Source organism: Rosa chinensis, chromosome 1 (assembly GCF_002994745.2).
Source record: "Rosa chinensis cultivar Old Blush chromosome 1, RchiOBHm-V2, whole genome shotgun sequence".
NCBI classification, from domain to species: Eukaryota; Viridiplantae; Streptophyta; class Magnoliopsida; order Rosales; family Rosaceae; genus Rosa; species Rosa chinensis.
In genome coordinates this window covers 7,352,055-7,413,002 of record NC_037088.1, presented here as the reverse complement: position 1 = coordinate 7,413,002, position 60,948 = coordinate 7,352,055, and the positions used below count along the sequence as shown (strand labels likewise).

General features: G+C 37.7%; 4 protein-coding genes across 5 annotated transcripts; 3 read left to right on the top strand and 1 right to left on the bottom strand.

Moving 5' to 3' along the window:
* The first annotated feature begins 302 nt into the window (after positions 1-302).
* On the top strand, positions 303-10,676 carry LOC112179008 (RNA helicase aquarius). Its single transcript, XM_024317306.2, has 14 exons — positions 303-919; positions 1,092-1,181; positions 2,341-2,403; positions 3,236-3,322; positions 3,439-3,582; positions 3,718-3,878; positions 4,480-4,714; positions 4,846-4,956; positions 5,952-7,010; positions 7,117-7,380; positions 7,795-7,980; positions 8,080-9,234; positions 9,328-9,666; positions 10,051-10,676. The coding sequence occupies exons 1-14, from the start codon at positions 494-496 to the stop codon at positions 10,372-10,374; spliced, it is 4,644 nt and encodes a 1,547-aa protein (XP_024173074.1). The 5' UTR covers positions 303-493; the 3' UTR covers positions 10,375-10,676.
* A 755-nt stretch (positions 10,677-11,431) lies between these two features.
* Positions 11,432-13,523, top strand: LOC112179057 (xanthoxin dehydrogenase). Of its 2 annotated transcripts, XM_040512654.1 has the most exons (3): positions 11,432-11,554; positions 12,398-13,229; positions 13,310-13,523. In XM_040512654.1, exons 1-2 carry the CDS (start codon positions 11,478-11,480, stop codon positions 13,194-13,196), a joined length of 876 nt encoding a protein of 291 aa, XP_040368588.1. In that variant the 5' UTR covers positions 11,432-11,477; the 3' UTR covers positions 13,197-13,229; positions 13,310-13,523. The 2 variants fall into 2 exon arrangements, with proteins under 2 accessions (XP_040368588.1, XP_024173139.1); XM_024317371.2 differs by having other exon boundaries at positions 12,398-13,523.
* Positions 13,524-20,371: 6,848 nt separating this feature from the next.
* On the top strand, positions 20,372-23,831 carry LOC112187598 (calmodulin binding protein PICBP). The gene is made up of 2 exons (XM_024326467.2): positions 20,372-23,388; positions 23,494-23,831. Exon 1 carries the CDS (start codon positions 20,693-20,695, stop codon positions 23,372-23,374), a length of 2,682 nt encoding a protein of 893 aa, XP_024182235.1. The 5' UTR covers positions 20,372-20,692; the 3' UTR covers positions 23,375-23,388; positions 23,494-23,831.
* Positions 23,832-23,981: 150 nt separating this feature from the next.
* On the bottom strand, positions 23,982-26,012 carry LOC112187606. Its single transcript, XM_040514995.1, has 5 exons — positions 25,545-26,012; positions 25,204-25,288; positions 24,898-25,019; positions 24,674-24,795; positions 23,982-24,502 (listed from the first exon to the last, which is right to left on the bottom strand). Exons 2-5 carry the CDS (start codon positions 25,286-25,288, stop codon positions 24,196-24,198), a joined length of 636 nt encoding a protein of 211 aa, XP_040370929.1. The 5' UTR covers positions 25,545-26,012; the 3' UTR covers positions 23,982-24,195.
* Positions 26,013-60,948: the final 34,936 nt, after the last annotated feature.

Below are 60,948 nucleotides of genomic sequence, written 5' to 3'. Positions count from 1 at the left end.
TTGACCTTTAATTCAATCGGCTCTGCTTAATATTGCTTTTTTAATTTTTTGTTGTTGTTTTTTTCTAAGAGGTTTTGGCTTCATGTCTCCCCTATATTTTTTATGTAATAAATTTCTTCAATTGCAAATTAAAAAAAAAAAATTAATCTAGCCTATTTGATATATGATAGCATAGATGAAATGAATTTGTGAATGTTAGAGGTGTAATTAAAAAATTAAAAGTAAGAGGTCACATCAAACTATCAAAGTTCGGGGGCAACATAAATATCCAAGGGGTATATATAATAATTACCTTAGAAAACGAGGAACGAAGCAGTAGTGTAGTACCCAAAACCCGAATTGAATTGAGGAACCGCCTCTGATGATTACATAATCACTCTCAGAAGTTGCAGAGCTTTCTCTCTCAGAAACCCTAACCCCCGTCGCTCCCCAAAATCGTAGCTTCCCTCCAAAACCCGCATTGCAAAACCCTAATTCGTCGTTCTCGTCGGCAATGACGAAGGTGTACGGAACAGGCGCGTACGATTTCAAGCGCCACCATGTTGCCGAGTACCCGGTGGAGCTGAACCAACAGCTCGGAGACAAGCCGGTGGAGGCTAAACCCGGCGCGGCGCTGCCGAGCTCGATAACGCTGTCGGAGATTCAGAGGGACCAGCTCACTATGATTGCAGCTGCGAATTGGTCCAAAGCCGGCGGCGACGCCGGGCAGGTGAAAAAGGCGTTCGACTCGGAGCTGGTGAAGAAGATTTACGAGACGGAGTTGTGTGTGAAGGAGGGGCAGAGGAAGACGGTGCCATTGCAGAGAGTGATGATTTTGGAGGTCAGCCAGTACTTGGAGAACTATCTCTTTCCCAATTTCGTTCCTGAAACGGCGACGTTCGAGCACGTTATGTCCATGATTCTCATGGTCAATGAGAAGGTATTGCCTTTTGGAATTGCACTATTTACTTTGGGTCACATTAGGGTGAAAACTAATCCATGTAGTTTTTAGGCATTCATTGTTTTTCTCAATGCTTCCAAATTTCAATTTTGGGATTTAAATGAAAATGTCTACTGTGATTGAATTTGTGTACTTCATTTCCTACTTGCAGTTTCGAGAGAATGTGGCAGCTTGGGTATGCTTTCATGACCGGAAAGATGCGTTTAAAGGATTCCTTGGAAGGGTTCTTCGACTTAAATCGGTTTGTGCCCATTTTCTCTGCTTTAACATATTCCTTAATGCATCATATAAGTGCTGAGGATTGTTTATTTTATGTTTTATGTCAAGGGTTTTAACATTTGGAACTATGAACAATAACACAATAGTCATTTACTGTGGAATATGGTACCGGTATTCACATACAGTTGGAACATTTTATTCCTCCTTCCTTGTTATGTCAAGCTTGTGTAGTGAAACTGTATGATTGCTCCTGTGGTTTACATATGCCTGTCTTTTATGCCTGTACTCATATGGGTATTTTTCTCATGGAAATTGGTGTGGCAGAGGTGCTGATAAGGCCCAAACAATTATGAAGAGTTTACATCCTTGGTTGTGTTATAACTTCTGAGCCTGTGAACCTGTCTAGTCGGGAACAACTCAAAACCGAGATAGATATATATTCTAGACAATACCAATTTTGAAGGATAAACATGTCGGATTTTTCTTAAAATTGTTCTTCCTAGCTTTGAAAAATTAACTAATAATACTGCTTAGTTACTAAAGTCTTTGTATTTTTTTCCCCAATATCTGTCTTTCTTTTGTTTCTTGCTGCCGCAAACTTCCTGTCCACAGCTTATGTTTCTGGTCCTCTCTTATCAATAGAAGTCTGTTTCTTACGAAAAGAAATTTGGTGCTTCAAAGTTCAAACACTATTTTCAAGATTTATAATGGGCCTGTATAATCATCCCTGGCTAGTTAGTTATATTTTGATGCCCTGGTATATTTAGGAAATTCTATGTATGTTTACATGCATGTGGGATTTTTAAAATAAGTTTTTATTACGAATATGGATGGCATGCTTATTGACATGTTAAATGAAGCCTACTTCCTAGTTTCATTCCTTGCTATAATTTACAATCTCATGTACACAGAGACATTGTAAACAGTAGTAATTCTAAGAAAATTAAATGACTATGAAAATAGTGCCAAGTTTGCATGATTTATGATGAGGCATCCTGTCAAATGGTCCAATGATCTTCAAATAGTCAGAAACTGATAGATGTGATATTTGGCATTCAAATATGAGAATGAGGCTGTAGTTCTTATATACTTGTGCTTCTCTTATGCTGGAGATAAATTTGATATTTGATAGTTTTTTATGTGTTTATGTTGATTTTGTTATGTTTGCATTATGTCTGCAGGAAAGAGAATCAAGTATAGCAGAGAAGACAAATTATCTAGTATTCATGATAAATGCATTTCAGGTATGGTAGAATCCTAATGCTTGCTTTTAAGACTATTGTTTGATTAATCCATATAAGTACTTGTTCGATGCATGCTTCCTAATTAAAGTTACTAATTTTATTGTTCATAATATATTGCTGTAACACTGTCCATCTGTACTTTTAATATTTTGGCCAGAACTATCTATGTTGACTTTGTTACTTAAACCCGTCTTTTCTTATTGAGAGGTTCTTATTTCTATCTTTTTTTTTTCCTTCTAAAAAGAATCAAAACTTTTGTAATTCCAAAAATTTTGACCCTTATTCTAAACTTTTAGAGCGAGTGAATACTTCATTTGCAGATAGCTAACTTTATTTTCCTAGAAAATGGGAGTTTACGTAATCTCCTTGAACTTATGTGGAGTTTTAGTAAAATTGTGATATTTCAAAATTATTTTTCTTAATGACATATACTTACAGTGAATAATTTATGGAATTTCTAGTTATTGATACTTGAGTGCGCGTCTCCTCAGTGCTGTTTGTGGAGGGTTTGACACGCAAGGGTGCTTTCCTTGTCTGCTTTTTTCTCTCTTTAAAGTTTTTATCAAGTTTTTTAACTTTGTTTTATCAAAATAAAACAAAACTTGACCCGGGCATATCACATTTTAAATATGGTTTTGTCTACGATAAAAGATGATTCTAACACATTATTCAATTATATTGATACGGATTCAATGTTATCATGTCAATCATGTACACTCTGATGGATGAATTAGAAGCAAATTCTGAAAGTACTTTATTCTTTTAACAAGTTCGAGTATTGTTGCAAAGTTGAATGTAATATATTCTTAATCTTTTTTTTAATTTTTGACAGAGTTTGGAAGATGAGATAGTCAGTGAGACTGTCCTTAGGTTGGCAAGTTTCCAATCCTGGCACAGTTTGTCGTATGGTCGTTTTCAGGTACTACAACATATATGGTTATATTCAAATACTTTCTGATTGTCATGTGACCTGAACTTTTTGGTGCATGATTTGCATCTCTTTATTTATTTTATATTTTATTTTATTTGCTGCAGATGGAGCTAGGTTTAAATTCAGATTTGATCAAGAAATGGAGAAGGATGATAAAGAGGGAAGCTGCAAAACATGGAGAGTCTTTTAACCCCTCAACTACACTTGAAGTCCAGTTTTTGAGAAACCTCATCGAAGAATTCCTGGAGGTAGTGAATTGTACTTCTTTATTCTTAGAAATGCTTTTAAGTTCTCCCCACCAAGAGATGCTTGCAGTCTGTTATCATTAGCGAGTTGATATTAATGAACTTATGGAATTTTATTTTTACTTTTACCTCTCCTAGATACTTGATTCCAAAGTCTTACCGCCAAATCATGGTGTCAATGGAGAGGATCAACTTCTTGCTGCCAATGGAATGGAACACATTGATGATGCTTGTGTTTTGTACTGTGAGAGGTTTATAGAATTTCTTATTGACCTCTTGAGTCAACTACCAACAAGGAGGTACATATTTTGTTTCCTTTCTGATTTGTTATTTAATTTTTTGTTTGAACACATTAAGTACCTGTTTTTTCTCTCCCATTTTGCCTCCATAATTTGGTTGAATTGATACTGAAATTAATATTGTAGTCAGAGCATGTTATTGAAAGTCTCGTTCCCTGTTCTAAAGCCTATGCTCAGCTTTTTATTTATTTTTTATTTTCTAATTTTCAATTTAAATGATTTTAAAGTTCATTCTAGCATCTTGTGGATATAGAAGTTTGATTTTAGCATCTTCCGGCAATAAAAAGTTCATACTAGCATCTTGTGGATATTAGCTTCTGTATTGAAGGATGGTTGTGTATGTTATATTTTTCTGAATGTGTATCTGCCCATTAATCCAAGTTCCTTTTAAATTTCATTATCAATGCGGATGTTTATTAGTTTCTGGAAATATGATATCGTTTAAGAACAGTCACAAATTGGTTTTGTTTTTAAGTTTATATGTTGAGATTTATACCCATTGGAAGTCTTCTGATTTTTCTTTGTTATAAAAGCTGGACCTTTCAGAATTTGTATCATTTATTTTTCCTTTGTTTCTACATGAACATTGCTGTTGTTGCAGGTACTTGAGGCCACTTGTTGCTGATGTTGCTGTTGTTCCGAAATGCCACTTGAGTGCTTTGTATAGACATGAAAAGGGGAAGCTCTTTACCCAACTTGTTGACTTGCTGCAGTTTTATGAAGGATTTGAGATTAATGATAATGTCGGGAAACAATTGACGGATGATGAAGTGCTCCAATCTCATTATGATCGAGTACAATCTTTCCAGCTGCTTGCTTTTAAAAAGATTCCTAAGGTGTGTATATAAGCAATCATAAGAGATTCAATTTAAAAGAGTTTCTAAATTCGTAGAGGACAGAGTTCCGTGTTTTCTTTTATAGTATATTGTGCTTATGTCCTGAAGTTTCTTTCCCTTTGTTCTTGCAGTTGCAAGAGCTTGCATTGGCCAACATTGGTTCAATTGACAACCGAAATGATCTCACTAAGAGATTGTCTGTTCTTTCTCATGAAGAATTGAAGGATTTGGTTTGTTCAAAGGTATGTGGAAAATATTGATTCACCTTTTTTAAATGCTGTTATTTGAAACCTCTGTTTTTCTTTTTTCCCTTCTTTTTGTTTTTCATTGTAGAACTGTGTTCACTATCCAGCATTGGTACGTATTTTGTGTTCTTAACTTCTAATGAAAGTCAAGAAAGAAAACTTCAACTAATGAATCGAAGAAAACATTGAATAAAAAACAGAGCATTGTATGAAAGTATAGAACAAAACCGAAAACAGAGAGCCGGGTGAGATAAAAGGTGAAGCGGAAGTGATATGGTGGACGCGACTTTAGGAGGGCAGAGAAAAAGATAAAAACACGGAGAAAGTTTGAGACACTGGGTTTGGTGAGATAGCTGAGTGCATAATGAAATTAGCTTTTCAGTCCTTTGATAAAAAAAGTTTTTTGTATTTTTATTTTATTCAAAAAAGACAGATGAATAGGAAGGGTGGCATGAACTTTTGATTTATAATTTTAATTTAAAATCTGATATGATATAAATGTTAGGGTGTTCAGGCTTTTGAATTTTGATCCTCAGCGAACAAATACTTATAGGAACTTAGGCATACATTTTATAGGCGGTTTGGAGACTGGTAAGTGGTGGAAAGAAGTTGAATTTAGTGATTTAAAATGATTCAGTGAAAAAGAGAGAGAGATGACTTGTGTAGGTAACTCAACTTTACAAAATAAAGGCCTTGTCTTGCAAGCATTATGTTACGAATTGAGACATAATTGTATTTGTGCTTGATTTTCAGCTTTAAGTTTATGGAAGTTAGAAGTGAAGTAAATCACTTGACTGGAGTTTGTTACTCTAGTCAAACTGTGTTTATATTTCTTGCAATTATTTCATTCCTTTCCCAGTTATCTAATTATAAACTGCATCTTTCGGGCTGTCAACTTTCCCATTTCATCTTTCTCTGCTTGGTTTTACTGCGTGTGTTTGCAGTTCAGTTTATACTTGAAAACTCATTATGATATTCTTTTCATCATGCAGTTGAAACTGATTTCTAAGAATGATCCTTGGTCATCCAGGGTTGATTTCCTTACTGAAGTGATGGTTTCCTTTTTCAAGAGGCAACAGTCTCAAAAAGAAAAAATAAATGCTCTTCCACTGTATCCAAATGAGCTTATCATGTGGGATGAAAGCCTTGTGCCAAGCATTAATTACTCTGGAGAAGGTTGTCTGGCTCTTCCAAAACTTAATTTACAATTTTTGACGCTGCATGATTATCTCCTGAGAAATTTTGATCTCTTCCGCCTTGAATCAACATATGAGATCCGTGAGGATATTCAGGAGGCTGTGCCACATCTGAATGCCTGCATTAATAATGAGGGAGAAACTGCTTTCCGTGGTTGGTCAAGGATGGCTGTGCCGATTAAAGAATTCAAGATCAGTGAGGTAAAACAGCCAAATATTGGAGAAGTTAAACCAGCTGCTGTGACAGCAGAAATCACTTTTAGTATATCCAGTTATAGAGCACAGGTACGATCTGAATGGAATGCTCTTAAAGAGCATGATGTTCTATTTTTACTTTCCATACGCCCTTCCTTTGAGCCTCTAAGTGCAGAAGAGGGTGCCAAGGCTAGTGTGTCTCAGAGGCTTGGTCTTCAATATGTACGGGGTTGTGAAATCATTGAGGTTCGTGATGAGGAGGGAACTCTAATGAATGATTTCACTGGAAGAATTAAACGGGATGAGTGGAAGCCTCCAAAAGGAGAGTTGAGAACTTTGACTGTTGCTTTGGATACCGCTCAGTACTACATGGATGTTAGCAACACTGCTGCAAAGGGTGCAGAAGATGTTTATGGGACATTCAATATTTTGATGAGGAGAAAGCCCAAGGAAAATAATTTCAAAGCAATTTTAGAATCCATTAGAGATCTTATGAATGAATATTGTATTGTTCCTGACTGGTTGCACAAAACATTTCTGGGGTATGGTAATCCTTCTGCCGCACAGTGGACTAATATGCCAGATCTCTTAGAAACCGTAGATTTCAAAGATACTTTCCTTGATGCAGACCATCTGAAGGAATGTTTTCCAGATGATCAGGTTTGTTGATATATTTCCTTTATTTTGAAGGTGTTGTATGCATAACAGGTTTTTGAATCCTGGAGTGTTTTGACCAATAATTCCTGTCTTCCTGTTCATTGTTTAGGTTTTCTTTGTTAGTCCAGATGGTATAGAAAATATGGATCCAAGGCCTCCTTTTCGAATAAAGCTCCCCAAGAAGATCAAAAGCAGCACTAATGCTCTTCCGGGCAATAAGAAAGCAAAGATTAATTCTATGAGTGATGCCCCCATTGAGGACTCTGATAGTGAGAAAGAAAAATTTGTTGTTGAGGCATACACCCCTCCTGACCCAGGTCCTTATCCGCAAGACCAGCCAAGGCAGAACTCAGTTAGATTTACACCCACTCAGGTATAATCCCTTCTTTTACTCTTTTGTGATGTGCCATTTTCATGCTCAAGTATCCGATTTCACTCTTATACGACACCTTACACCACAAATAGAAGTTTATGTCTACGTTTGAGGAGAAACTGAAATTTTATAATGAAAATGCAAATCATACAGTAGAGGACAAGAAGTCTTCAATGAATCCCAAGAGAACACAGCACTAGGAAAAGAAGACAGTATGATTGTAATATAATAAAGGATAATTTGTTGTTTGGATAAGATGTTGAGCTTTTAAAATTTGGTGGTGTATATGAAAAAAATTACTGCTTAGTTTTTTATTTCTTATTTACATGATGAAGCTATGATAGATTATCAACAAGCTGTGGATTATAAACCGATGTCTTAGTTATATTATTTCTGATGTTCCTTTTTGTGTAGGTTGGAGCAATCCTATCAGGTATTCAGCCAGGACTAACAATGGTTGTGGGTCCACCTGGTACGGGAAAGACTGATACAGCCGTGCAAATTTTGAATGTTCTGTATCATAATTGTCCATCTCAGAGAACATTGATAATTACTCACTCAAACCAGGCTCTAAATGACCTTTTTGAAAAGATAATGCAGGTTGATTAATATTCTTAATGTTCTGAAGTTAAGTTTCTCTGCTTAAGCTCGGATTTAAGTTGGAATTAATTTGTTTTGTTTTCCTTTTTATTATACCAGAGGGATGTACCTGCACGCTATCTTCTTCGACTTGGGCAAGGAGAACAAGAGCTAGCAACTGATCTTGACTTCAGTCGGCAAGGCCGTGTCAATGCCATGCTTGTGAGGCGGTTGGAGTTGCTTAGTGAAGTGGAGAGGCTGGCAAGATCTCTCCAATTGCCCGAGGATGTTGGTTATACATGTGAAACTGCTGGATACTTTTGGTTGCTTCATGTATACTCGCGCTGGGAGCAATTCCTGGCTGCTTGTAACCAAAATAAAAATAAACAATCATTTGTTAAAGATCGATTTCCCTTCAAGGAATTCTTCTCCAACGCACCAAAGCCAGTTTTTACTGGTGAGTCATTTGAGAAAGATATGCGGGCAGCTAAGGGTTGCTTTCGTCATCTAAAGACTGTGTTTCAAGAGCTTGAAGAGTGTAGGGCTTTTGAGTTACTGAAGTCTACAGCTGATCGAGCAAACTACTTGATGACGAAGCAGGCAAAGATAGTTGCCATGACATGCACTCACGCAGCTCTGAAGAGGAAGGATTTTCTCCAGTTAGGTTTCAAGTATGATAACTTGCTGATGGAAGAAAGTGCTCAAATTTTGGAGATCGAAACTTTCATTCCAATGTTGCTCCAGAGGCAGGAAGATGGTTATGCACGGCTTAAACGTTGTATCCTGATTGGTGATCATCACCAGTTGCCTCCTGTTGTCAAGAATATGGCCTTTCAAAAGTATAGCCACATGGACCAGAGTCTCTTTACAAGGTTCGTCCGTTTGGGCATTCCTTATATTGAACTTAATGCCCAGGGTAGGGCCAGGCCAAGTATAGCCAAACTTTACAACTGGAGGTATAGAGAACTAGGAGACCTTCCTTATGTAAAGGAAGATGCTGTTTACAATAGAGCAAATTCTGGATTCTCCTTTGAATATCAATTGGTAGATGTACCAGATTACCATGATAGAGGTGAGTCTGCCCCATCACCTTGGTTCTACCAAAATGAGGGAGAAGCTGAATATATCGTCAGTGTGTATATCTACATGCGTCTACTTGGGTACCCTGCAAACAAGATATCAATATTGACCACTTACAATGGCCAGAAGCTTTTAATCCGTGATGTTATCAACAGACGATGTGCTCCGTATGACTTCATAGGCCCTCCCAGTAAGGTATGTTACAAGATCAGTTTATAGTTTCACAGATGTTAATGACCTCTGTGATCTTGTTGGTAAGATAATGTTTTTGTTCTGTTCTGTTTACAGGTTACAACAGTTGACAAATTTCAGGGTCAGCAAAATGATTTTATATTGCTCTCTCTTGTGCGTACTCGCTTTGTGGGTCACCTTCGTGATGTTAGGAGGTTGATTGTTGCCATGTCTCGTGCCCGATTGGGTCTGTATGTGTTTTGCCGCCGTTCTTTGTTTGAGCAATGCTACGAACTTCAGCCTACCTTCCAACTTTTACTTCTGAGACCTGATCGCCTTGCTCTGAATTTTAATGAGACTACACCACACACAGAACGCCATGTTGAAGAAACGGGGCCTGTCCATCTTGTAAGCAGTGTTGATGAGATGATCAGTATCTACCAGCAGCTTTATGCGGTAAGCTTACCTGTATTGACATCTAGTTCTCTGTGCATTTGTTTATGATTTAATCTGGAAAAGATGGGGAGAGCATGAAAACATAAAAATAGTTTGAGTGGATTGCCGTTTGGAGCAGCATAAACAAATTAAAGATTTGAATAGGCATGTTTCTGTTTTTGTGTTTGTGTTTATATATTGAACAATTATCTTCCCTATTCAAGTTAAGTGTATGCCATTTGGAGCGTGTTTGGGTCTGCTCAACTTCTTTGTTTTGTATTGCTTCTTATGCATCCATTCTTGTATGTCTTGTTGCTGGAAGGATAATGGAAATTGTATTTACGGACAAGTGGATGAAATTTCATTATATGTGATTTCTCACAGTTAATATCTTCTCTTTGCCAGGTGAAGTTTCATCAGTATGTTGCTCCTTCAAGTCAATTAGTTCCATCCATGGATGCATTGGGAGAGCAAACAAGTCAGCAAACTGGTATGTCTGGGCACATTCCTATGGATGCAGATATCCCTGTATCTGCTGATGGGGCGCCAGACGATACACTGCAGGGAAGCAATTCAGAACTGAGCGAAGAATTGGATGTCGCAAATGGCCAAAAAGTGGATTCGTCGATTGAGAATCATACAAATGGGGTGACGGAAATGGAAACTAGTCTGGATGATGCACATGTGGCTCCTGAAAGCAATTCGGATCAAGTGAAAATGGAAGAGTAGTCTGCGCAATAGCAGGGAAATTGTTTTGGTTAGTTGCTAAATCTGCTATAGATTTCGAGTTCAGTTCCTAGAGTGTATGGACAACAATCACCCTGATTAATCTGCCTTGGTAGCTAGCTAGAGATATGAAGGTCAACACACCACACTTCAGTTTTGTCATTGTTTGTGGGATGGAAAAGACTAACTTGAGAGACCATGTATTCTGTACAGGGAACCTTATGAAAAATCCATGTACTAGAACAATTGATACTTGTTTATGGTTGATCTCTATCTGAGTCGAGCTCCTCTCATTTAAGAAGTCATTAGATGTGTTTGTTAAACCTCAGCGGTTTCTCTGTTCATAACCATCAGTTTAGAGCTTGTTATAAGTAGTAGTGGACTATTGATCTAGCCTAATCCTAACTAATCAATTAACATTACGCGTCATAAATTCTAAAACAGTAAAATTGGATCAGACTCACAAAGGCGGAGAGATCACAATATTAAATCTTACAACCTTTACTTATACAATACATTTGGAACCAAATTTGTGAAGTTCTCAAATCTTTTCTATTTTTAGTTTTTGAGAAGAAATCGAAAACATTTTTATGATTCATGCCAATAACATTACAAAGAAACGCGCCACGCATGTAGCCCTGTTAAAATAAGTTCCTTACACAGAATATTGTGCTGAAATAAAAAATACTCAGAAAAATGAAACTCTTTTCTCTTCTATTTTCACTCCTCAAACAGATATGGAGCACGAAGACTTGTTAGAATACACTTGAGAAATGTTATCAATATATGTATAAAGTATAAACGCCAAATATGCTGCGTGACATTACAAAAGTCTGTGATGTTTCATCATTGACAAAAATCTCTCAATGCATTTGTTCATACATTTCTGAACGGAGGGAAACACGCAGAGCTATATTACCGTCGAGACTTGGTTATCAAACAAAAGAAGCAGCCCTAACCAATAACCATAACAGAGGACCAAAAACACCGAAAACCAAAGCTTGAATTTCAGTTGAGACGGCGCACGTGAGGAGCGCACGTCAATTGATATCCACGTGAGAAGCACGTGCCCACCCCTAAGATTCGCAACTGAAGCACTCATAATAATGGTGGCAGTGTCAGAGAAAGACACAAAGCGCGGGCTGTCCACCACCATGAATAATGAAGAAGTTCCAAGCCGGAGGTAACAACCTCTCATCTTTCTCTCTTATCTTAGATTTGTCTTTCCTTTTCATACCGTCCAACTAAGAAATGGGTTTCAATCTCTCATCTGGGTTCTTAATAATCACTTCTCTCTCATCTGGCTTCTAAATCACTTGCTTGGTATTCTATATACCAACTTGCCATCTTTTCAGACTTCATTCAAGGGATCTTCTTTCCTGGGTTTTGCATGTTTTGTTCAACTAATCTGGGTCTTCTCTTCTTTTGTTTCCAACTTGAATCACCTTTACTAGTAGTAATCTCAACCTTCCTTTATGCTTAAATGAATTGAAGCTGGGCTTTTGCAAAATAAATACTAAATGATCTGACATCTATTTGGAACCGGGGTAACTACGTTGTTGCTCAAAGCTCCTGTCGCCCAGCTTGTGGTCAACTGTAATCTAGACTATTTGACTGCATCTGAATCTGGAATCTTTTTCAGAGCTACTGAATTTTTTTAATCACAGAGAGTGTTAAAATTTACCTTCAGGCGGCTTAGGATCATTGTTTCAGCTATTTGCTTCCTACCCGATTCAATTTGGACTTCGTATTACTATGTTTTGATTGTTGTTGACTCTCTTGATGATGTCTTGTTGTTGACTCATTCAAGTAATCTGTTCTCTCAAGAAAAGCCAAAGGTGCTGGACTGCTGGAAATATAAATTCTCATGTCTTGAATAATTGCATTTGTATTTGCTATGCAATATTTGATCCATTATATTAAACAGCATCTTTTTTCACAGTAGCTGGATCGCTATAACTCGTTCTATTGAATTGAATGCTGTAGAACCTAGCAATTACATGTTCAATGTTTTTCTTCTCCTCAGGTTACTAGGGAAAGTTGCATTGGTGACCGGTGGAGCCACTGGGATTGGAGAGAGCATTGTCCGCCTATTCCACAAACATGGTGCAAAAGTTTGCTTAGTTGATGTCCAGGACAACTTGGGATTGCAAGTCTGCGAGTCACTTGGCAGCGACGCAAATGTTTGTTATTTCCATTGTGATGTCACAAAAGAAGCTGATGTTAGCGGTGCAGTTGATTTCACATTCGGTAAGTATGGCACACTTGATATCATGGTCAACAATGCTGGGGTGTCAGGTTCACCCTGTCCTGATATCCGCAATGCAGACTTATCTGAATTTGAGAAGGTGTTCGATATTAATGTGAAGGGAGTTTTCCACGGAATGAAACACGCAGCTAGGACGATGATCCCCCTGAAAAAGGGTAGTATCATTTCTCTTTGCAGTGTTGCAAGCACTACAGGAGGCCTAGGACCGCATGCATACACAGGGTCCAAGCACGCTGTGTTGGGGCTGACCAAGAATGTTGCTGCCGAGCTTGGAATTCATGGCATACGTGTTAACTGTGTCTCTCCTTATGCAGTGGCGACTAATTTGGCTTTGGCTCACTTGGCTGAGGAAGAGAGAACCGAAGATGCCTGGACAGGGTTCCGGGATTTCGTAGGGAGACATGCCAATTTGCAGGGAGTGGAATTGACAGTTGATGATGTTGCAAATGCTGTGCTTTTCTTAGCAAGTGATGAGTCCAGGTATATAAGTGGGGATAATCTCATGATTGATGGTGGACTCACGTGCGTGAATCACTCGCTTAGAGTCTTCAGATGAGGAGTAATCTGAGGTTGGAGCTTGTTGTATTGCTGCTCTTGGTCAGCTGGGATTTTCAAGTGGTGTTGGTCTTCAGATGAGGAGTAATCCGAGGCTGGAGCTTGTTGTATTGTTGTTTTTGGTCAGCTTTTCAAGTGGTATTGGCTAATCGTATGTTTGGTAAGGTTGGACATGAATCGTGAATGCTGGAGTATATGTCATACGAACATCAACTGATCAATTTTTGTTCATCTGTTTATGATTGTAAAATAAATTGAATCATGACGAAATTGAAACTGAATTGGATATCATTTATGGAGCTAATAAAATGGTGTGATTATAGCTGAATTGTGTAATAATTGCTAGAAATTGACTAGGAAATATGAAGGATGCCACTATTGCCACTTGATTTGAGCGTTTTTCATTCACCTATCGCGTAACAATCAACACGGTCATCAAAGATGGGAAGTATTTACGTCCCGGTTTATCGTACCTCGGGGATTACGAGCTAGCTAAGAATCCTTTGGTTCTAAGTCACCGAAAATCACTTGCACAAACAAATAAAAATAGAAAAAAATGGTAAACAAGGCACCGAGCCTCATTCAAGCATGACTTTGCATCACACACAGTCACATAGACGGCCTTGCACCAAGCAAGGCCTAGATAGGGCCGTGAAACACACAAAAGTGCTTGTAATGCTCACGCCCACATGGATTTACAAATGAATGGTAGTGGGAAAGTCACAATGTTTTTGGATTTTCATAAATGATAAATAAACTAACTAACTACGACATAAAAATAAGATAGATAGAAGGATGGGATGCATCGCATCAAGGGTCACCATGGAATTCAAGGTTCTCCACACAAATCTAAAATCATATGGAATGAAGATGATTAATTCAAATCATGCTTCAAATGTTTTGTCGGATTTCCATTTAGCATTAAGAAGTCGAAAAGAAAGCTAAATTAATTGTCATAAAATAGTAGACAAACCCTAAGCAAAAACAAGAAGAAGAAAAAATACTTAGTTTTTGGCTACCCTATACTAGTCTCAAACCTTATGCCTTGTTAGGGCCATAAGTGCTCAAAACTAAATACTTTAGGTTTCGACAATCGATTGTAACACACTCTAGCAACCATCACCACAAATAATAAGGTTGAAAATAGTACTTGTGATAACAATTACCCTACCCAACAATTCCGAATACTATTCCAACAATCAAGGGTAATAATACTCAAAATTGGGTGACTTGAGAACCACAATCTAAGAAATCCAAATGGAAATAGAGATATGCAATGAGCAAATTAATTCCACCATACTCATGCCATAATCTAAATTGAAATATAAATTCGCCAATTTAATATTCCAATTCCAACACACCAAACATAGATTAATTAAGGAGGGGAAAACCTAAACCATACATCTAGAGTGAAGAAATTAAAGCAAGAGTACACAAATCATATGAATAAACATCAATTTTATTAATTCCTCAACAAAACCATATAAAACTAAACTTGAGTTTCAAAACCCTAAAACCATGAGAGGTCACACACAAGTATATATCAATACACATCAAACAACACCATAAGCAAGAAATAAGAGAGAGAAAGAAGAGAGAAAGAGAGGAGAAATCCATGAAATTTAAGGCAAAGCTTGTCACTAGCTATTGCCATAACTTCATGGCTTCTCTTGCTACCCTTATGAAGCCATGGTGTAGAGATGGTGGCCTAGATACCGGAAATGTGTGTGCCTCCTCCTTGTGCAAGCTTACATGTGAAGAATGGGGGATGAAGAAAAGAAAAAGAGGTGAGAAGGGAGAGAAGTCCCAAAATTCAGCCAAAAAGCCTAGGGTGAAGAAAAATGGGTCTTAAGCTTCTGAAATGTGTGCGCAAAGGTGCTTAAATACCCAATCAAGGGTCAAGATTGGACTTGTACCCTAGATCCAAGGGCTCAAAAATAAGTAGAAAATGGGTAAAATGAAAAGACTAAAACAAAACCTAATAAAAATGTAGAGAATTAGAAGATTAGAAAACATTTTGGAAAATATAAAGAAAACCGGAGGGTAAAAGTGTAAGTGAGTGTGTGCCTAGTGTGAACACAAATAAATATCTTCATCCACATGTGTGATGTGTGCGAGGTGTGTGATCCACTAATTATTATTGTTATTACCTCAATTTTGAATTTGAAATTTGAATACAAAGATGTAAGACAAATGGGCTTGGGTCTTCACTTGTGTGCTTCTTTGGTCTTGGGCCATGGACTTCTTACTATCAGGCCAAGTTGACTCGGTTGACCCGATGGTCAATCAGTTGACTTTTTGTCCTTTAGTCAGAAGTTGACTTTTCACTCGAGATTGCTCTTTGTTTCATCTTTTCCGTCTCTTGACTATAATTTCCTACAAATGAAGAAAACAAATACTACAAAATAATGTTCGAGTATTCACTAATTTCAAGGTAATTAAAGTTGAAACACACGTAAATTACGTGCGAATCATCACTATATCAAATTTTTTATTCACTGTTATGTGTTTTTCATTTATTAGAAAGACGAATATAAATATAAAATTATTATTGTCATTTCACCTTATGTGACCGTTGATGGCTCATAACCACGTTATTTAATGAAATTCTCTCATTTGTTGGATTTTGTGCTACATTAGCAGTCACATAACATGAGATGCAAGTGATACATTCATGTAGTATTACTCAGTAGTTATTACTTGCTGCACACCAATACAAAGCTTTCATTTTCTATCTTAGAATTTGTTAGCGTGTGATTCCGCTGAGGACACTGACATGAAGAATACTTCAGTGACCCCGCATGCTGAGCTACACTTCCATTGAGATCTACAAATAGAGAGAGAGAGGCTGTTAACAAGAAGTCCGGACAGAGTTATTCGGACTTCACTCCTCTAACGCTCAAGTTAGAGGGGAGCAAAGTGGAAGCAGTCTTTGGGATAAGTGGAAGTAGGAAATGATCAGTACCTAGAGAGTGGCAGTGAGACCTCCTTATATAAGCGCTGAGGATGACTGGGGTCTAGGCCAGCTGTCAAACTGACTCAACCTGGAGTCATCGCACTCGTCCACGTGTACAGACACACGTTCTTCTCTCATGGAGTAATTATCCTTCATATGTGGGACCCGTCTATAACCACCGCACGAGCTAAAGTTCGTACGCTCAGTAAGTGGGCCCGACAACAGCATTCATCATTAAACTCGAACACTTTTCTTAGTATTCATTATTAAAGTTAATTGTTTGCAAAATTCTTCAAATTTGTTCGATAATTCTGTACTATTGAACATCACGACAGTATTCAATAGAAATCTGTCGAATGTTTTCGGTGAGTTTTGCTGAACACTTGATGGTTCATTGTACGATCGTTCGGTAGAATTTCACCAAATATGGGAAGCTAGGAAATTCCTATCATGTTGGACCGATCCGGCCCACAAGTGTATTCCGTTTCAATTAAAACTCCGAACTCCATTTGGCCACTAACATATAACTTATATGGAGTCCATCAGAATTGGGTGGGAGGTGATCCTGCCGATGTAATCTTGGACGAGAGGCCATGAAATCATGTCAAGGTGACGATAAGATCATGCCGAGGTGATCATGAGCGGAGGCCATAAAACCATAACATCATGTCGAGGTGACCATGAGATCATGCCAAGATAGCTGAGAAAACAAGCCGAGGTGACAATAAGATCATGGCCAGCGAGATCATGTCAAGCGAGATAAGATGCCCAACGAGATAAGATCATGTAGAGGTGACCAAGAGATAATACCAAGGAGACCGAGAAATCAAGCTGAGTTTACCATAAGATTGTGGTCAACGGGATAAGATCATGCCAAGGTGGTCAAGAAATCAAACTGAAGTGACCTTATCATGCCCAGTGAGATCATGCCGAGGTGATCATGTTGAGCGAGATAAGATCATGCCGTAGTGACCATGAGATCATGCCTAAGTGACCGAGAGATCAAGCATTGGTGACCATAAGATGATGACCAGAGAGATCATACCGAACAAGATAAGATGCCGAACGAGATAAGATCATGTTGAGGTGACCATGTGATCATGCAGAGGTGACCGAGAGATCAAGCCGAGGTGACCATAAGATGATGGCTAGCGAGATCCTACCGAGTGAGGTAAGATGCCCAACCAGATAAGATCATGTCCAGGTGACCGAGATATCAAGATGAGAAGGTAGCTCGGGTACCGGTCAAGGTAATATATGTCATGGACGGGACTTATTAGGGCCGTCTAAAAGGCTGTTGGTTATATTCCGCGGTATGTCATATAAGTAGTATGTAAAAATAGGGTGGTGTTTGGTAGAATGTAGTGTATTAATCAAAATTAAAATTCAACCAACTATATAGTCCTATGTATGATAAATTAAGTCAAAATCTCTCTCTCGAAAAGAACACGCCGCCTAGGGTTTGGTCTCTTCCAAGACGCTTCATGCCTTGTTCGACAGCGCGTCCTTGGGACGTTGTCGTCTGATGGGCCAGAGAGGACTGGGTGTCCGGTGATGACGGCCGGAGAGGGGTCTACACGTTGAAAGAGACATCGCTTGGAAGCGAGGGGAAAGGAGGTAAGCAGAGGCGGTGGGGTGATGGAATACGGGTTGGGATGCGCGATCTAATTCTAGATTGTAGCGTCTTCTATCCCCGAGTACGGACAACGAAGGAAGCAGCGGTGGGAAGGTTTGTTTGGGAGGTGCGGACGACTTGGAGGGTGAGACCCGACCCGATCTTTGATCACCATAGGATAGACCGGTGGCAGGGGTTCAACGGATGGTGGTGGTTGACGTCGCTTTCTGGGTGGTTGCGGTTCGTCGGGGATGAGCTGCCATGGGTGGGGAGTGGAGGAGGCGCTGGTGGAGGAGTGATGGCAAGGTTGCTTCCGGTGTGGGCTGACGGGGTGCAAATCTCTACTTGGGCCACATGGTTATTGGGCCAGGGTTTGTCTAGGCCCATTTATTTAGTTTTTGCTGTTTGTTTTTTGTTTTTAGGTGACTTTGAGTCCTTAATAAATTCCTACTATAAGATAGTAGGGCGAGGTGGGCGTCGTCTCGGTTGGTGCACTTTGAGTGCCGTGTCTGGCCTAGGACGGCAGCGAGTTCCTTGCATCGTCAAATGGTCGCAGCCTCCTAGTGGCAGAATGAAACCAAATGTCATCGGACTTATTATCCGATGGCAACATAGTGAGAAAGTTAATCTTATTAGAGTATTATGGCTCCGCGTACGTGAGCATTATCTTTCCGGTATGTCGCCAAACTTGTAAATCAAATGGAGTTGCCAATCGTGCACTTTTTGCTAATTGGTGTGTTTTAGAATACACAAGATTAGTTAAGACTTCTGATATTATTTCGGGATGTTCTCTTTTGGTTTATTGTAAGTTGAGGTTTAGCTAGGCATTATGTCCCCCCCCCCCCCCGGGCGCGTATTCTATGGTTTCATTAATAGTTATGGCTTGAGGGCAGCCGTTTGGCCCTACCTCAAAAAAAAAAAAGTATGATAAATCAATATAATACAGATTTAATAATGACAGTAACTATTTCTTTTACTCTTACATCTCATAAATACAAAAATTAATCTTACATCTCAAAAAAAGCAAAAATTAATTACAAAATCACATGAACTATGGAAGAAAAATTTTAATCGAAAATTACTAGTGAAGATTACAGAATAATGACGTGTTTAAAAAGGGTAATGACAGAAAATTGCTACCTATGTAACTGCCAGTGTTCGCACAAAACAATAATAAAACCGCAGAAATGGTTTAGGACTTTTCGATAAAAATGTCTAGAATAAAATGTGGTTTAATGTGAAAGTGCATTGCCACACGAGTCGTAATCATACTGGTGTTACCTTTCATTCACAAAAAGACACAATCGTGATTCATGCCCTTGTGCAATATCAACAAAAATCAATCGAGTATAACATATGGCCCCCCCCCATCTCCTATCATTCTTCATCATCTCACAGCAAAGCTTTATTGCTTCATTGGGAATTCAGAAGAGGAGGAGCGTCTATTTGTTGTTTGTAAAATGGATCATTTTAGGCTCTTTGTGGGCCCTACGAGCTGCCCATTTAACGCCGACCACATGGCTGATCTTTCTGCAAAGTGATGCCGCCCAACCCACCTTTTCTGGGTTGCCCAGTCAAACAGTTCATAAGAATAAACCAAAGAATATTTAAAATTATGATGCTGCTACCCTTTGCCACCCTCATTTTGCACTCCTTGTCTGATGTTGGTTTTTCAAAAGAAATCCTATTACATTGCTTCAAGTTTAGGTTTGTTTGGTGTGCCTTGTGTGAGAAGTCAACATATGGTCACCGGCTACATTAGAATTAGAGTATGTTGACTATGTTGGTGCGTATTAGTTAATGCATTACTTGAGAAGAGTCTAAATAACAAAGATGGAGAAGAAAATTGAAAATTGTTTCAATTCAGTAGTTAGTTGTTATAAGCAGATTGAAGCAACCTTGATCATAAGCAAATTGTTTTCATAGCTATTCGTCTTAGATTGTGGCAACCTTGATCATCTCACAATCTTCAATGAGTGTTTGGATCAATGTATGGCTAGTTATTATGTAGTTTTGGTGTGAACAGACATTTTTTTTCTTTAGCTAGTCCTCTTAGATTGTGCTAGATCACCTTTAATCATCTCCCCAATCTTTCTAGGGAGAATAACATAATTAGAGCTCAACAACTAGCTGAATTTTTGAAAGATTATGAATGGTATCTATCTATTAAATACACCCACAGAGAAGCCAATAAATATAAAAACTAACAACTATTAACAACTAACCCCCTTTTTTTTTTTCTCTGCTATCATTGAGAACATCACTACCATGCAAATTGATATAACATAAGGCAAGAGAATCCGAATGGGCATCAATAATCCTATACTTATCAGGAAGAGAGAGCAGGTAATTACACATTGCATGACATTATGCAAATGGATTATGACCCTCTAGCTGCTTCTCTTCCAAATCAGTGAGGGTATTTCTGTCACACTAGATAAGGTTTGGTTCCATATCTAATCACAACTACATATAATAAGTCAGTGCCCTAATGTGGACTTCTCATGTCACAAGCTTTTCTGATAATTCAATTCAAAAAAAGCATAACCAAATAGGAAAAACAATGCATAAGAATAGGGCCCAAACTTGAGCTGTTATTGCATGTCAGCGTCAGACTCTTGTCTTAGCCTTATTCAAATTCCATTTCCCTCAGCAAAGTCACAGCTCAAAGTTAAACAAAAAGGCCACCCACTGCAAACCAAAGAAAAACCAAAACAGGGAACTCCAAGGAATCTCTGGTTCTTTGGGTTCCAAGAATTCCTTTGCTTTCCTTCTGCAAGTGATTTTCCATCAAAACAAACCATGCCTGAAGAGGTAATAGCTTATCTTTCTCAGCTTTGAATTCCCCAACTCAAAAGGGAAGACATAGCCCTCTTCTCCCTATTGCCTATTTGTCTTTGCCTTTGCTTCTGGTTTTCCTTTCAACATGGTCCAACGAAAGGTACAAAACCAGCTTGCAAAACAAGCAGATCCTAATGTTAAATTCGAGAAGCGGTTGGTGAACCTGAAACCATCTTCTCAGTTCCAAGATGGCAAAAATAGAGGAGGAGCTGATTTGAAGATAAAGATGAAGAAGTCAAGATCAACCAAGCTTTCAGATATTGAGAGCTTGAGATCACCATCATCATCTTCATCACTACCTTTGAGAAAGAGCACGTCCCAGCCCGGAAAGCCACCGCCTCTCAATGTTCAAAGCATTGCAGCAGCAGCAGCAGTCCCTCTGAAGCAGGCTTTGACCAAAACAAGTGATGGCTCAGCACCGAACTATATGAAGTCCACCAGCTGCTCTGATGCAAGGAAGGAGCAATCACAGGTTAGTGTTCGAAGTTCTCCGGTTATTTCAGATAGTAAGAATCAAAACCGAAGAAGTTTGAGCAATTCAAAACTTAGCTCTGGGTCTAACACTAAATCAGCTAGGACTTCTAGTCTGAAGCTGGTGAGAACTTTAATAAAGTCCCCTAGTTTTAAGCATGCAAGAGCTTCAGCCAAGAAAACTTCCAGGGTTGCTCTTTGTGAAGATGTGAGAGTTCAGAAAGCAACTTGTTCTTCAACACTGAAGGACTCAAAGTTTCCTAAGTATCTGATGATTAGTCCTGGCGGAACGGAAGCTGAGGGAACTTCAATGATGAAGGTCTGCCCCTATACTTACTGCTCTCTTAATGGACATCATCATTCACCTGTGACTCCACTGAAGTGTTTCTTGTCGGCAAGAAGACGGTCTTTGAAGAACCAGAAGATGGTGAAATTGCAAGCTCTAAGTCCTCGTAAAGCAAAGCCATCTAATTTGGGAATGAAGGAAACTGATTCCAAGCAAATGTTGTATGATGACAATGAAAAACCTGCTCAAGAAGAAGTCGGGATCGATTTCTTTGTTGAAATATTTGCTAAAAGCAAGGAAGATGATGCTCAAACAAATTTTGAGAATATACCTGAAGCAGAAACCATAGATAGCTTTCCTGAAGAGAAGCAAAAAGAAGATGTGGCTGATGAAGAATACCAACATTCTTTGGATCAAGAAGAACCTGCCATGAGAAGCTGTTCGAGTGAGAGTGACACCGATGGACTTTCGAGCGTTGAAGTAGATTATGCCAATTCTGAAGCAACTGACATGGAGTGGGAGGAAGGGCAATTTTCCCTTGCAGTGCTGTATGATGATGATGAATCTGGTTCAAGTGGTGGGTTTTCATCAATTCAAGATGGTGATATGCATGAAGAACCTGTGATCAAGTCTGATGCCATTGTTATTAACTGCAATGACATCATTCATGATTACTATGAAGTACTGCAAGAACTTTTCACAGAGAAAACTCCATCTTTTGAAACTCAACTCAAAAATGATGGCTCAAAACAGAATTTCGGCATTGAAGAATCTGAAAGATTGAGCTATGACCAATTTTCTTACACTGAAGATTCATTTGAAGAAGACAGTGAACTATCAGAGACAGAGATAGAGATATCTTCATCTTCAATACAAGAGCCAACGGAGGACCTAACAGCAACTGGTGAGGAAGTTCAAGAGAAAACTGGAATGGAGTCCCATCTTGGAGATGTTGAAAGCCACTACACTGCTGCTTGTGAGACAGATGAAGCTTCAGATAGCCAACCAAGGAATGAATTTCAAGATGACGGAACAACTATGTCGACAAGTAACCGAATTTCTAATGCCGCTCAGGATATCAGCACAACATATGAAGCTGAAACAAATGCAGAGAAAGAGAAATCAGAAACAGACCAAAATGCTGTCACTTCTGTTTCCGGAAATCAAATGGAAGAGGCACAGAAAGTTGAAGACACCGAATCCTCAGCAGATATCCAGATTTCTGATTCAGCAAAAACTATGGTTGTACATGATGAAGATGCTAGTAAGGTTGGTGATAATGCGGACACTGCTGGAGATTGTAATTCAGGCCAAGGTATTGCTGATGAAAACACTTTTGTTGAGAGTAAAGATAACCTGGCTAATAGGGAGTACACAGATAATGCTAAAGCTGAGAATAATAGCTACACAGAGAAGGATCAAAGTGAATTCAAGAAGGAAAAGATCTCAAGTTCCAGTGAAGGTGAGGATCAGAGTGATCTAAAGCTGAAGCAAATAGGTGTAGCAGAAAACAGTGGTGGAGACATTGATGGAATGGAAGTAGACAACAATTCAGGGCCAGATGCAGCAGAAACTTTTCGTAAGGCCAACAGTAGCATCAGTCCAGGGATGAAGAGAAAGTTTTCCCATCAAGAAAGCAATTCCGAAGAAGAACTCTTAAACACAAAGCGGAAATGGAAAATCAACTGCAAGAGAACTATCAAGGATGAGGAAGAACAATGGAAATACAATCAGAGAAAACCCAATTACCTGCCGTTGGTTCCTGGCCCTGAAGCAGAGAAGGTTGACTTGAGGCATCAGACGATGGATGAAAAGAAAAATGCAGAGGAATGGATGCTCGACTTTGCAATCCAACAAGCTGTCACCAAACTTGCTCCAGCTAGGAAGAAGAAGGTCGCATTGCTTGTTGAAGCTTTTGAAAAAGTCATGCCAGTGCCACAATATGAACCCCGTTTGAAGCATTCTTCAGCAGCCTTCAGTCATGCAAGACCTATGCAAGCTTGTAGCTGATGGTAGTTGCTGAGGTGAGCACAATATCATAACTTCTGAAGTCTATTTGTAAGTTCGTATTAGTAGTTGCTGAAAGGAATTCATATCTCATATTGCTGTGTTATACATTGTACATACAGGAGGAAATTTCAGAGAGCTATATCTACAATAAGTCAATGAAGTAGGAGGTATCCACAGCTCCAGAGGAACAACTATCATTTCTCAGTTCCTATCTGAATTTATAGAGGAAAACCATCATGCAATGATGGGATTCGACATTTGGAATCGAATCTGAGATGTGGGTGTTGTAGTACAGCTTGCACAATAATTTATGTAATGCCAGTTTAACATTATAATGGTGTTGAACAGATGTTATTAAGCAATCTTTTGCTGTTGTAAGGGGGCACTTATCTCCCAGGCATTGTACTATTGCTTGTTTGATAAATCAAGTGCAGATGACTGCTGTGTTCACCTCCTATGTCCTGTTAGCAACTTAGCAACAAAGCAAACAAATCTAAAGTTCATGCATGCCACAATTGCTGTGAGTAGCTTATAAGTTGCAACTTATCTTCCATGTCAAAAGGACACTGCGAATCTTAACAGAAAAACAGGGCAAGAAGATGATGACTGCGATCATCTAAAGTCTAGTTCTCACTATTCCTCATAGTTTGAAATTCTAAGCAAGATCATACATAAAGATCATCAACAAAATTGACAACACAGCTCAATGCACAGTTCTTAAAAAATTGAACTCAACTGTTGGCTTGTAGTACAGCAAAGTATGTTCAATTTTTCTTTTACAAATTTCAAATAATTACAAAATTATGGCACGAACTTCTTGTCTAGGGGAACTTTACTTTGATTCCAGGAGACTCCAAAAGAAGTGAACGGAGCTTTGCAGAGTAATTTCCTAGACCACTACGGTCTAATCTTTGCTCTTCCAAACCAGTTTCAACTTCAAAAGAACTAGTCTCTGAACTTTCAATTTGTTCTCTATCATTTTTACTTGTGATTTCATCGTTAAACAACCCAAGGGCATCTGTTGTAGAAAGGGAATGAACAGATTCATACAATCCCTGAAATCGAGTTCTTTGTTCTTCTGTTTCAATCAACTTCTCCCTTATGCCATCTGGAAGGGAAGCCAATGTGCTTCATTTTGGTTGACGATAGACCAGAATAAGTCAAGAGAAAAAGAACATATAAGATATGAGGGGGGGGGAAAAATAATTGCAAGGAAAAAGTTTAGTGTGGAATGAAGAACTTACAATGAGAGAGAGAGAGAGAGAGAGAGAGATGCAAACTTCATATATTTTATTTTACCTTGTAACACCTCTCACAAGACCCCAGTTGTAACCAACATGGACTGATTGCTTAAAGCCAATATTGAATCCTTCCTGAGAAGAAGCTTCCTTTCCAGCTATAACACCATCACGGTATCCCATCTGCATATTTTAAAAAATTAAAGATGAACTAGAACCACTTGATCTAAAAAACAACAGAACATAGACAAAGAAAAAATTCAAAAGTTTAAACTGTAAAACAACCGTATGGAATTGGTCACGTCTCCTCTGCCATTCCTTGTCCATATCAGAGGCTTCATTCACTTCGTCATCAGAACCACACCATGAAGATCCATCTTCATCCGACAACTGAACCTTACCATGATCTGAAACCAAACATTGAACAAATAACTTGATACAAAAACCAGCAAAACTACAATAATCACCTGATGGACAATATTTGAAGTAAATCTAATAGCACAAATCGTTGCAAGAACATATCAGAGGCAAACTTTTAAATCACCAATTAACTACAAACAATTGAATTACCATCTAAACCACTTTGCTTACCGGTGACGTTCGATGTGGAACCCAATTGGATTTTTGATAGCTGTAAACTTTCTGAGTAAAGCTCCTCAGCAAAACTACCCTCCATCTCTAGAAAAACATATGACAGCAAACCCAAATCAATATTGAACTGAAGTAGCATACACAATTATAACAAAAACATTTTCTTGAGTCCATATGCAACAGTGGCGGATCCAGGATTCAAACTGCAATGGCAACTCCAATGCAGTTTCTTATCAATTAATCAAAGTATCAAAACCAACTAAGTAACAAAAGAAAAAAACGCAGCAGAACTGCAGAACCCAAGTAATGAAAGAAAATCCCAAAGCAAAAGAGGAGTTTACCTCTTGAGCGTGAACCACGACTCTACGAAGGCAAATGAGGTGTGATAGATTGGGAAAACTTGTATGGGTGTGTTGGTCTTGAAGAGAGGAAGAAAACAATGTAAAAATTTCGGCAGAAGGAGGGCGGAGACGTCGGTGAGGTGATCGGAAAAGAAGCTTTCGGGTGGTTTTTTTCGCTTCTGGGCTCGATAATGGGTTTTCCCAAAAACAAGGAGAAAGTATTGCTTACATTAAGCAAGAGAGTCTCTCTAATGAAGACCCAATTTTATTAGTACTGAGTATTAGTTGAGGACTTAAAAAAAAAAAAAAAAAAAACACCCTTATTTATTTGTAATGAAAAAAATCATGCATTAGAGATAATTGAATTGAAATGAAATAAGTCATGAATGAAGAGGGTGTGGAATGAGAGAGAAAAAAAACCAAAAGATGCTGAATTCACCAAACCAAATCCTCTGTCGATCTCTCTCAACTGCATCTCCTGATTATACTCCACAACCTTGATATTAAATACTCAGGAAAATCTGCAAACCTGAATTTGTCGTATTTCTCAACTACATGTCTACATCTCCATACTTAAGAGGCTCCCTTAAGCGATTTTTATCATTAAAAATTCAATGAATTATTTGCTTTAGAAAAAATAAAAATAAAAAGATTGTATTTGTATAGATTTGTCCTTCTTCTGACAAGACAAAACATTAGAATATATCTTCTCCATTTATCTTGTTATAATCTCCGACTATTTGAATAAAGTAAAATAATAATAATAATAATAATAATAATAATAATAATAAAATATGTACTCCTTAAATTGTAAACCACACTCCCTTTTTATTTTTTAATACTTTTCTCATCTATATGACATGTGATTTTCCAATATTATCCTTTTAAGTTATTTCCAATAAATCAAAATATTCCTCATAAAAAGTGATATTTACTGAGGAAAATAAATTCCTCGCAAAAACTTGGTCGCTAAAAAGATTTTCTATTGTAGTGCGTTGATAGCTCATAGACAAAAACCGAATTTGGAGTGAATCTGGGACAAAACCCTATAATAGAAACATAAAACGAAAGCGCATAGAAGAGATAGAACATAGAGATTAGATATATAGGGAGGAAGACGAGAGCCATAAGGAAATCGCAAAGTTCGCATCGTCGCTGAGAATTTCAAGGTTACGCCTAAAAAGGTGGAATCAAAAGAAGGGATATGATCAATCTAATAAAAATCCCGTCTCAAACTCCTCCTCTCAAATCCCAGCAGAATAAAATCTTTTCCAATAATTTTGCCAAACAGGGGACATGTGGAGAGGGATATTAGAATCCAAGTAAAATGTCATCTCCCCCCATATAATCCCTTATCCAAACACTGCCTAAAGGAAGTGTGTTGACTATCAACATCATTTGACACTAATTAAAATTCCAAAAAAAAATCCCTATGTTTTCTCTGACTCTTGTAAGAGAGGTGTTGCGACAGCGGCGCTATAACTGTGACCAAGAAGACTGTTGCTTCATCTCTCTCTAGTCTAAACATTAGAGATTAGGGCGATCTCACGGTCTGTCAGTTTTTGTTATTCTCTTGGGTTGCATTGGTAGTGTTTGGCTCCAAAACCAGTTGGCGTGCAAACTGTCTCTTTTGAGCGTGTGCGGAGGCGTGCCAGCACCGTGGGGTGCAGTCGTCGGGGGAGTCCCTTGACCTGACTTCTTCTTCAAGCGTTGTGGACGAGGAGAGCACCAACCTCACCGCAAGGTTCTTCTCTAGCCTTCCAAGAAAGGACTTCTTGCCTTACGGATAAGGACTTTGGATGTGATCTCTTTGCGTCACTGAATCGATACTCAACGCTGTAGGCTGAGCAGAGCAATCACTGGGAAGTTTGGAGAAAGCACGGGTTTTGCTAAAGCGTGACTTTAGCTTCGCTGGGTTGCGAGGGCGTTACCCTTGCTTCGCTGGTTGAGGGAGTCTCGGCGACAGTAGTATTGGCAGTCGGCTCTTGGAGAGACTAGGACTGGAAGTACGGTCGCCGGGTTGATCTGGTGATGCTGACAATCGGCTCTTAGAGAGACTAGGACTGGCGCGCGGTCACAGGGTTTCAACGAGGTTGAAGGTTTGCTCCGGGGAGGCTTTGTAATCGCTGGGATTGATTGATTTGAGAGAGGTCTTTCGTATATCGTCTTTAGACTCTATATATAGGCTGCTCGTAGATTCACTGTCCAAATATGAATGAAATACTATATTTTAGGCCACAGTTGTTGGCCTTGAATCAAATCAAAACTCTTAATAGTTTTGATAACTATCGTATGCAATAATTAATAATTATCCGCCTCTGTTGCCGCTAGAATATAGGCAAAGGTTACTTGCCTCTTAGAGTCTCAGACGTAATCTTCCTCTTAGCAACGTAATTTCCCCAAGGACTGATTCTTGGATATTGCCTTCGCGAGCACTACGTAGCTCGCGGCATGCAAACATGTATCCCTTGTTTGTTGCAATTAAGGATAATTGCATCCTTCCATATACTGACTATTTGCATGGCTCACGTCTATTATATATAGTTAATGGCTGCTACCTTGATTCCTTGCACATATCTCTGCGCCTTGTTCCACATAACCTTGCATGGGAAAGCATTGGCTGGTGGCCCATCTTAATTGCATATGTGTGTGTGTGTGTGTGTATATATATATATATATCTTCTGTTGATTGCCAACAAGAATGATTATGCCCCTCCTTAATTGCTCCACCACAAGACATTGCATAGGCAATTATATTATATATATCTCTCTTGATATTTGCAATTAAGGTGGTTGAACCCTTCTCAAACTTGTTCGCGTCCTCGCAGAGTCTTGACAATCAAGCAAACAAATTACCATTAATTAATAATAAATCAATGAATATCCAGATTTGCTTCAGGATTGCTTGGCCTCCAAGTAAGCTTTATTTAGTCTCTAAACGATATATTCCGAACTTATCGAAAAAATATAACTTGGGCCACCGATATTGGCCCGGTTTTCTTCGAGTTCCCTTTATCGGAAAAAAATGTTATTTTGGGTTCAAACAGGTAGTGATAGAGGCCAGGATTGGATTGGATGTTTATTGAAGGGGGACAAGCTGTGATGGTGTTAGGTTTGGGGGTTGCATTTGGAGGTGTTGCTCAGATATCTATTTATGGGGATCTTCGGACATTTATTTTATCTCTCTTGTCTATGACAGGAGGATTTGGAAGAGGCGCAGACTTCGATGACAACGTCGTATTACAAAAGGCTGTCACATTCTGCCTTCAAGGTATGGCTCCAGCGTTTGTATTGGTGATTTTCTTGGTCTAGGTCGTGGTTAGCATTGCCTTCGATGGTGGCAATAGCGGCGTGGGGATCTGTGATAGTGGCTGGATTGATGGGATCGACGACCATAATAAGGCTGGTTTCATCCTTATATTTGGGGCCACGGCGTCTCCTGGTTAAGATCTATTCCCCTTGATGTCGAGGTAGACGGCGCCAGTGCATTGGCAGCACTAAGCACTATTTGGATCTGGCCTGCGATATAGGCGCTGAGTCGAGTTGATGTTGTTGGTCATGTTGCTTCTGATGGCATTGGTTACGATGGTGGCAGCAAGGTTTTCGACGGCGGCTGGGAGGTAGCCTTGGTGGAGTTTGCTACGGTTTCTCTAACTTGGGCTTATTGGGCTTTTTATTTTTTAATTTTTATTTGGTCATAATTATTTTTTTTGTTTAAGGAAATATGATTAAGTATTTCTTTTTTTGAGAGAAAAGTTTGCAAGGAAAATAAAAGCCCTATTGTAAAATATATTCCTCTTCGGGACTCTAGTTTTCTTTCTTTTGGGTCTAATCCTAAAAGGTGGCTGTACTGGGGGTGTTCTGGGTAGCTTGTTCTTTATTAGAATAAGGACTCTTTTTGACAACCCCTCGGGGAATATGATTAATTATTTAAAAACGGTAAGACAATATCTAACACATAGAAAAACAATTAAAAATTAAATTTTTAAATTGAATAGTTTGACCAATAAGAAAAAATCTTAAAGTTTTTATTGTTTTTCCATATTTATTTTTAGTTCCCAATAACAATATCTAAATTCAAGTGTGTTGACCAAATATTTAAAAACAGTAAGACTAGGGATATAAATGAGCCAAGTCAGAGTGAATATCAAGGTGATCATGTTCGGCTCGTTTGCTTTTTATCGAGGTCGAGCCGGGCTAAAGCTTGAATTTTTTTTTTCCATGCACAAGCTCGGCTCGGCTTGAATATTTTTCTTGATCCCGAGCTGGGCTCCGCTCGGCTTGATTTATTGGACGAACTTGAATAGGCTCGGCTTGGCTCATTTGACTTTAAATTTAAAATATAAAAAAGGAAGAAAGAAAATTTAAAATAAAAATCCAAATTTGATGTCTAACCATCAAATTTTGATTTATTCTTCTTTATTGTAATATATTTTACTTAAATTCTCATATTCTCTTCCAATTGAAAAGGAAGGTAGTAAGGGCACGTTTACTTACTTGGAATGAGAGGGAATGATTACGGAGTAAAAACACTCTTGTGTTTACTAACACATAAAGGAATCGGAGTGATTCCGGGTAAAAGAATTCCTCTGTTTATTAACACATGAAGGAATTTGAATGGGTTTAGGTCTCACCTATTTATCAGGAATCGATTCCTGAATATTCAGGAATTTGATTACGAAGGGCAGAGATGGGTTTAGGAATCAATCCTCCTAAATCAATACCGATTCCTTTCTTCTCCTATTCCACTTGTCTCCGATTCATAATTATTTTCAATTCCAAGTAAGTAAACGTGCCGTAAAAGGAATTAAAGATTCGAGATTAGAAAAATTATATTTTTATTTGGACAAAATACTGTTTACTCCCTATACTTATAGGGTCTCGACGTTTCAGTCCCTGACGTTTCAATTTCACCTAAAAAGTCCCTGAACTTTCCAATTTCATCTAAAAAGTCCCTGCCGTCAATTTTCCGTTAAAAAATCTGTTATCTTGCTGATGTGGCACTATTTCAACAGTAAAATGACTATTTTACCCTTATTGACCCCCAAAAAAAAAATTTACTCTTTTTTCTCTATTTTTTTTTTAATTTGTTCTCTGTTTACTCTTTTTTCTCTCTTTTTTTTAACTCTCTTTTCTCTTTTTTTTTTTAACCCTCTTTTTTCTTTTTTTTAAAAAAAACTTTTTTCCTCTTTTTTTATTTGTTCTCTCTCTTTTGTTTTGTTTTTTTTCTTTCTCTTTTCTGTTTACCTCTTCTTCCTCTTCCTCCTCTCTGCTCTTCGGCCTTCTTTTCCTCCTCCCTGATCGCAGCTCCAGTTTTCGGCGAGCATCACCACCTCTCCTAATCACCGTTGGCATACCCGCCGTTCCAAGCAAGTGCTGGCCATTCCACCATCCATCCATCATCCCCGTCATGCCAGCAAGCATCACCACCTCTCCTAATCACCCCTCTCCATACAGTGGTTCCAAACCAAATCGGAGCACACCCAAATCAAATCAATTCACGTTCCACCTCCCTTTCTTCGGTGCCAAAACAGTTCAAACATTTCTCTCTAAAGTTACGATCAAAAACAGCCAAATAGACCAAAACATGGAAACTCGCAGGAAAACTCAAATATCTTATCCTCTTCGAATCTCTATTGGCTCATCATTTCAGCAAACCAACACCAAAGAAACGTTATTGACGTTGAGAGAAAACTTCTGATATAGCTCCGACACCACGAAGGGGCCGGAATTTGAAGGGAAGAGAACCCGACCATTCCGGCTTCCAAGCGTAGCCGAAAATTGGAGCTGCGATCAGGGAAGGCCGAAGAGCAGAGAGGAGGAAGAGGAAGAAGAGGTAAATAGAAAAGAGAAAGAAATATATATTAAAAAAACCAGAGAACAAATAAATAAAAAAAGAGAAAAGAGTGTTAAAAAAAAAAGAGAACAAATAAAAAAAAAAGAGAAAAGAGAGTTAAAAAAAGAGAGAAAAAAGAGTTGGAAAAAAAAAGAGAACAAATTTAAAAAAAATAGAGAAAAAGAGTTAAAAAAAAAGTAGGAATAAAAAAGAACCAATTAAAAAATAGAGAAAAAAGAGTAGGAAAAAAAAGAGAACAAATTAAAAAAATAGAGAAAAAAGAGTTTAAAAAAAAGTAGGAATAAAAAAGAACAAATTAAAAAAATAGAGAAAAAAGAGTTAAAAAAAGTAGGAATAAAAAAGAACCAATTAAAAAAATAGAGAAAAAAGAGTAGGAAAAAAAAAGAGAAAAAAGAGTTTAAAAAAAAAGTAGGAATAAAAAAAATAGAGAAAAAAGAGTTAAAAAAAAGTAGGAATAAAAAAGAACAAATTAAAAAAATAGAGAAAAAAAGAGAAAAAGAGTAAATTTTTTTTTTGGTCAGTAAGGGTAAAATAGTCATTTTACTGTTGAAATAGTGTCACGTCAGCAAGATAACAGACTTTTTAACGGAAATTTGACGGCAGGGACTTTTTAGGTGAAATTGGAAAGTTCATGGACTTTTTAGGTGAAATTGAAACGTCAGGGACCGAAACGTCGAGACCCTATAAGTATAGGGAGTAAACAGTATTTTGTCCTTTTTATTTATGAGTCGACCTACTCATGAGCTAGACGAGCCGAATATATCTTTGTTCAACCTCCGCTCGTTTTTTTTGTCGAGCTTAATATTGAGCTCAAACTCGGTTCATTTATCTTACGAACAAGAGCCGAATGAGCTAAAATCCAGCTGAATATGAGTCAAACATGAGCTGTATCAATGCTATATTGCTATTTACAACCCTAGGTAAGACAATATTTAACAGATAGAAAAACAATTAAAAAAATTTAAATTTTCAAATTGAATAGTTTGACCAACAAAAAAAAATTCTTCAAGTTTTTATTGTTTACCATATTTATTTTTAGTTCCCAATAACAATGTCTAAAGAATCGGTATAAAAGCTTAATAATTTCATTTTCATATCACCATAAAATATTACTCCCAAAGACTCAAGCACAAGTGTGATTGAGAAAGAACAAAGAGACTTGTCCAAAAAAAAAAAAAAAAAACAAAGAGAAGTCATTCTTGCAATTAACTCTATGAAAATCTCGTCTGCACTTTCTTGCATAGTCTTCATGATCATCTTCACTGTAATCGAATGTAAGTATTACTTGTGCTTAATTCACACATAAATTACTAAAATTATGTTAGTGTCTTTTTCTTTCGGTTATTTTCTTTTAACGATGCTTGCTCTAGGTATAAACAGTAAAGTGACGTTTGGTAACATTTCATGCTTATATTTTCATTTTAGAAAATAAAAATAGGGCAATGCATTGGGTGACCTATTTCTCAAAACGTGGAAAATAAAAATTGAAAATATTTTCAACTTTTACTCAACGAAACTGAAAATAATAATATGACATTTTCAGTTTTTTCTTCTCCTAGTTTTCTTTAGAAAATATGGAAAAAAAAATTTCGCACTAAATTATCGAACACATTTTCAAATTTGAAAAATACATTCTCGTTTTTGTTTTTAAAAATCATTTGTAAAAATGTTACTTAACAGACCCTATTTTTACTCACTAAAACGCTACTATACATAGTTCACCAACACAAATAAGTTAATTTAGATCAAGTCATTTTATATTAATTTGAAAACGGTAGATTCCAAATTAACACTTCATGACTAAAATTAAACTATTACCCTTACATTGAAGATTTAAAGATATGACTTTCGCCACAATTTCATTATGCAATTTGCATATTTTACTTATTCATTTTTTCTTTGTAATCTATAAAATGATCAGGCAGCTGCCCTTACAGCGACTATGTAGCAAACGACGTAATTAGTGGTAGCAAAATATATATTGATTGCCCTTGTGTTTGGAAACCTTGGGGCGCATGCCTATACTGCTGCTCAAAAACCGGGTGTTGTTTTCTACGTCAAACGGAGTGTGATCATCATTGCGGTCAGGGAGCTGTAATTGCTCCTACTCCGATATTGCCATGAAGGAATTTTATATCAATAACAAGCTATAATACGACATGCTATGTCCATGATGTATTGCTCTTTTAACTTTTAAGTAATCTTAATAAGATGTTTGGTTTTTCGACATAATAAATATCATTTTTATTATTGAGAAGCAGTGCTACAATCCAAAACATTTATACCAAATTGTGGATGAAGTGGTGTTACCCCAGTTGTTAGAGCACTCATTACCTAAAATTCAGGTCATGAGTTCAAGTCACCATGAAGATAGGAGTGAAATCTTTTTATCCTCTTAAAAAAAAAATTATATCAAATTGTGATTCCAAATGAATTTGTCACATATCCCACACATTCTGTTTTGGTTTTCGAGTTCGAATGACATGCCAGTCTTGATATGTTCAAAAAAAAAAAGAACCTTGACTAATAAAGTCAGTAAATTGACAATTTTGCCCATGCAAAGATGGTAAAAAATATTTTCAATTTAGTCCATTTTTCTTTTTCTCCAAATACTGTGTGAATTTTTAATACTAAAAATGGAAGTCCAGTTTTGCTGTTGTATCCTTATGAGAGAAAAAAAGTTTTAGCAGCACATTGGATAATGTAAGACCCAGAAACGTATGGGGGGCTCATCTCTCACTCCAGGTCCTCTACCGGAATGGACTGTAACATAGATTTGTAGAATAAGCGAATCCAGTCAAACAGAACAAAGGCAAAGAGAAAGTTTGGAAATTTCTGATGTATTGATCTTCTCCAAAGATGGAGTACATATACAAAGTATACACATTCCTAATAGGAAACTAATTACACAGTGATATTCTCCCCCTTAACTATATAATATTCTCCTTAACTATACAATCCTAATTATACTATAATTCCTACAATTATGGAGAGTGACTCACGCCAACATTCCCCCTCAAGTTGGAGCATACAGATCACGGATGCTCAACTTGTCAAGTGAGTCACAAAACGCCTTGCTAGAAACTGTCTTTGTAAGAATGTCCGCCAACTGCTCCTCAGTAGGTACGAAGGGAAAAGAGATGATTTGTTGATCCAGCTTCTCTTTGATGAAGTGTCTATTAACTTCCACATGTTTTGTGCGATCATGTTGGACAGGATTATGAGCAATTTCAACTGCAGCTTTGTTATCACAGAATAAAGGCATGGCTTTCTTTTGCTTGAACCCCAAATCCCTCAACAAGTGCCTTAACCACAACATCTCACAAACTCCACGAGCCATTCCTCTATATTCTACTTCAGCACTAGAACGGGCCACCACCTTCTGCTTCTTACTCTTCCAAGTAACTAAATTCCCACCTAAAAACGTAAAGTATCCGGAAGTGGACAGTCGATCAGTTATACAACCTGCCCAGTCTGCATCTATATACCCCAAAACATCCAAATGCCTATGCTTAGAAAACACCAACCCTTTCCAGGAGCAGACTTCGAGTACCTCAAGATCCGAACTACAGCTTCCATATGAGCCTTACTAGGATTATGCATGAACTGACTTACAACACTAACTGCATAAGCTAAGTCTGGTCTAGTGTGTGACAAATAAATTAATCTTCCAACTAATCTCTGATATCTTGCCTTATTCGTGGGTACTTGATCTGGATACTCAGCTAATCGATGGTTCTGCTCAATGGGTGTGTCAGCTGGTTAGCAATCGAGCATACACGTCTATGCTACTAAGTCAAAGACATACTTTCTCTGGCTCAACATAATACAATCTTTTTCTCTAGCAACTTCAATTCCTAAGAAATATTTCAAACTCCCCAAGTCTTTCATTTCAAATTCTGCTGACAATGCACTCTGCAACTTCTTAATCACCTCAAGATCATTACCTGTCACCACCATGTCATCCACATAAATAATTAAAGCTGTAACTTTACCCTTCTGATGCTTAAGGAATAGGGTATGATCTAAATTGCTCTGCCTGTAACCAATACTCCTCATGAATGTCATGAATCAACCAAACCAAGCTCTTGGAGATTGTTTGAGGCCATATGGGAACTTCCTTAAACGACACACCACCTTGACTCCAGTGGAAGTACCATATCCCGGACGCAAGTCCATCTATACTTCTTCATTTAAATCACCATGCAAGAAGGCATTTTTAACATCAAATTGTCGTAGAGGCCAATCAAGATTAGCTGCAAGAGACAGAAGTACCCGGATTGTATTGATCTTTGCTACTGGTGCAAAAGTTTCATTATAGTCCACACCATACTTTTGGGTATAACCCTTCGCTACTAGCCTTGCCTTATATCTGTCCACCAAACCATCTAAATTGTGCTTCACTGTATACACTCATCGACACCCAACTGTTTTCTTTCCAGGAGGTAGTGATACTAACTCTCACGTTTGATTCTTTTCAAGTGCATCCATCTCCACAACCATTGCTTTTGCCCACTTCTCGTCCTTCATTGCACCTTGCACTTTACTAGGAAGTGACATAGAAGATAATTGATTCACAAAGGCTACATATGGTTTAGACAACCTATGAGTAGACGATTCTTCTTGAAAGGTAGACGATTCAGCAATTTTCTTTTCTGTTTCGGAATTCACAATGCTCTGTTCGGTAGTTGCATGGTGAAGAGTAGATGATTCAGTAATTGTCTTTTCTATTTCGGAACGTGCAATGCTCTGTTCGGCAGTTGCATGGCGAAGGCTAGACGATTCAGCAATTTCCTTTTCTATTTCGGAACTCGCAACGCTCTGTTCGGCAATTGCCTTTTCTATTTTTGTAGGAGTGTCGTTGGGTTCTGGGGCATTGGACAATTCCTCTTCACTAAACGATTGATCGTTTGAGATAAAGCGATCGATCGTTGGCCCTGTTTGGCACTGTCCTTCATAAAAAACACCTTGCTCCCCCTGACTATGAGTCGTAGAAGCTGGAAAATAACATGTATCCTCATTGAATGTCACATCCATGGTGGCATAAAATCATTGAGAGGGAGGATGATAACACTTGTATCCTTTCTGTTGAGTCCCATACCCGACAAAGACACACTTGAGAGCCCTTGCATCTAACTTAGAATGTTGGTTCTTATAGAGATAGACATAGGCTACACAACCAAAGACACAAGCAGGAAGGGTATTAAGAGATGAGATAGAGACATAACTAGACAATACCTCGAATGGAATACGACCTTGAAGAAAGGAAGATGGGAGACGATTAATAAGATGGGAGGCACACAACACTGCCTCTCCCCAAAGGTGTTTAGGCATATTGGCACTAAGGAGAAGGGTGCGACCCATGTCTCCAGATGACGATTCTTCCGCTCAGAGATCCCATTCTATTCTGTTGTTTGTGGGCAAGTGGTTTGGTGAACAATTCCATGAGATTGGAAGTAATCACGAAATGAATGGTTAACAAACTCCCCCCATTATCAGACCGAAAGACCTTAATACGAGCATCATATTGGGTACGAACAAGATTATGGAATACTGTAAAGGCAGAGAAAACTGCATCTTTTGACTTAAGCAAAACAACCCAAGTTAATCTGGTGAAGTCATCAATGAATAAAACAAAATAATGCATTCCTGACAGAGTTGAATTTTGGGAAGGTCCCCATAAATCGGAATGAATTAATTCAAAAGGCATTGTACTAGACTGAAAGTTAGAAAGATAACTAGACCTATGACTCTTGGCTAAAGAACAGGTTTCACAATGTAGACTAGAATCACCTATTCCAAAAAAAAAAAGGGAAAGCATGGACTTCTTCATGACACCAAAGGATGGGTGGCCCAAACGGCGATGCAACAACCACAATTCATTCATCCGATCAGAACTCAATGTCAGGGCAACATGACCTTGTGGAATTGATGGTGCTTGTATCGGTCCTCCGTACATGCAATCCAAGTGAAACAGTCTCTCCCTCAGATCTCCCTTGCCAATTTTCACCCAAGTGCACAGATCCTGAAAGATAACATACATAGGATAAAAGGTGACAGAGCATTTGTTTTGTGTGTTTAATTGAGACATAGACAAAAGATGATGAGATAAAGAGGGTACATAGGGGACATTATAAAGAGTAATGGACGGTGTAACCTGGACTAACCCAATTCCTAAGACTAGAAAGGACTCACCATTGGCATTAGAGACATGTGTTATGGATGGGGAGGACAACGTAACAAAGAAAGACTTATCATAGGTCATATGATCAGACGCACCAGAATCATTTATCCATGTATTACTACCAGTAAAGCCAGAAATATTTAAAGTGACACCAATTTTACCTCGATTCTCCTGAATTAGGGAAACATTACCCTTAGATTGATCTTGACCCTCCACATCATAGAAATCAGATTCTTGCTCCTGCACCAGTTGGATTGCTGCCTTGCTTTTTTGACCATTGTTACTTCTTTTCCAATCAGAGTTATTAGAGTTGAGTCTTAGCAACTTGGGGCATTGACTCTTGTAGTGGCCAATAGTTTTACAATAGTTGCAAGTCACCTGACTACTGAACAACGAACTAAGGGACAAATCTGCCGTTCTTCTTCTTCAAGCAGCAACACAAACCACAGAATTTGACACTGCCAAGGAAGGAGAGGTTGATGGCAAGGTATTGCAAACTTTAGGGTTTTAGGGAAAAAGGAACAGAGGATGAAGACAAATGACAAACTCTTAAAGAGTACAAAGACAAATTTGCAGCGGAAACAAACAAACAGAGTCTAGACAGATCTCTGCTCTGATACCAAGTCAAACAGAACAAAGGCAAAGAGGAAGTTTCAGAATTTCTAATGTATTGATCTTCTTCAAAGATGGAGTACATATACAAAGTATACACATTCCTAATAGGAAACTAATTACACAGTGATATTCTCCCCCTTAACTACATAATATTCTCATTAACTATACAATCCTAATTATACTACAATTCCTACAATTATGGAGAGTGACTCACGCCAACAAATCCCTGGATGTCAGAGATCAATACTTACATACACTATGGCAGAAAAGTAATCAGACGACAAAGGAGATCTGTCGTCTGATCAAAAAAATTTCAGTTGTCTAGTACGGTGCCGTCTCTTGTGGGTATCAGACGACAAAATTTTTTTTTGGTCTTCTGTTATCTGATGAAATCAAGACATGAGTTAGCTGTGTATTAGTGAATTCAGACAACAGATAAATGTAATGTGATCTGAAAACAAATAACAGTTCCTTGTAATTTCTATGATCTAATACTTATTCCGAAGACTGAAAAATGTGGTTTGAATCCACCAAAGTAGAAGATATGAAATCTTATCTGTTGTCTGAATGGACTTATAATAACAGTTTAGTGTTGTTTTATTCAAATTCCAATAACAGTTAACTATCATTAGCATTCAATTCAGATTACATTTATCTATCGTCTTTAGTAGCCTACAATAACATTTATCTGTTGTTTCAGTGCACAAGTGACAACATATTTTTTCTTGTTTCTGTTGTTCTTAGATATGTCCAACAACATATTTGGATTTCATTTTGTTGTTGCTTTTTATTTCATATGACAATTTTCTGTTGTTTGAGTGCACAAGTAACAACATATTTTTTCTTGTTTCTGTTGTTCTTAGATATGTCCAACAACATATTTGGATTTCATTTTGTTGTTGCCTTTTATTTCAGATGACAATTTCTGTTGTTTGAGTGCACAAGTAACAACATATTTTTTCTTATTTCTGTTGTTCTTAGATATGTCCAACAACATATTTGGATTTCATTTTGTTGTTGTTTTTTATTTCAAATGACAATTTTCTGTTGTTTGAGTGCACAAGTAACAACATATTTTTTCTTGTTTCTATTGTTCTTAGATATGTCCAACAACATATTTGGATTTCATTTTTCAACACGCTTTCTAATTCAGATGCCATATTTGTATTCTCATTGCGCCACAATTATGTAAATCTGGAAACTACCCAATGCATTCATCAAATATGGAATCCGTTCATAAAATTACCAATATATATTTGATTAATCTGTTACTGCAGCTATACATACATCCATAATGGAGCTAAACTTAGTAAACATCAGTTCAATAACCTATAACAGTTGGCATGATCAACAAATGGAACCCAAAAAACACTAATATCTCATACTATTGATCATGTTTGGTGAAGGGAGATTTTGGTGGTGCATCAGTCTCTTCAACAGCTGGTTTCGACACTTTTTTTTTTTACCTCTTTTCATTTGCAGTGCCTTCATCCTTAGTGCTATTGTTTTAGCTTTGGCTGTGTTGTTAGACTGGGGAGCCATGGCCTGAAAGAAACAGATCAATAGTCAGCAGTATGTATCAATAAATGGTTGAAAACACATAATTAAGTTAAGGAACCAAATGTCAAAAACTTAACAGCCACATCAACTCACCAAGCAAACAAACATCAAGAAAAGAAACACAATCCAGACAATCGAAGCCAATAACCAAAAAGAAACTGAACCCAAGACCAAGTTCTTGCCTTTTAACTTCAAACAAACTCTCCTCTCTCCTTCTCTCTCGTTTCTGATCCCCTCCAGAAAAAAGTATTCTTCTTCCCTCTTCCTATTCCTTCTTCTTTTCTTTCTTTCTCCTCTTCTCTCTGTCATTGACTTTCCCATCTGCTCCTCTCTTTCTTTCTGTCTTTCCTCTTTCTTTCCCTTGTTACTCTTTCTTTCTCCACCTCCCTTTGTTTCCTTCTTTCTCATCACTTTGCCAACCCATCTATCTTTTCTTTTCTTTTTTCTCTTTTTTTCTTATTTCTTTTTCTTTCTTCTTCTCGGCTACCAAAAATGAACTTCTCCTTTTCAAATACAAGCCCATACCCCAAAACAAACTAAAAAAGAGAAATAAACTTAATATCTAATAATCTAAGTAATTGACAAACTGAAAGACAAAACCAACTAACCAAGTAAAGCAATAGCACCTAACTAAATAAGTAAAAGAAATAAACCTTTAACAAGGCTTATAAAAATGTAAACCCAAACACAAAAGAAGAGATATTTAAATTGGATGAGGGATATCACAAAAACTATGAGTTAGACTAGCAACAGAGCTTTTTTTTTTTTTTTTAATAGATCCATGTCCTTGCAATCATCCACAGGGAAGTCATGACACAAACACACTACTCAGCTCGATCTATCAATTGCAGTAAAAGTGCAGTATCATAACTATAGAGTAGAAACCTATATGGAACAACTACTGTGCTCGCAATTTAGTGCACTACAAGATGAATATCAAGGAAAACCGACATACTATTAGAAGATGATAAAACCTAGCAATTGACACCACAATCTGGCATTAGTTCGATCTGTTGCAGCTGATACAAATTCTTTCCCATATTTAGATACAAATAATAGCATTTGAACTTGAAGCAACTCTAGCAGATCAGCACAGCTTGGTGCAGCAAAACACACACTGGATATTGCTTCTTTCAAGTCTAGAGGGCACTCCCTATATCAGATCAAAGTTTAGTTCTGTTGAAGGAATATCGATTTAGTGTGCCTTATCAAACTAGGAGTAGCAATAGGAGAGAAGGTTTTAGATTTCCCAATCCTACACGGATTGGTATTCCTTGTAGCATTAGAACTAGCACTTTGTAATCCCTATATATAGGGCTCCTATTCTCAATAAATATACACATCTCTCTCATCAATCTCTCTCAAATACATTATACTTAAACACGTTATCAGCACGACTCTAACCACAAACTCATTCACAAAGCAGCCCCTAGCCCGAGCTAGCCGAGCCTTCGCTGCAGCCCGAGCACCCGTGTGCTTGCAACCTTGCACAGCAGCCCCTGCTGCCCCCTCCCTGCAGCCCTGCGTCCCAGCCTGCTGCCACCGAAGCATCCCTACTGCACAAACAAGCCAACGCACACCCACTGCATCTTTTTCCGGTTCCTGTGCACATCCGTCTTCTTTCAAGCCTCGAAACGTCTAGTTAGGAAGCTCAGATCGAAAAACTTTCTTCATCAAAGTTGTTCGTCTCTGTCTCTTACATCTAACCTCCGAATTTCAGCCTTATCGGAGTCATATTGAGATCTGTACACCAATCGAGGTACAAGCTGTTCAGAACAGAATCTGCTCCGAATTTTCACCAAGTAAGTATTCAAAAGAGTAAGTTTTGAAGTTCCTATAATTCGGAATTTATATTTCTTCTTCTTTTCTCGGGGACTTGAAAACCTCCCTTCTTCTACATCCCACCTTTCTTATAACGTGGGTTCGATCATTGAAAAGCGGAATCGTGGGGATTCACGCGATTAACGAACTAAGAGCGTTCGTAAGACTTCGGACTAAGAGCGTCCGCAAGCATCGATTTATGACCTTATAAACATCATTGTTTCGGTCTAATCCAATTTTCTTGGAAATCGATTTCTTGGTAGCATAGCTCGGAAATCTTAATATTTAGTTGTCGTGGAAGTTTTAACTCCGAAACTAATATATTTCTTCTTCTTATTTCAGGATGTCGAAACTTGACTTTCCTGCACTTACCTCAACTGGCTCGGAATATCATAGTTGGGCCACGGATGTTGAGCACCATCTCACTTCAAAAGGGATCCTACCCTTAATTCAAGCTCCTAATCCTACTCTCATATTTGAGCGTACGGCTACGAATAATGCCACCGCCCTCATCTTGATGAGGCGCCACATGGATAAATCACTCCGATTGGAGTACATGGCAATCAAGGATGCTAGAGAATTATGGGTTGCGCTAGAAGAGCGATTTGGTAATATCAAGGATACCCTCCTCCCTGACTTGAAAGTTCAATGGGGCAATCTACGATTCGCCGACTTCAAGTCTGTAGCTGAATATAATTCAGAAGTTCTACGCCTCAAAACCATGTTGGGGTTCTGTGGACAACCCGTCACAGAGCAAGAACTAATTGAGAAAACTCTCTCCACCTTCCCCGTCTCAGCAATTTTGCTCTCAAAGCAATATCGAACGGAATTTGATACTAGACGGATCACGAGATTTCATCAGCTCATTACTGTGATGTCTGTAGCTGAAAAACATGATAATATCCTCGTGAGAAATTATAATTCAAGGCCTATCGGAACTAAGAGCGTTCAGGAGGCGAATTATAATCATGCACCCAAAGGAGGGCGCAAGGAGCGGAACCCTAACAATAAGGGACATAACGGACGTTTTGGTCCATATAACTGCCCTACAAAGGAAGGAAACCGCCACAATGGAGCGGGGAACACGTGGCAACAAAAGCCAACGTGGGAGAGGGGGACACAAGGCCGCCGGCCATAGGGGTGGCACCAATGTCCAACACGGACGCCAATCTCGTCCTCATGCACAAGATGCATCTCAATTCAAGGGAGGAAATCGTAATGATGCATGCCATAGATGTGGATCTATTGAACATTGGTTCAAGCAATGCAATGCAAGCAAACAATTGGCTGCACATTACAAGGCATATAGAGAATTTCGAGAACATGAGACCTATCTTGCCGAAGATGTAGAAGAAGAAGGTGATGATGCACACGCCAATCTCACCATAGCGGACTTTAAATCTGACAAAGAATTGCACAAGGATGCTGCAGATTTTGATTAGTATAGTCCTTTACTTTTTCCAAGAATCATGTAATGGCAATTATGCCTTAAATCAATAACATGACTTATTGTATTAACTTTTTCCCTCTAGGCGTACTCAAGAGTACTTGTGATGTCTAGGCAAGGTTTGATCTGAGAGAACGGTTTTAAAAGTGAGCAACACTCCACCAAAATCTCACCTTACCTTACCTGGTCACAACCAAATTGAAATTACCGAACGGATTAAGTGACTACGATTTGTCTACTATTTGATTTTATATTGGATTAGATTTTAGTCAAGAAACTTTGATGTAATCATTGGCTATCATTAATAAAGTGTCGACTTATTTTATTCAAATGTCTTGGACATAATATTCTAAATTCGAACTTTATTTTTTTCAGTATGTTTCCCGAAGAGCTCGAATGCCTCGTGGACAGTGCCACTACACATACCATCCTTCGAAATAGACAGCTATTCCTATGGATGGCGCCTACTCGATCTTCTGTGACTACGATGGCTGGACCATCTCAATTGATTCATGGTCGAGGACCAGCTCAATTTATGTTGCCTAATGGCACTACTTTGAATGTCACCGAAGCTCTTTATGCTCCTAGGGCAGGAAGAACCCTATTGAGCTTCAAAGATATAAGAGCCAATGGTTTTCATGTGGAAACACATTGTGAGAATGGACAAGAGTTCCTTTGCATCACCTCTAATGACTACGGACATAAACGAGTATTAGAGAAACTTATGTGTCGCTCTAGTGGGTTGTATGCAACCACTATTCGAGTCATTGAATCCAACCATGTCATGAGAGATGATTTATGGGATTCCGACACGTATAGGCTTTGACACGACCGTTTGGGACACCCAGGTCGTGACATGATGATCCGTATATTAAAGACTTCACACGGACATCCCTTTTTCAGAACGAAAGGAAGTAAAACTCGAAATTTGGATCAAGGAGGAGCACCTGCGCCTCACGGCGCCTTTCCCCCTCAAGTCCGGCCATCCCCGGTCGGCGCCGCCATCCCCCTGCGGCCCAAGGGTGGCTTTGACGCCACCCCTGCTCCCTTGACTCCCATTTTTACTTCTAAGGTCCATTGTGACTTCATGGCTCAACCAAAATCCTCATTGGTTGTCTCCAAAGCCCATCATTCGTTCTGCAAAGCCTGCTCTTTAGCAAAGTTAGGATCGAGACCATCCTATGCAAAGGACACCAAAGAAAATATACCATTCTTGCAAAGAATCCAAGGTGATATTTGTGGACCTATTCAACCACCATGCGGACCATTTAGATATTTTATGGTGTTGGTTGATGCATCGACACGCTGGTCACATGTCATGCTATTGTCCACAAGGAACGCTGCATTTGCTAAACTTCTAGCACAAATAATTAAGTTATGGGCTCACCACCCTGATCATCCCATTAAGTCTATCAGATTAGACAATGCTGGGGAGTTTACATCAAAGACTTTTGATGATTATTGCATGTCCATTGGGATTGATGTTGAACATCCTGTTCCTCATGTTCATACCCAAAATGGTCTCGCAGAAGCCACCATTAAACGACTACAAATGGTTGCTCGAGCATTGGTGATGCGCACCAATCTCCCTATTTCTGCTTGGGGCTATGCAATATTGCATGCAGCTGTGCTTATTCGTCTGAGGCCCACTGCCACTCAACCCTTCTCTGCGTCCCAGATGGTTACTGGGTATGAGCCTGATATCTCACACTTACGCATATTTGGGTGTGCAGTCTATGTGCCTATTGCGCCGCCACAGTGCACCAAAATGGGTCCTCAAAGACGATTAGGCCTTTATGTTGGATATGATTCTCCAACGATTATCCGCTACATAGAACCCTTGACAGGCGATCTCTTTACCGCTAGATTTGCGGATTGTCACTTTGATGAGACAGTCTTCCCGTCGTTAGGGGGAGATAGGAACATAAATGTTCAACAGGAACGACAGGAATTGTCGTGGTCTGTCCCCACTATGTCTCATCTTGATCCCCAAACCGCACAGTCATAAATTGAAGTGCGGAGAATTCTCGATCTTCAGAACGTAGCAGATTCGATGCCTGATGCGTTTTCTGATATCGCTAAAGTGACAAGATCACACATACTTGCTGCAAACGTGCCTGCAAGGATTGATGTCCCTAAAAGTAGAGGACATGACGCCAACTCAAGAATGCATGAGCATGGCGCCAACGTCCCATCTCTCAATGATGGTGACGTTATGGCTAGGCCCACGGCTCCCGCCAAGAAGCGCGGGAGGCCCATAGGTTCGATGGATTCTCGCCCAAGAAAGAAAGCGAGTTCGGCACAAAATAATCCATTAATCATCGATGTAAATAATCCATCTCATGAGAATATTCCGGATTATGGTTATGTCCAAGAGACATCATTGGGGGACGCTCCAATGTCAGAACCAACTCCAGAGAATAGAGAGATCTCCATAAATTACACTAGTGTACATGAGATGATGGATAGAAATTCTATGGCGATTGATGATGCATTTGCATATCATATTGCAAAAGGAATTATAGAATATGATGATATCGAACCTCGCTCTGTTGAAGAATGTCAACGAAGAGCGGATTGGCCTAAATGGAAAGATGCGATTCAGGTTGAATTGGATTCACTAACAAAGAGACAGGTATTTGGGCCTGTAACGCAGACACCCCCAAATGTAAAGCCTGTTGGCCATAAATGGGTCTTTGTTAGAAAGCGTAATGAGAAAAATGAGGTTGTTAGATACAAAGCCCGCCTTGTGGCGCAAGGTTTCTCACAACGCCCTGGAATTGACTACGAGGAGACATATTCTCCTGTAATGGACGTTATAACGTTCCGCTACCTTGTCAGTTTGGTAGTTTCCGAAAAACTTGACATGCAGCTTATGGATGTGGTTACAGCATATCTCTATGGGGATCTAGATTCAGAGATATATATGAAGGTTCCAGATGGACTTCAATTACCCAAATCAAGTGGCTCTAAACCACGGAGCGCGTTTTTAATAAGATTAAAACGCTCACTATATGGATTAAAACAATCCGGACGGATGTGGTATAACCGTCTAAGTGACTACTTGATTGGGAAGGGATATATTAACAATGAAATATGCCCATGCGTGTTCATTAAAAGAACAAGTTCCGGATTTGCAATCGTAGCAGTTTATGTCGATGACATGAACCTAATTGGAACTCTAGATGAGTTGAAGGAAACTGCTAAATACTTGAAATCCGAATTTGAGATGAAAGATCTTGGGAAAACACGGTTTTGTCTCGGTTTAGAACTCGAGCACCGTAGTGATGGAATCTTGATCCATCAGTCTACATATACTCAGAAAATCCTAAGGCGCTTTAATGAAGATAAAGCAAAGCCTATGAGTACTCCCATGATCGGCCGTAGTCTTGAGCCCGGAAAAGATCCGTTTCGTCCAAGGGATGAGGACGAAGAACCATTAGAGGCCGAGGTGCCCTATTTGAGTGCAATAGGCGCATTATTGTACTTAACTCAATGCACAAGACCGAATATCTCATTCGCAGTGAACTTGTTAGCTCGACATAGCTCTGCCCCAACACGCCGCCATTGGATTGGTATAAAGACAATCTTTCGATACCTAAGGGGTACGATTGATATGGGCCTATTCTATCCCTACAGAGAGAAAAGGAATGACGGAAAATTGGGATTGGACCCCAAAAGGCAAAACGCCCCCGTCCATGGAATGGCCGCCGGCCATGTTGCCGCCGCCGGCGCCGCCACCGCTCATGGTGGCCGGCGTTCTCCTATCTCCCTCCATCAAAACGACAATGATGTCTTGATGGGTTCTGCTGATGCAGGGTACCTCTCTGACCCTCACAAAGGTCGCTCCCAAACTGGTTATGTCTTTACCATGGGAAGCACTGCGATATCTTGGAGGTCTACAAAACAGACCCTTGTTGCTACTTCCTCAAATCATGCAGAGATTATTGCTCTACATGAAGCTGTACGTGAATGTGTATGGCTAAGGTCTGTAATTCGACACATTCAAGGAAGTTGTGGTTTGAAGTCTACCACAAATGAACCTACATGCATTTATGAGGATAATGCAGCTTGTATTGAACAAATGAAGTTAGGTTTCATCAAGGGCGACAACACCAAGCATATATCGCCTAAGTTCTTTTATAATCAGCAACAACAATCATTTCTAAAGATTGAAGTGAATCAAATCCGATCAGAGGATAATGTAGCGGACTTATTCACTAAGTTGTTACCTAAATCCACCTTCGAGAAACATGTGAAGAGCATCGGATTGAGAAAGTTATCCGAACTCCCATGATTATAGCAATCAGGGGGAGATATCGACATCAGGGGGAGTTATGATGTCTACATGTTCGATCTCGAAGAGTGAAGGACGTGTTGTGCTCTTTTTGTCCTTCGACTAGGGTTATTTTTATCCCACAGGGTTTTTGTTACCTGGCAAGGTTTTTAACGAGGCAACGGATGAAGCGTCACCACCAAGTTTGAAGCGGCACAAGGGGGAGTGTTGAAGGAATATCGATTTAGTGTGCCTTATCAAACTAGGAGTAGCAATAGGAGAGAAGGTTCTAGATTTCCCAATCCTACACGGATTGGTATTCCTTGTAACATTAGAACTAGCACTTTGTAATCCCTATATATAGGGCTCCTATTCTCAATAAATATACACATCTCTCTCATCAATCTCTCTCAAATACATTATACTTAGAGCAACTCCAACAGCTTCCCCATATTTAGATTTTTCTCTACTTTAAGGAAAAATAAGCCTCTTTTGCTCCAACAGATTCCCTATAATTATCTCTATTTTAGAGAAAGTGAGGAAAGAGAAAATCAAATTCCCTATATTTACAGCAATCTCTAAAATTTAAGGAAGAATATGGAGATTTTAGAGATTGATGTAGAATAGAGAATCTGTTGGAGTTGGAGAAGAAAAAAATGCTAAAGTTTTGACTTTTGCTTCTTTATTATACAGAAATTATAAGGAAGCTGTTGGAGTTGCTCTTAAACAAGTTCTTAAATATCTAAAGATTGGGTGAGTAATAAACTGCATAAAACTGCAAACCCTTAAATGATAAACAAGCAAATCAAGGAGCATAGCCTCCAAAAAGCAACAAAATTTACAGCAACTAAAACCATGATTAAATCAACCACATGAACCTTTTAAATCTATAAAACAGATCATAAGCTGAGGCCCTTAAAACCCAACAACAAAAATAAGAGAGAAAACTAACAAAACCAAAACAAGTGACACTAACCAACTAAAACATTTACTACAAGCTGACAGGGCTCACAATGACAACAAAAATGTATATTTTTAGAAAGCTCTTCATAGGCATTTGCAAAAACACAAGCAGAACGTGAAAATTAAATAAGGAGAAAGAAAACAAGTTCTCTACTCTCTATTGACTTTGTCAGACAAAAACAAAACACACAACTCTTCAAAGTAAAAGTTAACTAGAAAATCCAAAATAGTTTTACAAGATTGCGAACGCTAATAAATAAAATTAACAACAACTAAACACCATCAGTTCTAACTTGAAGTCACAACCAATTGAAATTCAACTTTTCCACCAACATCGAATCAATAAACAGCCAATATAAGACTCAAAAGTCCTCTGACCTTAGAAATATAATCACAACACTAAGCTTTTTGCAATAAAATCTAAACCCCGTAAGAATTGAGGGAAAAGAAACAAACATTCTGTTATTTACTTAATTACCGAACTCAAGAACTGTCACACCAACCTAATTTCAAAGGCTAAAATAAATTGAAGAACACTTCTAACAAGTATAATATCCAAAACTAATCCCAAAACAGTTCGCATCAGTTGTCAGAAGGAAACTAAACAAACTTTACCGAGCAATTACTTACCCTTACTAGTCTGAAAAAAACATGTGGGAAACTAGAGATGTAGAAATAATCAGAAATCACCATCTAAGTTCACAACCAAAAATTCATATAACATTGAATCCGAAACCTCACATTCACAAGACCAATCTCATAAAGAGCATAACGAAAATAGTAAAAACAAAATCAGGAAAAGCTTATTCTCAAGGAAACACAATTTCAGATATAGGAGTCACTCACCTTCTTTTTCCTCTTTTCATCTCTCTCTTCTTCCTTTTCTTTTCCTTATTTTCTTTCTCTTCCCCGTGCTCCCTCTTTTCTCTTCTTCTTCTTCTTCTTCTTCTTTCTCCCTGATTGCCTTGCTTTTCTCCTCCTCCCTCTCTTCTCTTTCTTTTCTCTTCCTTCCTCTCTGTTCTCTTTCTTTTTATTCGATCGGTCTCCCCTTTCTTCTTCTCTTTTTCTCTTTCTTCTTCTTCTTCTTCTCCCTGCTTTCCCTTTTCTTTCTCGTCCCCTTCCCCTCTCTTTAGTCGGCCGCTCTCTTCTTATCTTCCCAGAATAAAAGATAACAAAATAACACTAAAATAAAATAAAACAATTATTTAATAACCTTATGTGCTTCAGAGCAGAATCAAAGTAGCTGCTCCAAATTCTGAAGCTTTTTCATATTTAAGGATTGGAGGTCTTCCCCCATAAAATGACTGCAAATAAGAATATGGCAAAATGTAATGCTATTTATCACAACCTAATGAAAAAGTAAATACTTTCTTATTTAACAAAATTGGTGTGTACCTTTGATTTCTTTGTAAAATCTCCACCCTAGCTTTGAGCTTTGCATGTTCTAAAGAGTCTAGTTTCCCTATACAACATTAAAATGACGGGATATAAACCAAAATATTACAAAATGCCAAGAATAGAATGGATGAAAGTAGCAGCAAATTTATAGATTCTGATGTTGAGATCCCTGTGTGAGAAGAACTCTCCCAAGTTATGGATTATCAATCTCATATCTTCAACCTAGAAATAAAACAAAAACAACTTAAAATACCTATATTGATCTCACAAAACAAATATACACAGAGAAGATTGCTTCTCACCGGTTTTCGGCAGACTTGATTCCTGACGAAGAACCTAAAACCTGTTTTAGATAGGAAAATAACAAAAGCCAAGGATGTTATAAGTTCATTGATAAACAGATTTCTTCGAAATGAGCATAAAAATACATGATATAAACAATAGCAAATCACTAATAAGGTATTTCTACAGAAGTTATGTATTTCTAAGAACTCCACATGCACATTGCACCGAACTGAAAATATTAGTACAATTGTTATACTCTGCTCTTCAGTCAAGTTGCTAAAGAAGAAGAAGAAGAAGATAAATTTACTATCTTCTCCCCAGTTTATTATCAACAAAATTATAGATTTTGTCTGATGTCAATTGACCAACCTTTTGCACACTCATTCCGCGCCTGGTTCCAATCTATTTCATGATGGGGGATATTAAAAATTCCCTTTCTCAAAGACAAAACTGTTAGGTGTGATTGGACCAATAAACCACTTTCCATACAAGTAAGACATTGGCAAATAGACCATGCAACAATGATACCACATCCGTACGTCCTGCAGAGTAAAAAGTAAATCAATATTTTTGCTACAGAGACTTTTGAAGATCAAAGCAATTATCCCATATATGCCACAGCCCACAAGTAATCTTCTGTTAACCTTTTAGAACATGATCACACCATATAATGCACAATTGAACAAAAACCATGCTAGCTGAAAACAATGGTATTTGAAATCTCCCTTGTAAAACAAAGAGTACCGTTCTAAAATATTAGAAATTAAATTTCAAACAGCACTAAATAGCAGTATATATTGTCATAGGTAAAAACAGTTTTAGGATGATTTTGAAGGCCTCTAGTCAAGTGATGACCCCAAAGTAACAACTAATGCAAATCCAGAATCTCGTCCTTGAGAAGCTAAAAACAGAAGTTGTAATTTTACTGTGAAGGAAGAAACATAGCAATAATCTTCTAAAGCTGAGGAGTGCAGGCTATGTAGCAAACAATAATGTCAGTAATTGCTCCTTGTGTCTATTTAGAAGGTAAGGATAATTTGATTAAAAATTTTAGCTTGGTACATACAGCAATGTGAGAGCATTGCATATAGCAAGATATCCCCCATCGAGTGACCAATTGCAAGAAGCTTCCCATCCTCTGGTTTGCATTGAGTTATTATATACTCCATCTGAGATGAGAAAACCATTCTTTGAGCCAATCATAATATCAAAAGCATTAAAATCTTTGTAGTGACAAAGCTTTAGTAGAAGCACTATGGATAAACATAAGTAAGAACTCATGTAGCTAAAGTGCAAAGTTCAAGTCTATTTCCAACTCCACATAGCATAACTTGTTTAAGTTTAGCCGAGTTAAATTTTTTACTCTAATATCTAGTACCTGCATTTATCTACATTCTTATATTTTATCTCCTTTTTCCTTGGCAACCAAACAGACAAGAAGGTGGTAACAATGAAGACTCCATGTAACTGATACGTCTAAAGGATGCACAACTTAAAACTTGCACTCAAATATCATCGTTGGTAATATAGTGATCAAGCAAGGGTCATTACCCGCTGAAGATTGTTCCTAAATTGCTAAACAAATGTCACAAACTACTCTAAACCATGCTACTGAACAGTTAACGAAAATAAATTAATTAACTAACCTAGAATCGATGGAATTTTCTATAAATTTTACAGGACACTAATTACACATTTAATAACGTGCATACCAAATTTCAGAATAATCGGAGTTGATTTGATGTATGAAATAATTCACGTAAAACTAAACACTGTAAGATAACAAAGTAGAAACAGATTTTATAACTTTAAACTATTGATAGAAACAAAGCTAAGGACTCATTCTCCACCGCCAAACACACTCAATCATATCAAAACTCAGTTATGGAATCTTAATTCTCAATTGAATTTACCCGAAGTTAACTCACAAGCTCGAATTAACCCATTACCCTTTCTTAGTTCCTCGTTAAGTGAATACAAGCTCACCACTTAATCTATTTCCGATTATGCAACCTAGACACAAGCGTGCTAAGTTTAACATATCAAAATCATTAAGCAATAAAAGGGTTTGGATAAATCTAGGGTCACAAGTACATTGGTAGTCTTGCTAAACCTAGGGTTTGAGTCACATGTAATTCAAGAACACATTTTGCTACTCAATTGGAATCAACACACGACATATACGAATCTAGTGTTACTCCTAGCATTAGAACCCTAACCTATTCATTTAGCTGCGCACCTAAACAAACAAGCAAAGATTCATCTTGTCGACATGGTGAAACAAACATTCAATTGATAATATAGAAAACCAAAAACTGAATTGTCATCAATATGAATTTAACATGTTTGGGGCTTTGAAATCGCCCCTAGCTACAAAAGTATTTAGCTAGACATAGTCATGAAGAAAACAAAAACTAGAAGAAAGGAAGAGGAAGAGATGGCGGCTAGTTGATGGCAGAAGATGTCATTCTTTCTTTCTCTTGTGCGGCCCTCTCTACGTCCAAACTGATCACGTCCCTCTTTTATTGCTTAGGTTAGGAGATTTTCACTTCTTTTCCTTTTAGGAATCAAGTAGCTTTTCCTTTAAGATTCCTAATAATTTTCACCCATAAAAATATGTCATATATCTCTAATAAATAGAGATATTCAGTTAATATTCGTCGGTGGGCTTCTAAAAGGAATTCGGGCCTCAAATCATGGATTTCCGTCAAAGTGTCAGATTCCCGGACTGCCTGACCTTTCTGTACTAAATCGGCCATAACTTCTTGTAGAAAAATGATATTAATGAGCCGTAAAAATATTCGGAAACTAGACATCCAAGGCTTTCCATCAATATAAAGATCACCCTCTGGATCGTTGTGAGCTGGTCTCAGTGATCCGTCGAAGTTGACTGATCTGCACAGGCAGATTTGCCGATTTAGCCTTTCAATCCCTCTTTTACTTCTTTTCTCCTTCTTTGCTCAAAATACCTATAAAACAAGTAAACAATGTAAATAACGAGAAAATACACTAAACTAACAAAGAAAGTATAGAGATTAACGTTATTAATATCGCATAATCATGCTCCTATCAGTAACTAACTAGATAGCCTGACATACATTTCTTCTTTTCTAAACACCTACTAATTACTTCATACATTTCAGATATTTATCATTTCAGTGCTGCAACTGATAGTTTATCTAGAAAATCAAACAAAATTTCTTACCATTTATATAACCTCGTGTAAGAAGGGATAAGAGTGATTTACCTTCTTGTCGAGTAAACCAAGGAAATCATTAGGCACTCCTTCGAATCTCCGGTAGATTGGAGCAACAATATTGATCTTAACATCTAAGAATCTCCAATAGATTGGAGCAACAATATTGATCATAGCAACCTTCACAGTCCACACAATCGATCTCAGAGGCCCCAAGTTCTTCTTTGTGTACTCGTACAGATTCAATAAAAACATCATTATGTAAATCACTGCCAACCCCAAAACCTTCAGGTGCTTCAACTCCTTCTGCAACAAAATTCAACCAAAGGAAGAGAATCAAAACAAACCGTTTGAGATATAGAACAATGAAACTATCAATTTCTGGTTGCACATTTTTTCAGAGACAATAAATCAAACAGTTCATCATCAATTTTGGAAAAGGCTCCATTACTAGACTCACCTTAGCTCTGCTTGTCCCAGCATTCATAGGCTTCATTCTGCCAGCGATCTCATGCAAAAGAAATTCAGAAAAAGACCAAATTTGACACAACTTAAAGTGTAACATTTAGGCAGGAACAGTTTGACTTTGAGGATTTACGAAAAATCCATTTGTGCAACAATGAAGTTGAAATTTTCCAAAACGAAAGCTGACATATTTAGGTATGACATACTTAAATTTCAAACTAATCAAAGTTCAAGAAGTAAGGGAAATGATGGATACAAATAGACTGAACTGTTAGGTTTTAGAAAAATATAGCAGTAGCAAAATCAAAATAGAAAATCCACCAAAAATACATTTTACAACCAATTGACAAGAAATCTATTTTGAAACAACTATTGGAATGTCTAATTCAATATATACAAAGACCATAGGTTAAATGATTCAAATAGAAGTTCAAATCTCAGCAGAAAATTAGAGGGTACACTAAAAATTCTGGAATTTTGCCAAAACAGACCAGACTCAAAAGAAAAATCACTGAAGATTCATTAGACACTGAAATAAGGTGAAACTTTCTAGATCATTTTTGAACTAGTAGCATAAATATATCAAAATTTCACGCCATTTGGAGATCAGTAAGTAGGGCAACACAAATATCAAAGTTAACAGATCAGCAGTTTTCTCAGAAAATTCAGCAAAACTGTTTTTACCACAATATGAAGTTTTGATTTTAAAGTTGGTTTGTTTTGAGTGTAAACAAGAGAGACACAACAAAAAGAACTAGCTTACAAGCCAAAAGAATAGCTACTACATTGGAGAGTAAACAAATGAATACAAAGAGGATGCATGAAGCACTAATTCCCCATTTGGCTTTTCATATCCCAGGTAGTACTAACTAAACTAAACCATCTACAATCTAGTTAGATGTTTGGGGTGTGACTCTCTGCTTGTCAAATTGCACTTAAAAATTGTAGAGGAAAACGTTCCAACACAATCACACCAATTACATACCAAATCATAATCAAAGCTATAGGGAAAAGTTTGCCTTCCCTACCTCAAGCCTTAGCTTTCAGCAGCTAATACAGCAGATCAATTGCTACAGTAAATAAAATACCAATTGCTAACACCCACATTGTATTTTACAAATCCAGCCACCTATACCAAATTTACAACAAATCACACCCAAACTCTTGGAAAGACTGAAACAGAATGAACTTACTTGTAAAGATAGAAAAAAATTTGAACTTACTTGAGATGGCTGCATACAAAGAAGGATTTCAGTGTTCTTCATAGCTGCTATCAAACTCCTTTTTGAACATAAGCCATCTAAAATTGCAATAAGCTTGTTAATATAATTCTAACAAGAATAATATCCAAAACTAATCCCAAAACAGTTCACATTAGTTCCAAGTACAAAATAAAATAGAGGATTAATAAAATACATTAACTTGATAGGCATCGTAGAACCAAAAACACCCAATTTCTAACACCAAAGTGTCAGAAGGAAACATAACAAACTTTACCGAGCAATTACTTACCCTTACTAGTCTGAAAAAAAACATGTGGGAAACCAGAGATGTAGAAATAATCAGAAATCACCATCTAAGTTCACAACCAAAAATTCATAGAACATTGAATCCGAAACCAGACAAAGATATAGCAACACAAAATAAATGAAAATAACAAAGCTTTAATCACCTAGAACAAAGAACATTAGTTTGTCTTGAAAGCAAGAAACAATGGAAAAAAATTAAATGAAGAACATCAAACACCAAACCTGAAAACACACCATGGAGCAAACCAAGTACAATTTAACAAAAATGTGTAAACTATATCACAAAATTACAACCTCAAATTAAATCGAATCAAGCATTGATTCAATTATTCAGTACCTCGGCTACGTCCACATGCTTCCAGCAACTGGGCTCGTCTCCGTCTCAAGAAGCCTTGTCATCTTTGGGTTTGGCAATACCAGGAGAGCCGCGGAACTGTATAATTTCTCCTCCTTTGGGTTTCTCTTAGATTGAAGAAGAAACCTAAGATTCGGTGATGGCTTCCATCTTCCGGAGACGGAGCTCACCATCGTTGGAGCCGGAGAGAGCGAACTGACAGTCGGGATTAACAGATGCTAGGAACGGAGTGAGATCCCCTTTCTACATCCTTTGTTCCTTCCAATTACAATTAATCCTTTGAGAGATGAGATATGGGTTTGAGGCACAGCTAAGGCAGAGAGAGAGAGAGAGAGAGAGGGAGAGAGAGAGAGAATCGGGAAATTTAGGTTAAGATAGAAACAGGGTTTGAGAGAGAGAGAGAGAGAGAGAGAGAGAGAGAGAGAGAGAGAGAGTATTTAGGAGATGGCGGTAGAGATCGATTTGGGTGGTCTTCTTCTCGAAGATGGAAAGCAAGGAGAAGGACGACGTTGGCTCCATTAATTGTGATCGGATTTGAACAAGGACTGAGAGAAATTGATCATGAGGATTAAAGGGGATTATGTCACTGAAGGTGAAAAAGAGAGAGGGAGAGCGAGTGAGCACAGATGGGAAATGGTGAATGAGTGTTATGCCAAAAGAGACTTTGAAACAAAATCAGTCAAGATTACCTTATTCAGACAACACAATTAAGAAATTGTGTTGTTTGAATAATACTCCATTGACTAGTCAGCTATAGGGTTGGAGCATTTGAGAGGGAAAAGACTAAAACTTGTTGGAGGGAATTCGAAAATTTCTGCTAGGGTTCAATATAGAAAATTTCAATCTTTTCAGACGACATTTAACTGTCGTCTGAATCTAACCATATCTTCAAAATGAAAAAAGTATGGTTTTTCTATGTATTCAGACAACACATTTAGTATATCTATCGTCTGAAAAAATCAGACGACAGAAAATCACCCTTCTGTCGTCTGATGCGTGTCGTCTGATAGCTTTTTTGGCATAGTGATATAAAAGTATGAAAAATTCAAAATATCACCATTGTTTTCTATAAGGAGAAAGGAGACTCAAAACCATATAATGGAGTTTCTCACAGTGTCTCTCTCTCACTTTTCAAACACTTGGGAGGGTAAAATGTTAACAGTGATCCCCAGCTTCTCTTCTTCTCCTACTGTTTCTCAGCAAACCAAACACAGAAACATTGCCATCTGCTCCCACCAAACTGAAACCGACCCTATCATATCAGCACTGGCAGACCCAGGGGGGGCAAGTGGGGGCTCACGCACCCACTCATATTTTGGACACAATGTTTTTTTCTTTTTGATCAGTTGTACACAATGTTTTGTAGCTTAGGTTTATAATCATTTTGCCCCCACTTAATCTAACATTTTAACCTTTAACAATTATATATATATATATATATATATATATACATATAATTGGGTCCGCCCCCATAGAAAACAAAAGCTGGGTCCGCCAGTGCATATCAGGTAATTATCCCATTATGAAATCGTTCAATGTTTATTCTTGATCTTTTCTTTGTTTTCAATATAAAACTGATAGAACAACAAGAATTTTGGGTTTTTTTTTTTAAGTTTTCTTAGGGAGGGGAAAAAAAGAAAAAAGGTTTCCTTAACAATTTCTTTTAGGTCATTGTTTTTGGGTACGTTGTCCCTGAACTTGAGCGTAGGTTGTGTGTGATGCTCTTTTTCTTTAAAGAGCACTGTAACAAACTAACTAATAGAAGAGTTCAAATGCGTATTTGACATCTTTAGCTCCAGTATGCATCGTCACATAAACATATTATGGTTAAAGTTGCTCATAGCCACCTTGCAGTTGGGATCAGATTTGTTTGTTGGGACTGGCTTTGACACTTTTGCAGATACAAAGATACACCAACCTGATAAACCATAATCTCCAACAATAAAGCTTATTATTGTTACAAGAATATTCTGTTCATTTTGTTATTTATAATTACCTATCACTACGCAGAAATTTTGGAAACAAATGATCAATAGACCTTTAGAGAAATGACTATTTTGGAAGCAAAACCATAACATTATTGAGAACATGCCATCTGAGCAAAGTAAGGATTATGTTTAGATCTTCAAGGACAATCCATTTTAATGGTTTTGTTCACTTTAGTTTTCAACAGCTTTAGTTGTCTAAGCTTATATCCTTTTGAATTTGATTGATCTGAATGCACGATTCAGTTGGGATTGCAGTGACTTAGTGTTCTTTGTTTCCAAGTTCAAATTACATGTATTGTAGATTTGAGTGATATAACCTGCTCTTTTGTGTTGATATTTTATACTAATACTTTCTGATGTTTCAGATTATATAGTGCATATTGTTTTTGTTTCGTAATTGTTAGTTGATTAGATGGAATAAGAACCTTTAGGCTATTTAGTGTTGGTATTAAGAGAAAAGTCTCTGATTCTACTGTCAATATTGACATTAAGAAAATAAACGATTGTCTGGGATATTAATTCATGACATTTGTGTTTTGGTTTCCACTTAAAAAGGGTGAGCCGAGCTTAAAGCTTGAGTTACAATAAAACATAATGACACCCACCATTTAGTCTCTTGAACTTACTGCTTTGCAACATTCATTATAAATTGTAGTGCAGGAATACTATACAGCATATGATGTTTGTAACATAGTAGAAAAATATGGTATGTCATTTAGGTTGAGCATTGTGCTATAGTTGTTAGGAAGTTGGCATCAAATGGTGAGTAACTTTGTAATTTGTGTCCTATACCACAAAGTTCACATATATTTCCTGCTCTTTTTTTAAGGCAATCTAAGATCTTCCTATGCACAATTGAGAATATTAGAACTAATAGAAGAGTATAAACATTGTGCCTATACAAATTGTTAATTTTTTTTTTCTTTTGTATAATCTACATTTCCATCTTTTAAAAATCAGAAAGGAGGATTGAATACCATAGATGTTAAGAGTCATTACTTATTTCTAACAACAGTTCAATAAACATTATGTGGTTTTAACCTTGAGTCCTGTTATTAGTGAAAGGCCAAGAGAATCAATGTTAACAGTCTGATTTCAAAAAAGGGCAAAAGAAAGCATTATTGATTTGAAGTTAATGAATTATAGCTGAATTTGCAGGAAATTCCATAGTATGTGTAGGAACCTACCTAACTAATAGATTGTATTTTAGGCAATTCTAACAATCTCATTTTAGGCAGACAAGAATATCTGATAATTTATGCTCATCAATTTATTAAGTTGTAGTAAGAATTGGCAAATCTCCAAAATCCTATAGCCAAATCAAACCTAATCACATGTTCTAATAAAGGGGAGCATACCTGAAAAGTAAGAAGACCTGTTTACTCAAACAGAAAAATGGAAAAGGAGTGTACTTGCTTTTGGATTTCATAGCACAATGTCATTTTTATTTATCCATTGTGTTTATATGCAGGGCATGCGTTACCCATGTAACTATGTTCATCATTTTGGCTGGAAAGTTGAAAGGCAAGAGGGCGGGTTGTCTTTTTGAAGTGGATTTCCACTGGCTTACTTTTGATCACTGGTGAGTTTGTGTCGATATGTGGAAGTAAGATAGTTCTTTCTTTACTTATTGATAACCACCTCTTTCCTAATTTTGGAAGCGATGGTTAAGATTCAATGTTGTTTTGTGTAATGTCATTAGTTTATGTCATATTTTTGTCAGCTACAACTTGATTGGTTGTGATAAATTGCAGACGATGTTACTGGCTTACTTTTGATCACTGGTGAGTTTGTGTCGATATGTGGAAGTAAGATAGTTCTTTCTTTACTTATTGATAACCACCTCTTTCCTAATGTTGGAAGCGATGGTTAAGATTCAATGTTGTTTTGTGTAATGACATTAGTTTATGTCATATTTTTGTCAGCTACAACTTGATTGGTTGTGATAAATTGCAGACGATGTTAAGTAAGGAATTTAAGCATATACAGTCCAGGTGTGTGGAAGTTCAATTTGATTTGGCATGCAATTTTCTTATCCACCATAGTTAATCAATTTGAAGCTTTTAGTATTGCATTTCTTTTTTTTTTTATTTGCTAATTTGGTAATAATAAACTAGGTTGTTTCTCTCCTACCAGTGTTTAAATTGTTTACTTTAATTTCAAGTTTTTTAACCTTTATCTTATGCTACACTCTTGATTGGTAAGTTTAGTAAACTTCTCTGTTGCTTGCTTAATGTGAGAATTTCCAGTAAAAGAGGCACTAAGAAAAGTTCACAGAAGTCCATTACATTAAGGCATAATCCTAAATTCACAACCTCGATGAGTAGAAAGTTTCTGAATATATTAGTTCAGGGATATATGAAAGTTCAAATTTGATATTACATAAATGTTGTTTCCTCATGTATTTCAGATTTGACTGGAGGTAAGATGTCTACTATTGTACTTCAAATATCAAGCAACCAATATATATCTGGATCAAGTTTTCTTTTCTGTTTAACCACACATTTGTTTAATAACCAGCCCAGCTTCTTGGCAAATCAAACTAGGGTTTCTTCTTTGTCATTATTGTTAAACTACAAAATGTCTTCGGAGACTGGGATCCATATTAGTAACCATTCCAGACCCTAAATTCTGATAAAGTTGTGTACATAGAAAGTTGTTTGATTGCAACCAAGTGAAAAAAATTAGAGCAGTGTACGAATGTGTATAGAACAAGTGTTCCAAACTTCCAGCCAAAATGACTTAGCTATTCTACTCTTAATAGACTGAAACATCCATATCAACAACCATTCCAGACCCTAAATTCTGCTAAAGCGGTGTACATACAAAATTGTTCAATTTTGATTCTTATCTTTCAATTTTGTTTCTTGAATCACAAAAAGTTGTTCACAATACAGATGCGACTTTTGAACTTGTTATGAATGTTGCTTTTTGTTTGCCTAGGATGCTATTAAGCTATTTACTCTCACACAATTAGATATTATACACAACTTTGCAGGTTATATAAACCGCATACTTTGTCTAAATGCATATTTTGAGTGCCAAATAATATATCATGCATATGCATTGCACATAGAACACCCTACTCATTATATTGCTCCTAAATTGTTCAATGAATTATCTAACAAATATCGGGAGTTCATTGATAGATTTGAATTACAGGGAAGTGGTGTTTGAAGAAAGGACGTAACTTGCTAACTAGCGGCAGTTAACTGCGGCTTAAGATTATCCAATGCTGCAGACTGTAGCTGAATAGTCTGCTGCTGATTTTGCTCTTCTTCATTTTTTTCTTAAGGTTATTGACTCTGGAAACTGTATCAGCATAGTGCTTATTTAAGACTTTGGGTAGAAGTTTATGAGATCGATAGCAAATTTATAACAACAAAGCTTATGAGATTGATGTACTTACGAATATAAATGGGTCAACATTTGTTCCCATATCATCTATTCTTTCTTTGAGAACTA

What these genes read in the sequence shown, in the direction of transcription:
- LOC112179008 (XM_024317306.2), top strand. Translation starts at nt 494, where the DNA reads ATGACGAAGGTGTACGGAACAGGCGCGTACGATTTCAAGCGCCACCAT. An exon ending in AATGTTTTCCAGATGATCAG is followed by an intron (nt 7,011 to 7,116) that starts GTTTGTTGATAT and finishes TTCATTGTTTAG; the next exon opens with GTTTTCTTTGTTAGTCCAGA. An exon ending in TCATAGGCCCTCCCAGTAAG is followed by an intron (nt 9,235 to 9,327) that starts GTATGTTACAAG and finishes TTCTGTTTACAG; the next exon opens with GTTACAACAGTTGACAAATT.
- LOC112179057 (XM_040512654.1), top strand. Translation starts at nt 11,478, where the DNA reads ATGGTGGCAGTGTCAGAGAAAGACACAAAGCGCGGGCTGTCCACCACC. An exon ending in GAAGAAGTTCCAAGCCGGAG is followed by an intron (nt 11,555 to 12,397) that starts GTAACAACCTCT and finishes TCTTCTCCTCAG; the next exon opens with GTTACTAGGGAAAGTTGCAT.
- LOC112187598 (XM_024326467.2), top strand. Translation starts at nt 20,693, where the DNA reads ATGGTCCAACGAAAGGTACAAAACCAGCTTGCAAAACAAGCAGATCCT.
- LOC112187606 (XM_040514995.1), bottom strand. Translation starts at nt 25,288, where the DNA reads ATGGAGGGTAGTTTTGCTGAGGAGCTTTACTCAGAAAGTTTACAGCTA. An exon ending in TTCCACATCGAACGTCACCG is followed by an intron (nt 25,020 to 25,203) that starts GTAAGCAAAGTG and finishes GTTTGGTTTCAG; the next exon opens with ATCATGGTAAGGTTCAGTTG. An exon ending in GACGTGACCAATTCCATACG is followed by an intron (nt 24,796 to 24,897) that starts GTTGTTTTACAG and finishes TAAAATATGCAG; the next exon opens with ATGGGATACCGTGATGGTGT.